The 72,089-nt window shown below is 34.1% G+C and overlaps 4 protein-coding genes, 2 non-coding genes and 1 pseudogene across 6 annotated transcripts; 4 read left to right on the plus strand and 3 right to left on the minus strand.

Moving 5' to 3' along the window:
- Positions 1-2,942: 2,942 nt before the first annotated feature.
- Positions 2,943-6,119, minus strand: LOC148771801 (cysteine-rich repeat secretory protein 38-like). The gene is made up of 2 exons (XM_088815238.1): positions 5,294-6,119; positions 2,943-3,031 (listed from the first exon to the last, which is right to left on the minus strand). The coding sequence occupies exons 1-2, from the start codon at positions 6,117-6,119 to the stop codon at positions 2,943-2,945; spliced, it is 915 nt and encodes a 304-aa protein (XP_088671364.1).
- An 11,109-nt stretch (positions 6,120-17,228) lies between these two features.
- On the minus strand, positions 17,229-20,977 carry LOC148771802 (cysteine-rich receptor-like protein kinase 26; annotated as a pseudogene).
- A 5,241-nt stretch (positions 20,978-26,218) lies between these two features.
- On the minus strand, positions 26,219-26,306 carry LOC148771803 (small nucleolar RNA snoR8a). The gene has a single exon (XR_016030588.1). It is a non-coding gene; the product is annotated as a small nucleolar RNA snoR8a (small nucleolar RNA).
- A 10,688-nt stretch (positions 26,307-36,994) lies between these two features.
- Positions 36,995-37,074, plus strand: LOC148771804 (small nucleolar RNA snoR8a). The gene has a single exon (XR_016030589.1). It is a non-coding gene; the product is annotated as a small nucleolar RNA snoR8a (small nucleolar RNA).
- A 5,595-nt stretch (positions 37,075-42,669) lies between these two features.
- Positions 42,670-51,475, plus strand: LOC105961489 (cysteine-rich receptor-like protein kinase 26). The gene is made up of 7 exons (XM_088815239.1): positions 42,670-43,477; positions 45,934-46,036; positions 49,722-49,884; positions 49,975-50,185; positions 50,279-50,516; positions 50,849-50,999; positions 51,092-51,475. The coding sequence occupies exons 1-7, from the start codon at positions 42,670-42,672 to the stop codon at positions 51,455-51,457; spliced, it is 2,040 nt and encodes a 679-aa protein (XP_088671365.1). The 3' UTR covers positions 51,458-51,475.
- A 483-nt stretch (positions 51,476-51,958) lies between these two features.
- On the plus strand, positions 51,959-52,336 carry LOC148771805 (uncharacterized). Its single transcript, XM_088815240.1, has one exon. It carries the CDS (start codon positions 51,959-51,961, stop codon positions 52,334-52,336), a length of 378 nt encoding a protein of 125 aa, XP_088671366.1.
- Positions 52,337-65,066: 12,730 nt separating this feature from the next.
- On the plus strand, positions 65,067-67,948 carry LOC105961549 (PHD finger protein ING2). Its single transcript, XM_012985775.2, has 8 exons — positions 65,067-65,262; positions 65,459-65,545; positions 65,647-65,718; positions 65,846-66,039; positions 66,734-66,797; positions 67,073-67,308; positions 67,436-67,474; positions 67,595-67,948. Exons 2-8 carry the CDS (start codon positions 65,500-65,502, stop codon positions 67,694-67,696), a joined length of 753 nt encoding a protein of 250 aa, XP_012841229.1. The 5' UTR covers positions 65,067-65,262; positions 65,459-65,499; the 3' UTR covers positions 67,697-67,948.
- The last annotated feature ends 4,141 nt before the right edge of the window (positions 67,949-72,089 follow it).

A 72,089-nucleotide genomic window follows, 5' to 3' on the forward strand; every position in this document is an offset into this window, starting at 1 on the left:
TGTACCCTTGGTATGCGTCGAGGAAGCTGAGGAGCTCGCATCCCGAGGTCGAATCGATGAGTTGATCGATTCTAGGTAGAGGAAAAGGGTCCTTAGGACAAGCTTTGTTGAGGTCGGTGAAGTCTACGCATAGTCTCCACTTACCGCCTGGCTTAGGAACGAGTACTACGTTTGACAACCATTCAGGGTACTGAACTGGTCGTATGTGGCCTGCTTCAAGGAGTTTTGCCACTTCCGCTTTGATATGCTTGTTGCGTTCGGGACCGAATGTCCGTTTTCTTTGTTTGACTGGCTTCAATCGTTTGTCGACGTTGAGCCGGTGCAGAGCTACCTGAGGGGGAATGCCCGACAAATCTTGGGCTTTCCAAGCGAACACATCTCCATTGTGCCGCAAGAATTTAACCAAATGCTTCTCGATCTCGGGATCTAAATCGGATCCAATGCGTAGGGTTTTGGAGCTATCTCCAGGGGTGAGCTCTATGAGCTTAAGCTCTTCGACAGCTGCTAGCTTGATGCTATCGTCCGGTACACTGATGAGGATTTCTTTATTGTCCTCAATGATCGCATTGACCCACTTCCGTTTGTCGGATTTTTGGGTGTCGTCTCCCCTTCCGGGTGCTTTAGGCTTCTTGGAGGATTCTCGTAGGGCCCTTGCATAGCACTCTCGGGCGAGACGTCTGTCTCCAAGTATCTCTCCCATTCCATAGGGAGTAGGGAATTTCCACTTCTGATGGTAGGAAGAAGGTACGGATTTGAATGTATGGATGGCTGGCCTTCCTAAGATGATGTTGTAGGGAGATGGCTTGTCGACGATGAGGAATTTGATTAGCTTGGTGATTCGACAAGGGTCTTCCCCTAAAGAGACGGGCAGCTCTACCTCTCCCATGGATAAGATGCCTTCCCCTGTGAATCCTTTCAGGGGTGTGGAGACTGGATTAAACCGGGCATTATCTATGCCTAGCTGCTTAAAAGCGTGGAGGTACATGATGTCAGCTGAGCTTCCACCGTCCACTAATATCTTCTTGACCAAGAAGTTGGCCACCGTTGTTGTTACTACCAATGCATCGACATGGTCTTCATCTGGACCTTCGAGGTCGGAGGAGTTGAAGACTATGCTGTGATCAGGTCTTCGTATTTGATATATGCGTTCGGATGGAGAAGCGCGTTCTTGATTCATGCGCGCTGATCGAGCGAGTGTGCGTCTTGCATTCTGTGAATCGCCCCCCGCCGGTCCTCCGGAGATGAAGGAGATGATTCCCCGGGTAGGCTGGTTATCGTTGTTATCTAGGTCACGTCGATGACCCCCATCTTCTCGTCTTTGTTGTTGATCTCGATTGTTATCTCGGCGTGGAGGATCATCACGGCGTTTATTTCGCGGCTTGTCGACGTATTCGCCTAAATGGCCCTGTTTGATCAGCCTCTCAATCGCTATTTTGAGTTGTGCACACTCTTCCGTAGTATGCCCTTTGTCCTTATGGAATCGACAATAACGATCCGATTTTTCTCGCTTTGCGTTTGGCTGCATAGGACGTGGAGGTTCTGCTAAACCTTTCTGCTCTATCACGTGAAGGATTTCCGTGAGGCGAGCGTTTAGCGGAGTGAACCTATTGTAGGAGGAAGAGGGTTGGCCTTGAGGTGGTAGTGGTGGACGTCGATCATCGCGCCTCCTATTGTCCTAACGGTCATCTTCCCTTTTTCTTTTAGGAGGAGCATGGGTAGAGGCTTCCTCTATCCGGACGTATTTTTCGGCTCGATTCAGCAACTCCTCTAAGTTGCCTGGGGGTCTTCCGGCGATAGATTCTTTGAATCTACCAGGTTTCAAGTTCTGTTGCATAATCCCGGAAAGCATGTCTTGCCCCACACTGGGGACTTCATGGACGGCCTCTACGAAACGCTTAATGTAGTTGCGGAGCGTTTCGTTATCTCTCTGTACTACAGAGAAAAGATGAGCGGGGGTCTTGGCATATTGTTTGTTGATGGCGAATTGGTTGGTGAATCGGGTCGACAACCGAGAGAAGGTGTCAATGGACCCTATGGGTAGGGAGTTGAACCAATTCATTGCCCTCTTGGAGAGAGTGGTGCGGAACATTTTGCACATCGCAGCATCCGTCGGGCCATATAAATCCGCCATGGCACTGAATTTCTCTATATGTTCCTGTGGGTCGGTGGTCCCTTCAAATTGAGGTAACCCCGAGATCTTTACTCCTTGAGGTAATACCTCGTTGAGAATGTCTACAGTGAAGGGACTGCGTCTTGTTGGGAGAGGCATTCTTTCACCCATTTGATTATTTGGTTGGGAGAAAGGGTTTTGGCGAGACATTCGGCTGTTTACCTCGCCTTCTCCCTCGTTAAAGAGAGGGACTCTCGGTGGTGATGCGTTCCCCCGAAGGGGTGAGCGCCGACGTTGTTGTCTGGGCTGTGCTCCTCTGTGATTAGTAGATAGCTGCACTCGGGACCGTGGGTCCGACGTAGAGGAGGAGACGCTTATTTGATTCTGGATTGGCGGTGGAGCCACATGTGGTACTATAGGTGGAGCTTGTGCCGGTATCGCATTGGGAGCGTTTGCTCCCATCGTGGCGATATATTGAGTTACGGCCTCCATGGCGGCGCGAGTAGAAGCTTCCGCTATCATGCGTTGGAGCGCGTCCTCAGTTATTTGAACCGTTCGAGGAGCAGGGAGTGGTGGATCGGCGAGTGGTGGGTCCCGAGGGGGGATCACCTGAACCTCGCGAGGTGGATCTGCAGCACGTGGAGGAGGTGGCTCCGCGGCACGTGGAGGAAGTGGCTCCGCGGCGCGTGGAGGAGGTGGTATGCCAGATCCTCCACGGACGGGAAGATTATTAGCCGTGTCATTTTCTCTCCGAGCTGACGCCTCAGGAGGATCTTGTTGGCTACGTGATCTGGTTTGCATCTTTCCCACAGACGGCGCCAAAATGATGAAGCTAAAGAATAGCACACCTAGGGTAGTATAGAAAAGAGCTGGGAGAGCAAAGCGGATCAGTAGCTTGATAACTTGATGCTCCTGAGGTCCCTGCGAAAAGAGCACACGTGAACTAAGCCGGGGGTTGATCCGGCGGAAACCCCTCCGACGCTCAAGTCAGATGTACGGATCGTAGAGAGAGTAGAGAGAATAAACTCGTAGTGGATTATCAGTTAAAATGAGAACGTACCTTTACGAATGAATAAACCATCTATTTATATATCGTTAAATGGGTTGGGCTTACTTTGTTGGGCTCAAGCCTTATTTTGAAGGAGCTTGGGCTTTCGTGTAATGGGCCCACATGTATGTGATTGGGCGTTCTTGCAATGGGCCTAATTGGTAGATAAATTTGAGGGCCCATTGGGCCGGCCCATTTAGGTATATCATCGACCATAATCATCTTCACCATATAACTAATATTTATATTTCAATATAATGATCAATATATATATATATATATATATATATATATATATATATATATATATATATATATATATATATATATTGTTCGGGGCATGGCTACTGGACGTTACAGAGAAACTCGTTCGATCCCTGCCTTGTCCCCAGTTAATATTTTAGTAGTTTTTGTGCATAAGTCACTACCCATATATTTATTCTATGTTCAGGGGTTGTATCTATTTCGCCAATAAGTTCATCTTTATGTCTTATAAATGATGGAAAAATTAATGCATATGACAAAACTACTTACAACCGTTAAAATCCAATTCCTAATTGTAAAGCAAATTTAACTTCAATTTAATCAATTTTAACACAAAAAAAAAATCCAATTTTGACTTTTTTTTAACTTTGTTTTTTTTTTCTAAAATATTTTTTTTGTGGTCGGACTCCGGTGTTGATTTTTTTTTCCGCTGCCAGTTTCCGGCGTTGACTTTTTTTTTAATTTTAATTTTTTTTATATGCTTTTTCCGCCGCCGGTTTCCGACGTTAATTTTTTTTAATGTTTTTTTTTTGCACTAAAATTTTTATCCATTTTTTTTACGACCGCCGCTGAACGTTGACCGTAATTGTACTGTCATTCGCAGTAATTATACAGTCACTGAAATTACATTAATGTAATTGTACTGTCGTTGACAATACAATTACCGTCAACCACAACAATATTATTATTTTTTTGGATTTTTTTTATTTTGTTTGATTTGTTGATAAGTCAACGTAATTGTATTACTGTCGTTGGAGGTAAAATTACTGTAAACACGATAATATTTTTGTCAACCACAACAATATTATTAATTTTTTGGATTTTTTTTATTTTGTTTGATTTGTTGATAAGTCAACGTAATTGTATTACTGTCGTTGACAGTAAAATTACAGTAAACACGATAATATTACTCTGTCAACCACATCAATATTATTTATTTTTTTGGTTTTTTGTTTTGTTTGATTTGTTGACCGATTAATGTAATAATATTGTTGTCTACTATTGTAATATTACTGTAAACAGAATAATATTACACAATAATATTACTGTTGTTGACGGTAATATTATTGTTGTTACGGTAATATTATTGTTACAGTAATATTACTGTGGATGCAGTAATATTACTGTCAACTACATCAATATTACTTCTATTGGTTTTTTTTATTATGTTTGCCTTTATTGAACGGTCAACATATTAATATTACTCTATTTACACAATAATAGTGATTTTTGTTGTGTTAATATTACTGTGCTAGAGAGTAATATTGCTATATTACTGTGTGAAACTGTAGTATAGTTAATATTACTGTGTTAAATATTTAACCACAACAATATTGATGTTTAAACGAGACAAAAAGCTATTAAAGAAAAAAAAATAAAAAATTCTATTTTTTTTTTGAAAATATCAACGCCGGAAACCGGCAAAAAATCAGGAGGAAAAAAAAGTCAACACTGTTGGCGGGCAATCAACGGCGACGACGGCCGAAATTGTACTCAAAATTGAGTTTTTGGTCAAAATTGAATAATTTTGGATCAAATTGAAGTTAAAATTAAATTAAATGATAAAATTGTAGCATATTAAAATGTGAGGGGGTATTTTAGTCTTTTATACATATATGAATAATATGTGGATTTTTTTATAAAAGAGTTTTTTGTCTGGATCTCTTTATGAATAAGTATGTCATGATTAACTTATTTGTATGGACCCTATATTTTAGTGTTAATACCTATTCCAGCCCCATATTTTTTCGGGGCGGGTAACACCCATTATTTTTGGCTCAGTTGGATCGGGAATCGAACGGATAGGTTCAAATTGTCATCCCTAAAAATCCAATCTAACTTAACTAAAATTGTTATTAAATTGTACTCACCTGGTGGTGGAGGTGGCACCAAAGATGGCGGCACCAAAGACGGCGGCAACAGAGGCGGCGGCGCCAAAGGTGGCGTTAAAGCCGTCGCCAATGATTCGTCAAGCTTTGTAACATTGTAAAAACTTTTATCCTCATAACGATAAATGCAGCTGGGCGTATAGACTCTGATCCCAGTCGAATCATCAATATATTCCGGTATATACCCGGCGGCCTCGACCAAGCAACTAACGCAATTCTCCGGGGATAAATCCGGCGTGCACTGCAACAGTATAAAAATTCCCTGACCATCGGGCCCCGTCGTATTCCCCGCCGCCGCCTTCCTCAGGGATCCGCTACCTGCCGCCCGCGCCCGGACGTCCTCCATCAGCTTTTCCCGGGCAGCCTTAAACCCGACGGGACTCGTGGAATTAGCCCCGCTATACAAAATCCTGGCGGGGAGGATCGCTAGAGTTCCGAATAAATTCTTGTTCGAGTAGCGAACCATACAGAATTCGGACCACATAATGGCTTCGAACTGATTCGGACAGTTGACTAGGATAGCGTCCGCTACGCTGTTGACGCAGCCCCGACACTGGTTGAGCTGAACGTCGGCTCTGCAGAGAGAAACGACGTTGGCTCGGCCAGCGGAGGAGCTGTAGAAACCGGTGTTGTTGATATTTGAGGAGAGAGAACGGAGAATGCCGCTGAGATCTGCCCTGTACAAGCTTTCGCTTGTGTAGTTTCCACTGGTTGAACAAACAACTCTCTCGAACTGGGAAAATACTAAGGGGAATAGGGTTGCCAGAATGAATACAACCAAAGATGGCACCCATCTATTGCAACTCATCATAACTATTGTTATTCTTTTGGTTTTGTCCAATTATTCTCCTTATGTAATAGCGTGAAGGAGCACCGTATCTATTCCGATACACCTGCGCGTTAGATGTCCATGTTAGACATTATAATATTGTAATCCCACTTATCTTTAATTAGGGGTTATTTGATAAGTTCCTCCTTGAATTTTGACTTCTTGATAAATTAATTTTTTTTAATCCATATTTAACATAAATCTAATCAATTCAAAATGTCTTATATATCCCAATTAACTATTCCAGTAAATTAAAAAAAACAATTATGCTGATAAATGCAAACCCCCCAAATTAATAGCATCGAAAAATAATTCCAAACAATCTGTCCACAAATCACGCACCAAATCCACTCGAAAATTATCGTTTGCCCCACTGATTATCATCAATATTGTTCTAGGGGAAGAAATGGATTAGAGACTAAAACCAACTTTTTTTTTTGGTTTAGGAAGCCATAGTTATTCGTAAGGGGGTGCTAAATCCCACACTAATTAAAGTTGTTAAATCTCGCACATATATAAAAAAATATTTTCTCTCTACAAAGAAATATTCTCTCTCTACGCTCTATTTTCTCGACTTCTCTCTAACTTTTTTCTCGGATTTTCAAAATACTAAGTCGTCAAAAGTCGTTTTTTGTTTACGTAATAATCATCAACTAATAAGTTCAATACCTTCTAACGACAATCCACTTCAATCGGATGTAAGATTTTAATGTTTTTAACAAAAAAACGTCATACGTAGAAGGCGGACAACCTGGAAGACGTAACAGATAGCGCGCACATGTTCATGTTAGGCGCGCAGTACACTGTATTCGCGTCCAAGGTGGGCGCCGTCTTTGATGCGTCCGCTTCTACTTTGGACGCGATCCGTTTTTTTTTATAATTAGTTTTTGTTATATTTTATTTATTTTTCACGATAATGGGGAAGTTCATTATTCTGAATTTTCGAGGAGTACAATTATTTAATTGTAGAGACGATTTAATACAGTGGACAAGAGACACAACTGAAACCCATGGTATTAAGCTAAGTATAGGTCATATTTTTTGTGATAGAGTACACGTCACCTGTGATCGGTTTGGAAAAAAACAGGTGAAACGAAAGAATAGAGATGTAGAAAGTATAATATGTACTGACACGAAAAAATGTAATTGTGGTTTCCAGCTGAAGGGGGCTCTACATGCAGAGGATAAACGAGAACTCTCTATAGTTTACAGGAAGTATAATCATCCTCCGGCTTCGAAGCATGATTTTTTAAACAACTCTCGCAGAAGCAGTATGAAGTTACTGAAATGTTTAAATATTTATTAAAATTTATTTAATATTTATTAGATACTTATTAATTATTAAATATTTATTAAACATGCATTCAATGTTTATTAAATTTTTAATTATTTAATTCTAAAATATTTTTAACATTTATTCAATTATAAAGTATAAAAATTTATTAACATTTTATTAAACATTTAAGAAATAACTGAATTGATTTGAGGGAGAAAAAAAAAAGACAAACCTATTGCTTCTAACCCCCCCCCCCCCCCCCCCCCCCACACAAAAAAAAAAAAAAAAGAAACCCCCTTGCTTAATTCGTAGAATAAATTATACAAGATTTTCTTCGAGTTCGATTCTCGAATTATAGTACTATTTTTATGATTTTTTTGTGCAAGCATGAGGAGAAAAGAAGAACTTGTTTGGGGGAGAGAAAAAGACCGACATGTTTGGGATTTTTTAGAGAAGGAAATTTTATCATGTGCATGATTTAGTAATTTCCGTGTGGGATTTAGAATTTATGTATTCGCAATCGTTAGCACGGCAAGATGGTTCCAAAATTAGCAGCGAAAAATAAGTAATTAGTGTCCTCTGTTTGTTGATTTAAATCAATTAGTTTAATATTGCAAGTAATTTACATGATTGTTCTTCATTTATTATGCATGTGCTTCTTGCTATTCCTAAATTATTCTAGGAAGGTGAAAATCGAATACACATGAAAACCACTCTGTATTAGTTATAACATTTATGTAAACATGAAAACCATTATGTATAACAACTATATAAATATGAAAATCACTATGTATAACAACTATGTAAATATGAAAACCACTATGTATATAATTTCAAAACCGTTTCCTTGCTCAGATAAACAGCAACATAACGTTTAAGCAAAACAAACATGTTCATACATCTACAATTATCTTAAGATAACTCCTGATTGAGATGTTGGACTTCGATAATCCATTGAAGACTGATATTTTTTGGGGTTGATAACTCTACAAAGTGAATCGAACAACATCAACCCCTAGCGCCTGATAAGCTATTACATCTTTTTTTAGGATTTAATTTTTGAAGAGTTTGGTTGATGAGTTTACTATTTTTACTCATTATAATATCTTAAATAAAAAGGTGTGGTAGATCGACTTTAAAAAAAAAAAAATTGTTTGCGACAGCTTATTTAAAAAAAAAAAAAAAAGATCTTTTTTTAAAATATTACCAAACTTTTTGAAAAAACTTATAAGCTGATCTTAAACATTTTATAAGCAATTTTTAACATTTTATAAGCTAAGCCAAACACCGTCTTGATAGGTACAACTTTTGTTATCACCGAGCTGGAGGCACATTCTATTATCCACTCGCAATTTAACTCACTAATAATTGACTTTGTTAAATGAACATAAACCATGTTGTTGATTGACAGGTTGTGGGCACCTTGTATATAGGGCACCTTGTATATAGTTAATGAGTGAAGTCTCATTCTAGTTAAATCACGTTGTGTACCTGCACTTTTTTGTCAACTCAAATGTCAATATTCAACTAGTATTCAATTTCATGTGGCACAATTTGACATATATATATAAATTTTAATTTGAGAGATGAACAATTCTTGGTGGTTGGGAGATATATATATATAGTTAGACACAATTGCCAACTTACAAAGAAATTTTGAAAGAAGACTTTTGTCAACTCAAATGTCAATATTCCACTACTATGTAATTCCATGTGGCACAATTTGACATATATAATAATGTTTTTTAATTTGGAAGAGATGAACAATTCTTGGAGGGTAGGAGATATATATAGTTAGACACAGTTGCCAACTTACAAATAAATTTTGAAAAAGACTTTTTTGTCAAATATAAATATATATATATATATATATATATATATATATATATATATATATATATATATATATATATATATATATATATATATATATATATATATATATATACACACACAATTGGAAGATATCAAATTGGTGCATTAAACATTCATTTGATACTTGATATAATACTTTAATACTTCTTGGAAAAAAATTCACTTCAACCACATGTATCAAATAGATTATCATATTTTAAATATACGAATAGTTATATTTTTAAATGCCACGTGTCAAATAATGAAATGTTAATGGGATGGTTATATTTTTGATACCTCATTTTCCAGTGAGCATTTTTGCACCTCAAGGTGGTTGAGTATCAAAATAAATGTCACTTTAATGCCTCCATTAGAGAATGATTTTTTTTTTTATTTTGAAGTATCAAAGTGATAGTTTTTTAGTTTGATATTTCATTTGATTCCTCCATCAGAGTTAGAGTTACAGTTGCCTACTTACAAAGAAATTTTAAAAAACTTTTTTGTCAACTCAAATGTCAATATACACAAATATTCAATTTCATGTGGAAGAGATATACATTTCTTGGAGGGTAGGAGATATATATAGTTAGACACAATTGACAACTTATAAATAAATAAATAAATAATACAGCAATCATCGATCAAATACTAGTAGAAAAATGGTTTTTTACTATGACTATTAATCGTGGTAGAAGGTACCAAATTCGTAGTAAAGTGGTTTTGCTATGCATTTGCTACAAATTTGTCTGGTAGCATATACGGGCGTGAAAAAAACTTTGTTACGGTAAATGGTCGTAGCAAATATTTTTTTGCTACAATAAATCTTAGTATTTACTAGGACTCCAAGATTTTTCTGTCATAAAAAATATATTTTGTTACAACTTTTTACTGTAGCAAAAAAAATTGTAATAAAAACTATTTTTCTATTAGTAAAAATATGGACAACTAGACTGAGATAGAGCAAGTGCCTTATAAAGCACACGCATGAACATGCACTTGGTACAATAAGTTCGTAAAGTGTGAATTGTAAAAAAATTAGAGCAATTTGCTATAGGTTCGTAATAACTTATGTGAAATAGATCAAAGTTAAAATCTCCATGTTTTTATAAATTAATTATACGTATTGTAGCAAAAATAGTTTTAATCAAATCAAATCAAATATCCTTAGGGTGCATTTGGGGGAGGGATTTCAAATCCATAATGGATTTCAAATCCCCACCCCTCCTTTTTAGTTGATTTTGGAGCAATAGTGATGGATTTCAAATGACTCCAAAATTGGAGTCATTTCAAATCCATTCCCAAATCAAATCCCTCCCCAAATCCCTCCATCCAAATGGACCCTAAAATTTCTCTACCAAATCAAATTCTCCCAAACATCTCCCTTCTAAATTTGAACTAAGAAACAAAATCAATTCATAAAAGAAAAAATATACTATTTATTGTACAAACTCAGACTTTAAAAATATCACTACCGTTGTAGCTGTCGCGCCACCACCTATGACTCCATGAGATGCAAATAGCAAACTCAAATTTTGAATTTGCATTATTGAATTGCAAACAACAAACTACATATAACTTTGCCAAATACAAACAACAAACTGAACAAAAAAATCACAATCGTCTAATTACAAAAAAAAAAGAAAAAATTAAAATATATATGCATCAACTAAATGCAAATAATAACAATAAAAATGAAAAACAAAAAAATAATAAATTTATAATATAAACAGACTTATAACATCAAAAACCTCAAATGTAAACCTGATTTTGATGATTCGAAACCATCATCTTTGTTCGTTGCCATGGAAATAAATTGGTTTTATGAGAATAAAAAAAATCAAAAAATCGTATGTAGTTTTGAGATGTTTTTTTTCGTGAAAAGCTCACGAAACACATTTGGGGTTGAGCGTCTCTATATATATATGCACAAATTTCACCACTCTAAACCTAATTTGAGTCTTAAACAATATTCAATCATGAAGACATGTAATCTTTCATGATCTTTACAACCTAAATTAGATAAGAAACAAATTATTTATTCTAAAACAGTTACATAAAAATAGAATAAAGTCTCAAATAATTAAAACTATATTGAGTATGGACTTTAATAATTCCCAAAATAATAACATAGAAATAAATCTTTTTCAATGTTTATCTCATAACTTGGCGAATTTCTTCAAAACTTTTCGTGAGAAATTGGGCGCCAACACATATTTTGTTTATATTGTTTGTTTACTTGATAGAGTTCACGAGATGCTTGTAGCCTTAGTGCTCTATACTAGGATTTATTTCCGTGGTGTTGTTCGCATATCGATTTTCGATCCTTAATTAAGAACAAATATTTTTGATAATGCGGACCGAACTTGAGAGAGAACGTTAGAAAACTTAGGCAACTTAGTTGCTACAAATTGTGCCTAGAATAGTAATTATAAATTCCGTGGGCTCTATATAAATTCTTTAAAACGTATCTTATATCTTATATTCTTGTATATAAAATAAAGAAACGCTAGGACAACATTAAACAACCAAAAAATCAGATGTGTAATTATTTTTTTCTCTAATAATTTTATAATTATAACATTTAAAAATTCAAACCAAACTATGTAGTTAGATTTATATGAATATTGATATTGCTACTATAATTTAATTATCACCTTATAATTGTGTAATATATTTTCTTAGTATAATTATTATTGTCATGTAATTTTTTTTTTTTTTTTTTTTTTGAGTAAATTCAAGTCCATTATAAGGGGAAGTAGGGGAGGGGGGGACTCGAACCCTAGACCATTACCCTATTGGTAAAGGCTAGGTACCAACTCTCCTAATGAGGGTTGGTTATTATTGTCATGTAATTAAATAATTATTTTTCCACTTTTGAAATATTATACCATACATTGTAATTGTACGGGGGGAAATGAGAAATACCAGTTATTATATAAATTAATTAATTATTATTTATCATATTATCCCAAAATCTAGATGGGCAACAAATATTATTTCATCATGGGTCAAATTACCGAGCATTAAACTAACGTAATTATACGGTATCTAGAGATCTCGAAATTTCGTAATCACAAGAAACAAATGACTATAATAATGAAAAGAAATAAACAGATGCTGAAATTGGAGTAGTCTGAATAAAACGATTTATTTTAGACTTTTTAACAAGGTCTTCATGAACGAAAAAAAATAAAAAAATCAATCTCCGACTGCAAGCTCGAAAAAATTTAACTTTGCAATAAAGAATTTCATTCAAAATTAAACAAAAAAAAAAAAGAAAATCATATTGTAGCAACAAATTCTTATCTGCGATTTAGACAAACAAGAAAAACTTGCACAAAGATAATTTTATTGAATTAAAAGAAAAATATTGCAGGTTACAAACTCTAATTTAATCATCTGATTCTTCTCTCAAAAATAATATGCGTTTGACTTTGAATTTCGGAATCGGGTCGTTGACTTGATCTTCTCCGAATTTGATTTGGATTTGAATAACGTCTTCCGAGGGTCTTGCGACTTGAATCTCGGATCGAACACTGAACTTTGAAGGGTTTTGACTTGAAGATCTTGGAGTTCTTGATGGATTTGGCCCTTCAATCTTCCTTCGATCTTGATTTGTTGAACTTTGACTGGCTTTGACTTGAAGATCTTGGAATTCTTGATGGATTTGACCCTTCAATCTTCCTTCGATCTTGATTTGTTGAAGAACGCCTTGAATTTGATGAAGAACGCCTTGAATTTGATGAAGAACGACTTGAATATTGTAGAGAGAATTTTCTCCTACGGTTTTTCTTCTTCTTGAGTTGTGTTCTCAATTGTGTAGGGAGGGTCCCTATTTATAGTGGTAGAATAAGAGTCCTACTTAAAGTCTACTTGATGACGTGGCGCAATTTGATTGGCTCTCTTTAAATTGATATTTATCTCTTATAACTTGGAAGAGAAGAAATAATCCTATTGGCCAATAATTAATTGATAATTATCTCCATAACTTATTTTGTAAGATAAATTATAATTTCATTTAGACACAATTTAATTGGCTAATTTAATTAACCAATTAATTAATTTTATGCGTCTGCAAATGCCCCCTCGAGACTTGTACACGGACAATGCATCTTGGAGTGGATGAGTCTCGATATTTGCTCAACTTCGATTGCAGCTTGATCTTGCAAAGAACATATATCTTTTGAAATCATGACTGAACTTAGAGAGATTCTAAGTTGCCTACGTACCCTATAAAGGGATCAAGTCATAACGTAGTTCAAAATTTATCCTTTTGAGGGATGTCGTGCACAGTTTATACTCATGTGGACAAGGAGAAATATTTGCAGTTTAAGCTCGTACTGAAGGAGCATTTGACTTGAATATATAGATAGTTTATGCTCGTATCGAGGAGCCTTGACTTGATATGTATAGATAGTTTATGCTCGTATCAAGGAGCCTTGACTTGATTTAGATGTATTGATAATTTATGCTCGTATCAAGGAGCCTTGATTTGATTTGAATATGTAGATAGTTTATGCTCGTATCAAGGAGCCTTGACTTGATTTGGATATATAGATAGTTTATGCTCGTATCAAGGAGCTTTATCTTGATTTAGATAGTTTATGCTCGTACCAAGGAACTTTGATTTGATTTGGACTTGTAGACCTTTTAAACTCGTGTCAAGGAGTACTGATTTGAACTTGAATTTGTAGACCTTTTAAGACTCGTATCAAGGAGTGCTTCGTTTTATTTGGACACGTAGACCTTTTAAATTCATGTTAAGGAGTATTTCATTTGATCTGGACATGTAGACATTTTAAACTCGTGTCAAGGAGTGCTTGATTTGATTTGGACATGTAGACCTTTTAAACTCGTGTCAAGGAGTGTTTCACTTGATTTGGACTTGTAGACCTTTTAAACTCGTGTCAAGGAGTATTTCACTTGATTTGGACTTGTAGACCTTTTAAACTCGTGTCAAGGAGTGCTTCAGTTGATTTGGACTTGCCATATTGCATAGGATGTTGTTTCTTCAAAAGACTTGCCCCCATCCTCATGATCTTCTTGTTATTCTTCAACATGTTCTTCTTTGAGATGATACGACTTTTGGAACGAAGGTTCTTCGACTTCATTTGCAGTTATGCTCAATTTCATATCATGTGCTCGAGTGGCCAACTCTTCAAAACTTTTAGGTTGAATTCCTTGAAGGATATATCGGTGTCCCCATTGCATTCCTTGGATGCACAGTTCAATAGCTGATGTCTCAGGCAGTCGATCCTTGCAATTAAGACTCAAATTTCTCCAACGGTTGATGTAGTGGATGACAGGTTCCTTCTTCCATTGGCGGGAATTGGTGAGCTCAATCATGTTGACTGTTCTTCGAGTGCTGTAAAAGCGGTTGAGAAATTCTTCCTCCAAGTGCTTCCAACTATCAATGGAGTTTGCCCCCAAATCAATATACCAATCAAACGCGTTGTCTTTGAGCGATCGGACGAATTGCTTGACGAGGTGATCTCCGTACGTCCCGGCATCATTGCAAGTCTCGACGAAGTGTGCCACATGTTGCTTGGGGTTGCCTTTGCAGTCAAATTGTTGAAACTTTGGAGGTATATAGCCCATTGGCATCCTTAGATCATCAATCCTTTGCGTGTATGGCTTGACATAGGTTGATGGAGACTTCGAGCCTCGTTCCAACTTGTCTTTGATGGTTCCACTGATCAGCGTCATCACTTAATCTACATGAATCATCCCTTCTGGAGAAACTTGAAAATCTTGAGCTGGAGCCTTCTCGTTTTCAACTGGCTCTTGCTTTGTGGATGCCTCGACTTCGTCTTGAGCCTCTATATGTTCCACAATTTGACTAGCGTCGGCTATGTTCATCTTCTCGATCAACTTGGCAATTTGAAAATCTCGTCGTTGAACATGCTTTGTGAGTCCCTCAATAGTCTTGGTCAAACTTGCAATTTGCTCTTCCATAGTTGTAGAGTTTGTTGTCATGACGGATGCCATCTCTGAGTAGCTTGATGTTGAATGAGGCATGGGCTGTGACATCTCTCGTTTTGAGCCTTCCACGTCTGCGCTTGTGCTGACAAGAGGTGGTAAGCCTTTCTGAACGGTTTGGGGCGTCGAGCTAGTCTTGGAGGATGCTTCTTCCATAGTTGTAGCATTTGTTGTCATGACGGATGTCATCTCTGAGTAGTTTGATGTTGAATGAGGCATGGACTGTGAAATCTCTCGTTTTGAGCCTTCCACGTCTGCGCTTGTGTTGACAAGAGGTGGTAAGCCTTTTTGAACGGTTTGGGGCGTCGAGCTAGTCTTGGAGGATGCTTGCAGCTTCTTAGCCATACTCCTTGTAACTAAGCCCATACTTGATGAATCCAAAGTAGCAGTCTTCATTGCGAACGCAGAGCAGTCACTGCAACACTTTGAGAGCCACTGCAAAACTTTGAGAGCCACTGCAACACTTTGAGGATCTTCGAGAGAGAGAAGAGATGAGAGGTAGAGATGTCCCACCGGGCGTGCCAAAATTTGTAGCAACAAATTCTTATCTGCGATTTAGACAAACAAGAAAAACTTGCACAAAGATAATTTTATTGAATTAAAAGAAAAATATTGCATGTTACAAACTCTAATTTAATCCTCTGATTCTTCTCTCAAAAATAATATGCGTTTGACTTTGAATTTCGGAATCGGGTCGTTGACTTGATCTTCTCCGGATTTGACGTGGATTTGAATAACGTCTTCCGAGGGTCTTGCGACTTGAATCTCGGATCGAACGCTGAACTTTGAAGGGTTTTGACTTGAAGATCTTGGAGTTCTTGATGGATTTGGCCCTTCAATCTTCCTTCGATCTTGATTTGTTGAACTTTGACTGGCTTTGACTTGAAGATCTTGGAATTCTTGATGGATTTGACCCTTCAATCTTCCTTCGATCTTGATTTGTTGAAGAACGCCTTGAATTTGATGAAGAACGACTTGAATATTGTAGAGAGAATTTTCTCCTACGGTTTTTCTTCTTCTTGAGTTGTGTTCTCAATTGTGTAGGAAGGGTCCCTATTTATAGTGGTAGAATAAGAGTCCTACTTAAAGTCTACTTGATGACGTGGCGCAATTTGATTGGCTCTCTTTAAATTGATATTTATCTCTTATAACTTGGAAGAGAAGAAATAATCCTATTGGCCAATAATTAATTGATAATTATCTCCATAACTTATTTTGTAAGATAAATTATAATTTAATTTAGACACAATTTAATTGGCTAATTTAATTAACCAATTAATTAATTTTATGCGTCTACACATATATTTTTTTCTAAATTTTTGGATTAAAATTTGAACATATGAGATTCTGCTTCCAGCTCATATTTTAATATTCAAATTTGTTACAATTAGTTTTTAATTAACAAGTGAATAAAAATAATAAGATTTCATTTTCACCTACAATTAAACCTCTATAAATTAATACGATAAAAAATATTTTTTTTTAATTAATTTAACATAATATTAAATATTTGAAGAAATATACTTAATATTAATGTACAAATTAACCATCAAGGCATCAACGCATAATGTATGAAAATGTCATTTATATTTTTAACGAAAATTATTGCTCAATTTTTAAACTTATTGTAAACCTCTAAGGCTCTGATTCCTTCTCATTATGTTTTCCTGAAAATCAAGGGCAAACATTGTCAATTCGTAATTAAAAAAAAAAAAATTATTCAGCTCCTCATACACCATATGATAACACAATAACATTCCAATCAAGTTTATAGCGAACACAATCCATATTGCATAACATATAAGTATACAACAAGTTTGAATTCTTTGAACCATGATATATAGACATACATACCAATTATACACATTAAAAAGGAAACAATCAAACCAAGAGTGGCTCAAAGCCTCAAACCTCACTATTAAAAAAACATGGATATGTTTTATTTTTTTTCATAGCTATTTATACTTATATTTTGTAGACTACAACGGGTACAAGTCGGTCGCTGAAGAGTATTTATTGACAGATGAATGATCAGATTGAGGTAATAATCGTTGTGTTATAATGCTGGTACTTGTCTGCAAACTATGCTCATATGGGATTGAAGCTCTTGAAAAGCTACCTACGGGTACGTAGAATCCAGGCTTCGAAGGCATTGGTAGCGTTATAGAGAGACTATTCATCATTATTACAACCGATGCCATTGTTGGTCTGTCGACTGCATTTTCTTGGACACACAATAAAGCAATGTGAATACATTTGATCATGTCACGCTGGGAACCAGAAGTAGCCCTCAACATCGGGTCTATCAAATTTGCGGTGGTTCCCTCGCGCCAACTTCTCCAAGCCTGTCCAAGAAAATAATTTGATTAGCAATAATGTATATATGTGGTTATTACAGACAACAGTTTAAAATTTTGTTAACATGAATTTTATTTACATAGCTCAAAAGATCTCCAGAGTCCTCCCCATTTTGGATAAATATTTTTCTCTGGCCACTTAGGATTTCCAGGATTATGACACCAAAGCTAAATACGTCCGATTTGACAGAAAATTGACCAGAAATAGCGTATTCTGGTGCCATATACCCACTGCAACAAACATATGGATATTATATATATCCGCTGATTCATATAGTTGGTGAAGAAGAAAAAAAATATACCCAGGAACGACCTAGAGGCTTTTTTTTTGGGGGGGGGGGGGGGGGGGGGGGCAAAATATGTTCAAAAAAAATTATGTAGGGGCAGAAGCCCCCCAATCCTACACATGGGTCCGCCCCATAATATACCTGATCAAGATATAATATGTGAAAATGAGACCTCACAAGAATGGTGAACAAAAATTTGGAGAGACATTTCGATCAACGAAAATATAAAATGGTTGACGCATCTAGAGTTACGGAGCAGATTGGGAAACACTACTTGCAATTTTGACGACAAAAAAACATAAACTATTTAAATTTATAGAAGACTTAATAGGTTCCGACAATTCTGCTAGTACTTTTTTGAGTTTCATCTGGCACAATTAATTTTGCCATACCGAAATCGGAGATTTTAGGATTCATATGTTTATCAAGAAGGATATTACTAGCTTTAAGATCACGGTGAATGATTTGGAGCCTGGAATCTTCATGCAAATATAGAATTCCCTTAGCTATGCCCCCGATGACTTTGTAACGCGTATCCCAATCAAAACTAGATGATTTGATCCGGTCTACAAGTCGAACAAGGTATATCTTATTAATGTTTTAACTTTCCACACAAACCATGTGTGCGGAAAAAAAATGATGAAAATAAATTACGTTACCAAATAAAAATTGGTCTAGGCTTCCATTCGGGACGAACTCGTATACAAGAAGCCGCTCGATACCTTGAATGGAGAAACCCAAAAGCCTAACCAAATTCTTGTGCTGGAGTTTAGCCACTAACAACACCTCATTCTTGAATTCCGTTTCACCTTGACCTGAATCCTTGGATAATCTTTTCACAGCTATTTCTCCTCTATTTTCAAGTTTTCCCTAAGATCAATTAAAATAATATTAAATTCAAATGAACGAGTACTCATTCTCATGTATTAGTATATTGCTGATGTTATATGTTTAATGTACCATATAAACAGGTCCAAAACCACCTTCCCCCAGCTTGTTATCGTCCGAGAAACCATTTGTTGAATCTTTAATTTCACCAAAATCAAATTGTATAGATTCAACAGTGCTGATCCCATCAACATCTTCACCAATTAAAACAAAATAATCCAGTTTAATTCATAATAATGAAGTAAATTTTGCTTAAAAGCCAACACATGAAATATACATATCTATATATATATATATAATTTAAATAGTATTTGAGTTCATTAAAACCACCAATGGCCCATGTATTAAGACTAAATATGAAATTCTTATAAAAAAATATCGTGCACTCGACATTTAACCATGAAGTGTGGTGTTATATTTAAGATTTTTCCTACATATTTAAAACATTTTATAAATTCCTACATGTGATAAGATACTTTAGGAGTTAATAAGCTGTTAATTCTTATTATAAAAAATAATTTCAAGGTGTTTGGATATGTGTTGCTTTTAGTTTTTATAAATTGTTCAGGTGTTTGGAAACATAAATGTCTATTTAATATTTATCACCATAATGACAAAAAAAGTACATGACGCCATTATAACTTAAACTTATTTGACTCAAATACTTTTATTCTAAAATGTTATTATAATATTTACAAATTATTTTTTCAAATAAAAATAACAATATAAACTCATATACTAAATAAACTAAATATTTTTTTTATGTTGATATGATATTTGACTATTTATTTTAAATAAAATGAAGTGTAATAAAATATTTTAATGTCACAGGTTTGTGAAAGTTTTATGTTTTGCCTTATTAATATATTAATATAAAATAAAGATTCTTATTTTGTAAAGAAATATAATTTATTATTGAGATAATAAGTATATTCAGGTATTTGTATATACATATAAAATATAAATAGAGAATATTTTTTTTACAATTACTATGATAATACTAATAATTGCATTTTAACTAACTATTAATCCTAATTACAAGAATACAGTCTTTTGATAATATATATATATATATATATATATATATATATATATATATATATATATATATATATATATATATATATATATATATATATTATTAGTATTCATCTAATATAATAAAGTATTTAAGGGTAATTTTGTATTTTGAGTATTTTAGTAAAGAAGTAAATAAGATTTAAAAGAAAAAAAAAAGTTGCAGTGTAGGTACTTTTTTAAAAATATTTTATAACCTTCCTCCCTAACAGCTTATTTTTGGAAAAAAGTAAGATTTTGTAATTTTTTTACCAAACACCTTTTAACGGCTTATAAGCTCTTAAACATCTTATGAGATGTTTTTACGAGCTTATAAGCTTAGCCAAACATGCTCTAAATCTTTTAGATTTCACTGATAGTCCATCGTCCAACAATTCCAATTTTACCCGATAGTTATCAGGTGTGTAATTGTGTGAGAATATTTTATTTATTACTCCCTTTGTATCAAAACAAGTGTCACTTAGGCCATATATTATTTTCTCATATTAAGTGTCACATTAGAGTTTCAAGATAAAAATATATATTTTTTTTTAACCAATGTTGATTTATATCATTAGTTGTTCAAGATCAATAATTTGTACCACTAACGTATCTTTTTTCAAAGTTAAAAGGAGCAATTTATGACTTTTGAATTAAAAATGAGACTATTTATTAAGTTTCTTAATTTGTTTGTGTTTACCTGACTTGTTTAGACATCTCTTGACACCAATTCAAAAGAATTGCATGATTTTCTTTTTGGACTTATTTCATTGACCTTTTCTATATTAATATTAATGGGAGACGTTCATTTACATTGTTTGTCCTCCGAAAAATTCTTTATGTTTTCTTGATTAATAACATAATGGTATATTACTATTTCAATTCATCCTTCGCTTTGTTTTTCTTTGTTAGTTTCTCAACAATTCTATATTTTTAAGGGACTTTTATTATTTAGGGGTAATGTAAACATTCTGCAATTTGCGTAAGTTATTTTTTTTCCGGATGGTTATTTTGAAGGATAAGTATAACTATCCAAAAAGAAAGGTTTTTTCGTGTTTAAATCATAATTCGGAATGTTTGTAATTTACCAACGAACTTACCACTGGAATATTCGTGTATCTTCTTCTTGCTTCTCTTCATCACATAGATGCCGACACAAAGAACAAGTAATAGACACGAAAAAATTGAAATACAGATGGTGATAATACTCCGAGTTCTATTCTCATTATGTTTTCCTGAAAATCAAGGGCAAACATTGTCAATTCGTAATTAAAAAAAAAAAATTATATGCTTGCAACTAGTAGGGTATGACTAATTTTATATAGTGACAATGAAATAGATATTCACAACAAAGTAAGATACTATTGACAACATACAAATGTTATCACTTTCTAGTGATAATTTTTGATATTTTCCCAATTAGAATATTGTTCATGTCATTTTTTTCTTATTCATGCATATAGATCCGTTTAATTAACACTCTTAATTATGAAGGGGATTCCGTGCTAATTTTGTATAACACATATAGAGATTGGTGCATTTTTTATTTTTCTACAATAAAGGGGTATTTATGCAAACAATAATTAATTATATTCTTTGGGCACTTTACAAATAAGTCCATCAATAGGTACTTATTCATAAAGGGGTCCACACAAAAAATTCTTTTATAAAAAAGTCCACACATGGTCGAGAGGTTTGTAAAAGACTAAAATAGCCCCTCACATTTTAATATACTCCAATTTCATCCTTTAATTTAATTTAACCTCAATTTGACCACAAATTTCACAAATTATTCAATATCGTCCGTCGCCGCCGTTGATCGCTGAACTCCGGCGTTGATTTTTTTTTTCCTTCTTGATTTTCCGCACCGGTTTCCGGCATTGACCAGCGGTCAACGCCAGTCTCCGGCGTTGATTTTTTTTATTTTTTTTTCTTCCTGATTTTTCCGCCGGTTTCCGGCGTTGTTCGATTTTTATTTTTTTTTGAATTTTTTTTAGCATCTTTTTGCCCCCGTTTAAACAACAATATTGTTGTGGTTGACAGTGATATTTACTATATTACTGTTAAACGCAGTAAAATTAACTATAGTATAGTTTAACACAGTAATATTGCTATATTAATCTATAGCACAGTAATATTAACACAACAAAAGTCATAATTATTGTGTAATAGAGTAAAATTAATATGTTGACCGTTCAACAAAGGTAAACATAATAAAAAGTCAAAAGAATTAATATTACCGTCAACCACAGTAATATTATAGTGTTTGCAGTAATATTCAATAGTAGACAGTAATATTATTACGTTACTACGTCAATAACTCAAACAAAACAAAAAACACAAAAAAAATAATAATATTGATGTGATTGACAGTAATATTATTGTCTTTACAGTTATTTTGTTGTCAACGACCGCAATATAATTACGCTGACTTGTCAACAAATCAAATAAAATGATTAAAAAAAATCAAAAGATATAATAATATTGTCGTTAACTCTAATGTGATTGACAGTAATATAATTGTACTGTCAACGATAGTACAATTACGCTAATGTACTGTCAACGACAGTATAATTACATTAATGTACTGTCAGTGACAATATAATTATTGTTAATGACAGTACAATTACGGTCAACGTTTAGCGGCGGGTGTAAAAAAACGGATAAAAAATTTATGAGAAAAAAAATCGCTAAAAAAAGTCAACGCCGGAGACCGGCGGCAAAAAAAAAGACTAGAAAAAAGAAGAAAAAAAATCGAAAAGTCAACGCCGGAAACTGGTGGCAAAAAAAAAGTTTGAAAAAAAAAATCAAAATTGAATTTTTGTGGTCATAATTGATTAAATTGGGGTTACAATTAAGAATTTGATGTAAAGGGTTTGGGGTAATTTTATCGTATACATTAATTGTTCATTTATTTATAATAAATACTAATGGAATGAGCTTATTAACGAAAGAGATATAACTCCTAAACCTATATAAAAATGGTTGATCAGGGGCTTATGCAAAAAAACTCGATATTCTTTCTGCATATAATGCATGTCAGCTAAAAAAAGAATTGAATAAGCGAAAACTGGAATAAATTTTCATATAATTTATATTATTTCTGCATATACATGACATCAAATATTATATATTTTTTTTTGATATTAAGGATATATTTTTGGAAAAATTAATCTTTTTTCACAATTTTCTGTATGTTTCCAATTTTGATGCATTTTTTTATTTCTTTGCATAAAATGAAATAAAACTTTGGAAATGAGAATGAAAAAAATAATCATTCTACAATTTAATATTTAAATTGGAAAGGTCGAAATATAAAAAGTTCATTCGAAAATCGAAATTCAACCCTTATTACTCGTTTATTTTTCGTATTGCAGAATAAATGGTCTTCGACATAATTTAAGAAGAGGTTTTTATGCATAATTCTCTAATCAACCATCTTTATAATTCTAGGTTCATGGGTAATATCTCTTTCGTCAAAAAACCCACATCTTTAATGTGTATTATAAATAAAGACAAAATTAAAGTATATGACAAAATTGTCTCCAACCCTTTATACTAAATTTCTAATTGTAATCACAATTTAATTTCATTTCAATTTAATCAATTTTGACCTTTTCTTTTTAAACTTTATTTTTTTCCGCCTTTCATTTCCGACGTTGACTTTTATTAAATTTTTTTTTCCTAAAATTTTATCCATTATTTTTTACGTCCGCTGTTGAATGTTAACCGTATTTGTACTGCCATTAACAGTAATTACACTGTCAACCATATTAATATTATTTTTTTTTTTGCATTTTTTTTTATTTTGTTTGATTTGTTGACTTATTTGTTGACAAGTCAACGTAATTATATTATTGTCGTTGATGGTAAAATTACTGTAAACACGATAATATTGCTGTCAACCACATCAATATTATTATTCTTTTTGGTCTTTTTGTTTTGCTTGATTTGTTGACCGATTAACGTAATAATATTACTGTCTACTATTGTAATATTACAGTAAACACAATAATATTAGTGTGGTTGACGGTAATATTATTATCGTTACCTCCACAGTAATATTACTGTCAACTAAATCAATATTAATTATTATGACTTTTTATTATGCTTGTCTTTGTTGAGCGGTCAACATATTAATATTACCCTATTACACAATAATATTGATTTTTGTAGTGTTAATATTACTGTACTAATGACTAATATAGCAATATTATTGTACTAGAGACTAATATATCAATATTACTGTGTTAAATTGTAGTATAGTTAATATTACTGTGTTAAACAGTATTATATATGACTGTCAACCACATCAATATTACTGTTTAAACGGGCAAAAAGATGAAGAAAAAGAAGAAGAAAATTGGATATAAATTACCCGGTGGTGGTGGAGATGGCACCAAAGGCGGCGGCGGCATTAAAGACGGCGTTGCCAATATTGGTTCATGAAGCCTTTTACTATTGTAATCATTAGTAGGCCCGTAGCGTAAGCGCCGCCTCCACCAAGAAACTGCTGCAATTCTTCGGCGATAAATCCGGCGTGCACTGCATGAACACGTATATTTTCTGAGCACCGGGTCCTGTCGTCCTATTCCCCACCTCAGCCATGCGAGGAGAGCTGCCGTTAGCTACCTTTGCCCGAACATCGTCCATCAGCTCTTTACGGATATCTTTAAACTCGTCGACATCACTAACGTTCACATTTATTTTCCCACGAAATACCGTTACGGGTTCAACGGCCAGCCTCTTGAATATGGTCTCGTTCGAGTACCGAACCATACAGAATTGCGACCACACAATCGCCTGGTATTGTTTCGGACAATGATCTATTAAGATTGCGGCGTTGTCCCTGACGCAACCTCTACAAGCGTCGAGCAGAGTATCGGCTCGGCAGAGCGCAACAGCTTTGGCAGTGCCCAGTGTGCCGCTATAGAAACCGCTGTCGTCGATATTTACAGAGAGAGTGTAGGGCTCTGATTGGTTCAAGTAAAATGCTATGTAAAAAGGTGAAAAGTCTAAGTAATTTATTTTCCTTGTTTGGTTAGAATGTAAAATAAGAGGTAAAGTAATTTAGAGAAAAAGAGGAAAACAAAATTAACTCAAAATGAGGAAAATGTGTTTTCCTCAAAAAAAATGAGGAAAACTTGGAAAATCAATCGTGCCTCCCTCTCCAAACTATTATTTGTGAGTCTGGGTTGTCTTTCACCACCACCACCACCACCGAACCCTCCACATCGACACCATCGCCTCCTCCATGCCAACACGCTGCCGCCGCCTCCACCACACCGACCTCCGCCACCTGCTCTACGCCGACTTCCGCCACCTCCTCCACACCTTCAGCCGCCGCTGTTAGCAATCTTTCCAATATCTTTCATCCGCTTGACGATTTTCCGACCGGCGATAGCTATAGATAGATCTAATTATTGGACCCTACAAATAATCCGATTCCGATTCTACAGAAATAGACTGCCACCACCTCCATGCTCACCACCGTCGTTGTTGTTCCCACCATCCCCGCCGCCGAACGCCACCGCTAACTTCTTTAGTTGGAGAGTCGGCGATGAATAACAACTACACATAACCCCATTAATACACGCCGGAGCGGCGGCCGTAGGTGGCATCACCACCAACGGTTGGGTTCTTCAATTACAGCAGTCTTTGTATTCTTCTTTGTTTGATGGTGAGCTCATTTTACCGCCGCCGTGGCCGCCGTCACCGGGGTAGGGGTGGGGAGTGGGGAGTGGGGGTGAGGGGATTGGGGGAAGAAATGGGGTAGGAGATTTTAGATTATTTTATTTATTTAATATATTTTAATTAAAGATTAATTTTAGTTAAAAAAGGAAGAAAAATATTTTTGGATAAGTCTTTGTAAGTTTAAAAAACTGTTAAATAATTTAATGGTTTTTATATTTCCATATTTTCTTCTAATTACCAAACAAAACCAAAGAAAGTGATTTTCTACGAAATCATTTTCATCACCGTTTTTCCTACGAACCAAACATAATTGGGATTTCAAAAGTCATTGATTTCATTTTCCTTTTCATTTACATTTTACTTATTTTGAAATCCATGAACCAATCAGAGCCTAAATACACTACCGAACGAATGCAAATACCAGAATTCATTTCAATACAAAAACAGCACGCACAAAATGTCATATTACTCGGAACCATTTTCCAAAGAAAACTACTGCTAAATGCTAATTTGTTAGAACCTATGATTTGAAGTTAGAATTCGAACATAATTAAAAAACAAGTGCTAAAAAAAATAAAAAATAATTAAAATTTATAATTATTAAGACAGAAAAATAGGTAAGAAATATTTATAAGAAATGATTAGATAAATAAACAAAAACAAAATAGTGTAAATAAATAGGAAGGGGGCAGCTCATATTCTATGGGTGTAATATATGTCTATCAAGCCAACGGCATTCAGAACGAGGAATTACTTTTATAATCATCGCTGCCAAAGATTATATACTTCAGAAAATAAATTAATAAAAAATAAATTAATAAAAAATAAAAATGAAAAAAATAGTGAAGTGTTTATGAAAGTTTCAAGATGAAGAGCAAGGATCGGAGGAAGGGGAAATGCGTACAAGGGTTTCATGAGAAGTAATCGGCGGTAAGAGGATTTATAGAGGGCAAGCAAAATGATGGGCTTTCTTCAAAACCCTAATCTTCGTTAGTGGGCGCCATTGATTAATGAGCGTTACTACCATTGGGCTTTGCTCTAAAACTCAGCTACACAATTTAATTGGTGACTCATACAAATGAGTAGGAGTGTGCGCGGGCCATAAACCCGCGGGTTCTATCAAAACTCGCACTCGTCCCGCCAAATAACGGTACTTGATTTTGAAGAACCAAACTTGTGGGTTTTTAACGGGTTTACGATAGGTGGGTACTTGATTTTGAAGAACCAAACTTGTGGGTTTTTAACGGGTTTACGATAGGTGGGTTCATGACGGGTTTGTAGTAGGACCCAATCTTTACGGGTGAAAACCCGTTATCGTCTAAACTATTTTTTTTTTTATATATAATTTATAAGTTTTACGGGAGAATAATTAGAAACTAAAATGAATAACCTAAAATTTTAAATTGAAACCAAACATAAATAATATAAATGTCAAGAGTAAAAAAAATTAATATAAAACTAAAAATAACGAATTCATAACTTAAAAGACAAAATTTAAATAAAATAAATATAGTCTTTTCAAGCATAACCAGACAAAATTTAAATAAAATAAATATAGCTTTTTATATATATGTTTTTTTTCCTACATTTTCTTAGAGATTTTCATAATCATTATAGCTATTACTTCCACAATTATAGTTTAGTTGATTTATGTATTTGATACACTAGAGATACTTTATTTATTCATTAATATTATTAATTTATTATACTATATAATGTAGACAAAACGACGTCGTTTTGTATGGCGGGGCAGGACGGGTTTCACGGGTATTAAAAAAAATTGAACCCGTCTAAGACCCAAACCCACGGTTCTTCACCATTTTAGGACCCAATCTTATGGATGGATCTATTCGTCCGGTCCCAACGGGGCGGTTTTTCATGGGTTACGGGTTGATGGGTCCGACTTGCTCACCCCTACAAATGAGTGGGGACAATGTATTCCAATCTAAGTTCACCTTCAAATCTCTTTTACAAAGAGGTAAAATTATTTTTTTTAGTCACGTAAGTTTGCTTGTTGGAAGTTTTAGTCCAACACATTGTAAAATTAGATTTTTAGTCCTGTAAGTTTCAAAAGTTGAAAGTTTTGGTCCTATGACCCGCTATAAGCCTATAACTGGTAATTCACTGTTTGGTTGAATGACTTGACATTTAATTTATAAAAATAAATAAATATAATTATATTAGATAATGTGGCTGATGAGTTGGACGATTTTGGAGGAAAATAAAATATACCATCAAATTGTTTTGTATTTATGAAGGAAATAAACATTTTTTAGTATTTATTGATAATAATATAGTAATTAATTAAATACATTTTATTACTCCTTATGGATATTTATTACTCTTGGTTTGATAATTTATTTTATATTTGGATGCTTTAGAACGCTTATTGGTATATTTAATTTAATAGAGGTTTGAATTTATTTTAATTTTTTTTGTTAATTCATAAATATGTGTTTGATTTTTTATACTAATTATGATTGTGCATGTCATTTAACCTTACAACTAGGGGTGGAAATTGGAACGAAAATTCCGATTTCCGCCGAATCCGATCCGAAATATTCCGATTTTGGAACGACTTTTTTAATTCCGAATTCCGAAATTCCGATTTCCGAAAATTCCGAAAAAAATCGGATCGGAATCGGAAATACATAACAGAATTTCGGAATTTTCAATTTCCGATCCGAAATTATTCCAATTATATCCGATTATTTCCGATTTATTCCGATTTTTCTAATTATTATTAATATTTATTACTATATATAATATATACTATATGTCTATATTTATCCGTAGTCTGTACTAATTACTAGTAATATATATTAGTATATTACTAATATTTTTTCCAATATATATATATATATATATATATATATATATATATATATATATATATATATATATATATATATATATTTGGACGTATTATTATTTTTTTAATTTTTTAAAACATACAAAAGTCAAAACTCAAAATTTTTTATTTTTATTTTTTTTCCTTTTTTTTCTGGGAAAATTCTGAAAAATTCCGAAAAATTTCCGAAAATTTCCGAAAAAATTCCGAAAATTTCCGAAAAATTTCCGAAAATTTCTGAAAATTCCGAAAAAATCGCAATCGGAATCAATTTTTGAATTCCGAAAAAATCGGGATCGGAATTGGAAGGTGTTTTGGACTTCCGAAAAAAATCGGAAATTTTCCGAAGCACCTAAATCCGATCCAATCCGTCCGATTTCCACCCCTACTTGCAACAACTTTCAATGGAAAGTTTTTTTTTTCGTATTTTTGTTGAATTTGCCTTTTTTTTTCCACTTTCGTTGTGTTCAGCAAGTATAGATTTCTAAAACGGAAATATATAGATAAATATGAATTGAATTATTATTTTTATCAATTAAAAGCTATGAAATATTAGTTAAACACTAGTTATTAAGTAAATACTTATTTCCTTTATAGAAAAACATGATGGTATATTCTATTCAATGAAAACGTTACGTATCTTGAGGTTCTTTATTGCAAAAATATAAGAAAAAGTACATGTATAAATAAATATGTTATTTTTCCCCATTATTTTAGTGTCTTTGATATTGAGGGTCAAATTTTCCTCCGAAACTATTCAATTCATTAGCCACATATTCTAGTTTATTTTTAAAGCTATTTATTTTTATAAATTAAATGGCAACTCATTCAACGAACTATTTTATTACCTATTATAGTAGGTCATAGGACTAAAATACTCAACTTTTGTAACTTAGAGGATTAAAATTCTGATTTTGAAATGTGGTGGACTAAAACTCTCAATTAGAAAATTACAGAACTAAAATACTCATTTTACCCTTAAAAAAATTCAGACAATTTTGATTCCAACTTTGACTATCGTCGTTGTTGACCGTCAATCTTCCGCAATGATTTTTTTTTTGACAATGTTTTTCCCAGTCTCTGACGGTGTTGAATTTTTTTCCCCAAAACATCCGGTAAAAGCAGTAGTATTATTGATTATTGTGGTTGACAGTATTAACTATATTACCGTTTAGTAGAACAATATAAACAATAATGTTGCTATATTACTAACTCGCACAGTAATATTAACACAACAAAACGAATATGTTACACAATAAATTATTGTGTATTACAATAATATTATTTTGTTGACCAGTCAACAAAGGGAAACGAACTAAAGAAACTAAAAAAATAATATTGTTGTGTCTGACTATTATTACTGTCAACCATAGTAATATTAGTGAGCTTGTGAGTAATATTACAATACTAAACAGTAATATTATTACGTTGGCATGTCAACATAGTAAAATAAAAGGCTAAAAAATTTGTATTGTTGTGGTTAACAGTAGTATTATTAGTAATATTTGTTAGAGTAGGTGACCAACAAGCCAACATGTGGCTGTGGTCTTTCGTATTTATTATGGTAATAAACGAACCTTTATTCGTATTAATGATAAAACACATTGGCATTCTATATCTTTGTCCATTTGTCACAAGCATCCATATATAGTCCTTACAGTTATTATAAGTACTAGTAATTGATCGTTAGGATCGTGAGATATTTACTTAAGTATTATAACTGTTAAACGTGTTCCTAGTCGAAGGGTTACGCCACCAATGATGATATCGGCCTTTCCCATTAAGAGACTAGCACTTAGTGTATGTGTACTGCATCTCATCAGTAAACGGTATTGTGATATCGGCATGCATAAGTGGGTGCTCGTAAGTTGACGAGTTCACTGAACTCCCTCACCCTAGAAATCTCTAAGTGGTTCCCAATAATCGAGTAGAGATATCTATGGTATAGTTGTACACCATTAGTCCTTATGACCTAGACATCACTGTGACTTCACTAGAGGACCAGCTGTATCGTGACCTGTCCCTGAGTTCCACCGAGGACCATCCCAAGGGCCAGTGTTCGTGCAGTCCGAAATCTAGTGGGAGGTTTGTGCATTGTAGTCGGGGATTCGATCGCTAGAATAGTCTTGGATGTCCTGTGTGTTCTGATAGTTTGTAATCATTCTAAGTCTCTGGCCAGAGCTGACAAAGTGATGATTAGAGAATTGGATTCTCTAAGTCATGCACGTAACGATTACAACACTTAGAACGATCGCACCGTCATTGAACAAATAAAGAGGTCTCGACGAACCAATGCCTCTAGTTCAATCGGGACATATGTATCGAAGGGATCGTACTGTACGTTAACTATATCTGAAGGTTCTTCCAGGCACTTCATTTGTATCTAGGGAATCATGACGCGTAGTTGCTAGACGCCAATCTTGATTCGTTGGGTGATTAAGGTGAAACGAGCTTCATCTTAATCGTAACTCTAAGGGACGAGTTTTGACCACAAAGGGTTGTGGGCCCACGGCTAGCTTACACCTGAACCATCGAGGGTCACACTGCTCGTGCACATGAGATCTTTGAATAAACGGTCAGAGATAAAATGGTTTATCTTTGCATGATTGGAAGTCAATATGATAGGGTCCAACATTCGTAATTTGGAATTATGAATGAGAATAAGAAAGGGAAAAGATTAGGCAAACGTATTAGTGGACTTTCTAAATCGGGAAGTTTCCAAATTTAGAAAGTGCACTGAATTAGGGTTTCCACTTTTGGAAAGTTGGAAATCGAGAGTTGGCACTCGTAATGACGAGGACATTGTAATGATTCCGAAAATGTAATCGTTGCAATTTTCCGATCATTGAATTGAGAGAGACGAGCAAGTAAAAGAACTAACGAACTTAGGCTGTTGGGCCCGGTCCAACTTAAGCCCGTTAGGGTTTTATGCAAGACACTATAAATACTTGATTTATAGGTCTTGCACAAAAACAACACACACAAACCCTAACCCTAGCCGCTCCCCTCTCTCTCGGCCACTCTCCACCACGGCCACCATCACCGCCGTCGCCGGATTCTTGCTGGAATCGGCCATCTCTTGGCCGATTCACATTGGTAGTTCTTTCCTTCTTTCTATTCTTCCGTTTTTCTAACTATTACGTGTCTAGTGCCACGTGTTTAGTAGATCGAAGTATACGAGGTGAAATCCGAGAGGAGGAATATCGAAGATCGAAGAATCGAGGAGCAGCACACGAGCCGACGCCGCACGCATTCCCACGCGCCGCCCGAAGACAGCGCGTGAGCCACACGCGCCGTCGCTGCTCGTCTTGCCGCTGCTGCTGTTCCGCCGCTGCTGCCCCGGATTGCACGAATTCGTTTCCGTGGCAATCTAGCTTTGCTTAGTGCGCCTACCTCACGCTTCGAGAGGTAAATTTTCGAATCTATTGTAGTTAGATTCGGTTACGTTTAAATTGAATACATATGTTCGTTCTTGTATGATTTTATGTGATTACATGAAATGTTTATTTGTTGCGAGCATGATTATTTGATTTAAACGCGAGCATGCTAGTCGATTTAATTTCGATTAAGTAATTAAGCATGAATGTTGTTTTTAATTTCGCTGGAAGCGCAAAGGTACGCAATTAATTGATTTCAATTATCGGGCATGTGTTTATGTGCTTTAAAGTTTTTTAAATTGCATAAAATTTTTGTTTTCCGCTGCGTACACATGTCCGATTCCCAACAGTGGTATCAGAGCTCGTTGCGCAATTAATTGCGTTTTATAACATGCTATAATGTTCGATTTATTAAGGTAGCGATTGTTGTATTATATAATTGGGAGTTTTCGTAAGTTTAAAATATTTTTGAAATATTGTTTAGAATTTTTCCAGCTTTAAAATTGTTTAAAATTGGAAAATCGGATCTAAATTATTTTTAGGCAATAATGATACGGTCATGCAGAGACAACAATTTCAGGCAAATCGCGATAATGGCAAGATGCCCGTGGAAAGAATTCCATAAATTATGTGTATTAGATGTGGAATGACTGGACACTAGGCCAAAGTTTACAGAATTTCCCAACACCAGGTAGACCTGTACTAGGACTCAAAAAGAGACAAAGAAAAAAATGGCCAGACACATGTCACTAAGGCAGAAATGCCACTTGTTGTTCTTGAAGCTAGCTCATCGGGAAGCATGCTTAATCAAGATCCTGCTCAAGATAGAGTATCTCTTGAGTTATCAAATTTATTTACAGATCTTGATCCTCTTATATAAATTTCCAGTTGAGCATTTCTTTTGGGTTATTTTGTACTCACTATGTATACTTTCTCGGATGATATAATTCCCGAGATTGAGCTATTTCGTCTTTTGATGTATCCATGTACATATCTCCCTTGGAAGTTATATTCCCTTGGAGTTGTTATTTATCGACATTGTCAATGTTTTGACGCGTTTCTTGTATGTGTTTACATATAGCCTTGAGCATGATGTACTTGAGGAGGGGATCAAGCTCTCAAGATTTTTTTTATGGGGATCATGCCCCTTGTTAGACCTCGTGGGTCGTAGGTATGTTTGGACCGTGGCCACGTTTTAATGAAGGACCCATCGAAAACAAGTAGATAAATTTGAGTAATCAAGCTGGCCAGGCTATATAGATTCCCATAATATTTCTAAGTGCTTCTAGGGTTGTAATCGTGCTAACTTGAGCTTGCGATTATATAGTGAATTTTGGGCGAGTTGTCTCCTCATGGGAGTTGTCTCGTAGAGAATTTATAGGAGCATTGGACGCGCGACTGGGGAGCATGCGGATTCAGGTCGCTTTGTGCGAGTTGTCTCCTCGTTGGAGTTGTTTCGCATCGATTCTTATTACCGAGCGAGGTGGCTCCTCGTGGGAGTTGTCTTGCTGCGGGTTGTGGTATCGAGCGAGTTGGCTCCTCGTGGGAGTTGTCTCGCTGCGGGTTCGTAGTACCGAGCTAGTTGGCTCCTCGTGGAAGTTGTCTCGCTACGGATTCGAAGTACCGAGCGAGTTGGCTCCTCGTGGGAGTTTTCTCTCCGCGGGTTCGTAGTACCGAGCGAGTTGTCTCGTTGTAGGTTTGTAGAACCGAGGGAATTGGCTCCTCGTGGGAGTTGCCTCGCAACGGGTTGTAGGATCGAACGAGTTGTCTCCTCGTGGGAGTTGTTCCGTTGCGAGTAGTAATACCGAGGAAGTTGGCTCCTCGTGGGAGTTGCCTCGCAACGGGTTTGTAGGACCGAGCGAGTTTGCTCCTTGTGGGAGTTATCTCGCTGTGGGTTTTGTAGAACCGAGCGAGTTGTCTCCTCGTGGGAGTTGTCTCGCTGCGGGTTGTCGGACCGATCGAATTTGCTCCTCGTAGGAGTTGTCTCGGAAGCCCCCCACTCTCGATTCGACGTGGGAGCCAAGTCGAAAAGGATACCGGATCGTGTCGAGAGTAGATCGGTGTTGTGGTGTACCATTAATTGTTTGGGTGGTGTGGAGAAATAATAATTTTTATTTATCCGTTTGAGAGCGTGCGCGATTTGGTGAGGCGCGCTGCAGAGCTCGCGCAATTTGGTGGAGCGCGTTGAAATTCTGGTGCGATTTGGTGAAACGCGTCAAAATTTACGCGCAATTTGGTGGAGAGTAGTAAAAGTTGCGCGCAATCTGATGGGAGCGCGCGCTCCAAGGTGGCCTTGGGAAGGCACGCGCGCGTGCATGGGAAGGCGTGCGCGCAGGTGCTGCCCCCCAGGCCATGTGAGCACGCGCTTCTCTATAACATTTTTTTTTTCTGATGACACGCACGAGTCAGGCTCGTGTGCGACACGCGCGCGTGTCTTCTCCTTTTTTTTTTTTTTTTGATGACGCGCGCGTCTACGACACGCGCGCGTGCTGTGCACGCGCGTGTTTTCTCTCTTTTTTTTTTTTTTTTTTTTTTCTGAACAGAGGTGCGCGCGGCTTGGAGCGCGGTCGGCTTGGCTGCCCTTTTTTTTTTTTTTCTTTTTTCTTTTTTCTTCATCTTTTTCTTTTTTCTTCTTCTTTCTTCTTTTTCTTTCTTCTCATCTTCTTCTTTTTTCTTCTTCTTCTTTTTCTTTCTTCTCCTTTTTTTTTATTTTTTTTTTATTTTTAGGTGGTTGATGTTCACCCCTTTGGGGATGTTCTATTTTTTGAGTAGGAAGATTATACTCGTCTCTTGATATGAGATGTGCACCCACTTGGGGTTGAAAGGTAAGGGTGATGCCAACCTTGGGATGGGATAGCCCCCTACTTTAGAATGAGGCGCTCGAGACCTATGGTCTGAGGTGGATGCGCACGGTTGTGCCATTGCTTCAGTGGCAACACGAGTCGAAACTTTCGCGGTCGTACGCTGAAGGTCCCTATCGGTTATCTGAACCGTTAGAGGAGCAAGTAGAAGTTGATCTTATTAAAGGTTCGGCGATCATACGCTGAAGGTCCTCTTCGGTTATCTGAACCGTTCGAGGGGGGGCGGGGGTAGGCCCCCTGGAGTCGATAACCCATGGCGAACGAAATGTTTTGGGGGCACTGTAAACCCCCAGGGAGTCGATAACCCTTGGCGAACGAAATATTTTGGGGGCACTATAAACCCCCAGGGAGTCGATAACCCTTGGCGAACGAAATATTTTGGGGGCAGAGGTAAGCCCCCAGGGAGTTGATAACCCTTGCTAGCGTTGAAGGGCCTCCTCGGTTGTCTGAACCGATCGAGGGGCGGGAAGAAGTGGATCATGTTGAGGATCTAGTGGGACATCACGAGGAGGATCTCGTGGTGGATCCCGAGCATTGGGAGGAGGAAGTGGCAAGCCAGAGCCTCCACGAGGTTGGAGGTTGTTAGTAGTGTCACACTTCCCTGAGCAGAAGTCTCAAGGACATCTTGCGCGCTACGTGATCTTGTTTGCCTTCCCACAGACGGCGCCAAAATGATGATGCTAAAGTTAGATCACCTTAGATAGTTGAAGTAGGATGAGCTGGAAGAGCAGAGTGGATCACTGGCTTATGAGCTTGATGACTTTGAGATACATGCGATCATAGAACACGTGAACTGGGCCGGGGGTTGATCTGGCAGAAACCCCTCCGACGCTCAAGTCAGACGTGCGGATCATAGAAATTGTCCAGAGAATACAATTGATAGTATTGCTCAATTAATAGGACGTACCTTAAGGAATGAGTTCAAACCTTTATTTATAGCTTAGTTGAGATTGTCAGGCCCAAATCTTACTTGAAGGTGATTGGGCCTCGGTGATAGTGGTCTTTAATATTGGGCTCGTAGCCCAGTATATAAATAAATAGTAAACCCATTAGATTGGCCCAATTAGGTATATCAACGTCCATTGCCATTTCTGTGTTTTTCGTAAGAAGAAAAAGTTAATATAAATTGATCATAAATAAATTAAATGTTTATATAATTTATTATTTATTGGGTATTTGAGAACTTGTATAAAAATAAAATAATTTAAGCTATAAATTAAAGTCATTTGCAAACACTGCAACTTTTGAATTAACTACTTAAAGTTGATTTTGTAGAAACCAGTGGGGTAAGCTCCAGCCCTCTCTCTTTTTAAAAAAATTATACTATATATTATATTTATATATAATTAGCCTCCCAAATAGTTTAATTTAGCCCACCCAAGTAATTTAGTTTAGCTTATCTTCCAAAAAAATTAATGCTATATTAGTTGAAGGTTATAATTTATAGTTATTTTATGCTATTTTATGTTAATGAATAAAAAAAAACTGGGAGCGCTGCCCTCGAACCCCTGTAAATATTAAGGTGGTGTTTGCAAATGCTTTTTTAAAGTGATTATGCGGTTTTTTTTTTCTCATAATCTGTTTTTAGGTGTTTGCAAAATCAACTTTTGCTTTTGTTTCTCTTAAAATAATCTGCTTTAAGCTATTTTTTTAAAAGCACCCCTAACCCTGCTTTTTCAATTTTAGTTCATTTTCCGAAATATTTGCAAACACCCCCAACTTTTAGAAATAAGCACTTAAAACTAACTTAAATCGCAATCACTAACTTCTGCTTTTAAATAATCGCAAACACCACCTAAGCCCACCCACTCACAAGTAATTTAGTGTAGCCTATATTAGTTGAAGTTTATAAATTTGTAGTTATTTTGTGCTACATTTTTATGTGAATGAATAAAAAAAATTGGGGGCAGTGCTCCCGAACCCCCGTAAATGTTAAGCCCACCCTATCTCGAATTCCTGGTTCCGCCACTAGTAGAAACCCACAACTTTTAGAAATTAGTGATTATTCATAGTTTTACACAGAAACTGGTACATAAGCTTTTGCAAACACCCGATAATAGGGAATTAAAATGTGTCGGGATAACCGAAAATACAAACTATAATGATTTGGAGTCAATTTTACACAAAGCCCAATAGTAGTATCTTTAATAAAAAACGCCAATTAAAGAAGATTAGGGTTTTGAAGCAAAGCCCGTAATTTTGCTCCCTCTCTCTCCCTCTCTCTCTATAAATCCCCGCGCCTCCTCCTCGTGAAACCTATGAATGTAATTCTTCTTCATTTTATTGCAATTTTTGTAACTTTTGCGTAGTTTCTTTATTTGCCTTTTTTTTTATGTTGAAATTTTATTCAGAAAATCGATAAATTATAATGAGTTGGGCAGCGATGATTATAAAAGTAATTCCTCGTTCTGAATGCCGTTGGCTTGATAGTACACCCATAGAATATGAGCTGCCCCCTTCCCAACTTTTTTTCACACCAATTTTTTCGTTTGCTTCTTTATTTAAAGAGTGTTTGCCAGGGGTTACTTGTTTTCCTCTAGTTGTGTATAGATGACACTTAATTCATTTTTTTGATTAAGAAACAATTTAATATTATTAAGGGGTCTTTACAAATAAGCCGATCAATGTGTACTTATTTATAAAGAGATCAAGACAAAAAACTCTTTTACCAATAAGTCCACACATGGTTTAGATTTTTGTAAAGGATTAAAATAACCCCTCATACTTTAATATGCTCCAATTTCATCGTTAACTTTATTTAATCTCAATTTGACCCCAAATTTCACAAATTATTCAATTTTGACCCAAAATTTTTTTTTTTCAAAAACTTTTTTTTCCCGCCGGATTCCGGTGTTGACCGGCGGTCAACGCCGGTCTCCGGCGTTGACTTTTCAATTTTTGTTTTCTTCCGGATTTTTTCGCCGGTTTCCGGCATTGACCGACGGTCTCCGGCGTTGACTTTTTCAAATTTTTTTTTTCTTCTTTTCTTTCTTTATGTAACCTTTTTTTTTTTCCATTTAAACATCAATATTGCTGTGATTGACAGTAATATTAACTATATTACAGTTAAACACAGTAAAATTAAACTAAACTACAGTTTAACACAGTAATATTGCTATATTAATCTCTAGCACAGTAATATTAACACAACAAAACTCATTATTATTGTGTAATAGAGTAATATTACTATGTTGACCGTTCAACAAATGTAAACATAATAAAAACCAAAAGAATTAATATTACTGTGAGTGACAGTAATATTACTATAACAACATAATATTACCGTCAACACAGTAATATTACAATAATAGACAGTAATATTATTACGTTACTCCATGAATAACATAAACAAACAAAAAATCCAAACAAAATAATAATATTGATGTGGTTGACAACAATATTACTATAACAACAGTAATATTACCGTCAACCACAGTAATATTATTGTGTTTACAGTAATATTACAATAATAGACAATTATATAACAATAATAGATAGTAATATTATTACGTTACTTCGTGAATAACTCAAACAAAACAAAAAACCCAAAAAATAATAATATTGATGTTGTTGACAGTAATACTATTGTGTTTATAGTTATTTTACTGTCAACGACAGTAATATAATTACGTTGACTTGTCAACAAATCAAACAAAATAAAAAAAACCAACAAAAAATAAAACATAATAATATTACATTAATTTACTGTCAACGGCAGCACAATTACATAAATGTATTGTCAACGGCAGTACAATTACGTTAATTTACTGTCATTGACAGTATAATTACGTTAATTTACTGTCAGTGACAGCACAATTACGGTCAACGTTTAGCGGCGGACGTTAAAAAAAAAAAAAAAAAAAAAAAAAAAAAAAAAAAAACTTAAAAAAACACTAAAAAAAGTCAACGCCGGAGACCGCCGGAAACCGGTGAAAAAATCCGGAAGAAAAGAAAAGAAAAAAGCAAAAAAAAAAAAAAAAACGAAAAGTCAACGCCGGAAACCGGCGAAAAAATCCGAAAGAAAAAAAAATTGAAAAGTCAACGCCGGAATCCGGCGGCAAAAAAAATTTTGGGTCAAAATTGAATAATTTGTGAAATTTGGTGTCAAATTGAGATTAAATTAAGTTAAAGGATGAAATTGGAGCATATTAAAGTATGCTCCAAAAAAAGTCAAAATTGCATATTTGTGGTCATAATTGGATTTTTGTGGACAAAATTGATTAAATTGGGTTTACAATTAAGAATTGGGTATAAATGGTTAAGGGTAATATTGGGATATACATGAGTGTTTCCTTTATTTATAATAAATATTAAAGGGATGGGCTTATTGGTGAAAGAGATATAGCCCTTAAACCTAGAATAATAAACATGTTTGGTTGGGGACTTATGCACAAAAACCCCCTATTATTAAAGAGTGTTTGGCAGAGGTTACTTGCTTCAGAGTTTTTTTTTTCCCAGGATTTGAACATTTCTTTTGTTTTGTATATTGTAATTTTTCATATTTTTTATTTTTTAGTAACCATGTTTTCATAATTTTCTTTGCATTTGGGTATTTTTTAACATACTTTCACAATCATAATTACGATTAATTTTTTTTCCTGTTATGTAATGTACCTCATTTTGCAAATTAGTACGAAAATAAGTAAATAGCATCCCTCATTATTTTTAATAATAATATGCATATTGTCCATTATTCATAAGTAACAAACTCATTCGACATCACCCGATTCCTTCCATCGATGAAGGGCAACAATCCGGTTCAAGCTTATTAGTACCTCAAATAAATTCAATTAAATTTAATTTATTTACACCGAATTCACACATTAAACTTACCATTTCAATGTGTGATGAATTAAAACGTCACACAAATGGGTCCAATGTTATGAAACTTCAAAGTCGTAACTTATTGCAACGATTTTGCGTATGATCGTGATTTAGTTGAATCTTTCTAAACAAATCGGAGACATGCTCATTCTATATTTGTCATTAGTATAAGAGTTTATTTATTTAATTTTACTTGTCAATGGTGTGTAATTATGTCCAAGCTTCAAAGGCTAATTCATTATATAGCATGCTCAAAAATTCAAAAATACATGTCACATACGACCAATAATGAGGCAATGATAATAAATAGATAAAGAAAGGTACACCGTACCGCACACAATCAATTGTTGGTGAATGAGACTGGCGTGACAAAGTCAAGGTCAAGTCTTTTCTCTGATAAATTCAAGTGGTAAAAACAATGGGGAAATATGTCATGCTCAGAAATATTTTGAACTAAATTCAATAGAATTTGGGATGCATTTGGATGGAGGGATTCCAAATGCATAACAACAAATTTTTTGGATTTGTTTGGATTAAGAGATTTTGAGATGAATTTTGGAGCAATTAATGTGGATTTCAAATGACTCCAAATTGGAGTCATTTTAAATTCTTTCTCCAAATCAAACCTCCCGTCAAATCCGGTGATCCAATCACACTTTTAAAGACTTTTGCCTAGTCCCAAGTTTCATTCTAAATTAGTAAAATCCTCCTAGACTAGTGTGAGAAGATAAAAATACCCTCAATTACTATAACCTCAAATCTTAATTATTTGTCCACCTCTATCACTTTCATCTCCTCTATTCTCCACCTCTCCACCTAAATTCTTCAAACCCACAGAAAAATCCAACCTTCCTCCACCGCCGCTATCGCCGCCGCCTCCTTTGTCCCCATATAAATCTATTTCTCTCTTGTTTGTTATCTCTATCTCGATTTCTCTCTTATTTTTTTTCCTTGTTTTTTTAATAATTATTTAAAGGGGTAATGGCAAATAGGCCCATGACAAGGGCACTTAATTAAAATAGGGACATCCAACTTTTTTGTCTTTCAAATAAATCCACCCCATTCAAACTTATTTGCAAATAAGGAAAATCCCTTTATATATACCAAAATTACCCCCAACTCATTTGAAACCCAATTTAACTCCAATTTCATGATTTACACCCCAATTTAGCCCAATTTCATCAATTAACCAATTTTAACCCAAATTTTAATTTTGACCCCAATTTTAACCCTAATTCGTATCAATTCCACCCATTATGCTCTAACTTCTTTAATATTACACATTGACCCCGGATTTTAACAAATATATCACATTAACCCCCAAAACTTTTTTTTTTTCAGAAAATAATTTTTTTTCTGAAATATTTTTTTTCCGGCCAGATTCCGGCGTTGACCGCCGGAGACCGCCGGTCTCCGGCGTTGACTTTTTCTTTTTTTTTTTTTTTTTTTTTTTTTTTTTTTTGGAATTTTGTTTTCCTGAAATTTTTTTCCGGTCGGTCAACGGCCGTTGACCGCCGGGTTTCCGGCGTTGACTTTTTTTTTTTTTTTTTTTTTCTTAAAAAAAATATTTTAATTAATTTTACTGTCTTGGCTGTTAAATTACTGTCTCCGGCAGCTATTTAACTATCGGAGACAGTAATTTAACTGTTAATCGACTGTTTTTTTTTTTTTTTTTTTCTTCAAAAATATTTTAATTAATATTACTGTATTCGTTGCTAAATTACTGTCTCCAGCAGTTATTTAACTGTCAGAGACAGTAATTTAACTGTTAATTGACTTTTTTATTCTTAAAAAAAATATTTTTAATTAATATTACTGTATTCGTTGCTAAATTACTGTCTCCAGCAGTTATTTAACTGTCGGAGACAGTAATTTAACTGTTAATTGACTTTTTTATTCTTAAAAAAAATATTTTTAATTAATATTACTGTATTCGTTGCTAAATTACTGTCTCCAGCAGTTATTTAACTGTCGGAGACAGTAACTTAACTGTTAATTGACTTTTTTTTTTTTTTTAATTTTTTTCCTTAAAAAAAATTTATTTAAATTAATATTACTGTCTTGGATGTTAAATTACTGTCTCCAACAGTAATTTAACTGTCTTAGATAATAATATTAATAATATTACTGTTCGGAAAAATAATATTCATAATATTACTGTCTCAAACAGTAATATTACTATCTGAGACAGTAATTTAGTAGTCAAGACAGTAATATTATTTAAAATATTTTTTTTTTCTAAGAAAAAACAATTCAAAAAAAAAAAAAAAAAAAAAAAAAAAAAAAAAAGTCAATGCCGGAGACCGGCGGTCAACGGTGGTTGACCGGCACCGTTGACCGGCCGGAAAAAAAAAAGCAGGAAAAAAAAAATTTCAAAAAAAAAAAATTTCAAAAAAAAAAAAAAAGTCAACGCCGGAGACCGGCGGTCTCCGGCGGTCAACGCCGGAATCTGGCCGGAAAAAAAACAGTTCAGAAAAAAAATTATTTTCTGAAAAAAAAAAGTTTTGGGGGTTAATGTGATATATTTGTTTAAATCCGGGGTCAATGTGTAATATTAAGGAAGTTAGAGCATAATGGGTGGAATTGTTAAGAATTATATTATTGAGGGTATTTTAGACTAAAGACATGGGGATGGGCTTAATTGAGAGACTGTTTTTTTTGTGGACTAAAATGCATTTAAGTCCCATGTGATGGGCCTTTTTGCCATTTGCCCTTATTTAAATTGGGAGGGACGGTTTTTTTTTTTTTGTAATTTCAGGGTTTAGATCAAACGATGTTAAATTAAAGGTCTGATAAGTAACAACAAGGGCCGCATTGAGACAAATTTTCCAAGTGGAGAGGAAGGCAAATCGATCGACAGTAAAATGAGATAAACTGATATAGGGGGTAAAGTGTACACGTAAGTTTGTTTTTCCGAACACAACTTCATTTTTCAAAGATTGACTTTTCACATGTCATATACTTTTTGTATTGTATTTAATTATATTAAGTCTTGTAATTTGGTGATTAACTTTTAATCCACTCAACAGGATATGTTAATCCAAAGTCTAGGCGATAATTTCAACACGGATTGTCCTTCAGGCTACATTGAAGGGTGTAAAGGAATCCACATTTCGGAGCACTACAACTCCTTATAAAACTCCAACACTAGGAATTCATTATATCGCATGCTCAAAAATTCAAAAATACATGTCACATACTCTGTATTATAACAGATCAGTAGTTATGAGTAGTTCCAAAATATGGGTGCTCTGTTTCTATATTATTCTCACTCCGACAACCGTTTTTCCGTTGGCAGTCCCTCGAAAGGCTGAGGGTCCTATTTGCTTAGACGAAAAAGGGAATTACACAGCTACAAGCAGGCATGCAGCTAATCTTAAGGGCCTCCTCTACACTCTCTCTGTAAATATCGACGACAGCGGTTTCTATAGCGGCACACTGGGCACTGCCAAAGCTGTTGCCCTCTGCAGAGCCGATACTCTGCTCGACGCTTGTAGAGGTTGCGTCAAGGACAACGCCGAAATCTTAATAGATCATTGTCCAAAACAATACCAGGCGATTGTGTGGTCGCAATTCTGTATGGTTCGGTACTCAAACGAGACCATATTCGAGAGGCTGGCTGTTGAACCCGTAACGGTTTTTCGTGGGAAAATAAATGTGACCACGAGTCCCGACACGTTTAAGGACATCCGTAAAGAGCTGATCGACGATGTTCGGGCAAAGGTAGCTAACGGCAGCTCTCCTCGCATGGCTGAGGTGGGGAATAGGACGACGGGGCCCGGTGCTCAGAAAATCTACGTGTTCATGCAGTGCACGCCGGATTTATCGCCCAAGAATTGCAGCAGTTGCTTGGTGGAGGCGGCGCTATATCTTTCGGGAGATTCTCAAGCGGGCACTGTCTATCTGCCCAGCTGCATTCTACGCTACGCGCCTACAAATGATTACAATAGTACAAGACTTCATGAACCAATATTGGCAACGTCGTCTTTACCGCCGCCGCCGCCGCCTTTGGTGCCATCTCCACCACCACCGGGTAATTTACTCTCTATTTGAATACAAGTACGTAATTCCAATCCATACATACACTCGAAAAATTTAATTTCAACGAATTACAGTACTTATCAGTTATTTGAAGAATTACAAACTAACAAATGTAGATGAAAACTCTCGAAGAAAATATTCCGGTAAACAGGTAAAACACCGTGTATGAGCGGAAATCTGCACCAAACCCCCCAATATATATGTAAATTTTACTGCGTAAACCCCACTTCTGTTGCATTTTATTTCCCATGAAATCACATATTCCGCTAATTATTAACACCGTTGGTTAACTATGTAGAAGACTTAATGCAGGTTTTTTAGTAAAACAAATGGGTTTGGTGCATGATTTTGACAATAGAAATGGGATTTATGCAAAAATGATTTATTTGTTTAAAACTTGAATTGGTTTTTTGAATGGGTCCACTACATATAAGTTGATTATGGATACTTAATCTTAAAGGAGTTTAGACAAAAAATTATAGTAGTTAGAGGTGTGTAAAAAACTAAAATACCCCATTACATTTTTAATATGGTCCAATTTCATCATTTTTAATTCAATTTAACCTCAGTTAGACCCCAATTCACAAATCATTCACTTTTGACCAAAAAACTCAATTTTGAGTACAATTTCGCCTGTCGCCGCCGTTAACCGTCAGTCTTTGCCGTTGATATTTTCTTTTTCTTTTTCTTTTCTCCGCTATTGACCGGCGGTCAACGCCGGTCTCCGTCGGCGTTAACTTTTTTTTCTACAACATATTTTTGTCTGTTTAAACAGTAATATTGATGTGATTGACAGTCATATTAATTATATTACTGTTTTACACAGTAATATTAACTATATTACAGTTTAACACAATAATATTGTTATATTACTCTCTAGCACAGTAATATTAACATAATAAGAATCAATATTATTGTATAATAAAGTAATATTAATAATTTAATCGTTCAACAAAGACAAACATAATAAAAAGTCAAAATAATTAATATTGAATTGGTTGACAGTAACATTACTGTCCTCCACAGTAATATTACTGTAAAGATAGTGACATTACCGTCAACCATAGTAATATTATTGTGTTTACAGTAATATTACAATAGCAGACAGTAATATTATTACCTAAATCGGTCAACAAATCAAACAAAACAAAAAGACCAAAAACAATAATATTGATGTGGTTGATAGTAATATTATTATGTTTACAGTAATTTTACCGTCAACGACAATAATATAAGTACGTTGACTTGGCAACAAATCAAACATAATAAAAAAAAAGCCAAAAAAATATAATATCGATGTGGTTGACAGTGTAATTACTGGTTATGACAACACAATTACGGTCAACGTTCAGCAGCGAGCGTAAAAAACGGATAAAATTTAGGGATTTTTTTTTGAAAAAAGTCAACACCAGAGATGGGCCGAGGAAAAAAGTTTAAACAAAAGAAAAAGTCAAAATTGGATTTTTGTGGTCAAAATTGATTAAATTGAAATTAAATTGCGGTTACAATTAAGAATTGTGTTTAAAGGGTTGAGGGTAATTTTGTCATAGACATTAATTTTGCCTTTATTTATAATAGGTATTAAAGTGATGGATTTCTTGACAAAAGAGATATAATCCTTGAACCTAGAAGAATAAAAATGGTTGGTCAGTGTGACTTAAGCATAAAGCCCCTTCTTAAATTATGTGGAAGACCATTTAATCTGCATTACGAAAAACAAAAGAGTAATAACTAATAAGGGTTGAATTTCGAATGAACTTTTTATATTTCGACTTTTCCAATTCAAATTTTAAATTGTAGAATGATTTTTTTTTGCGATTTCCAAAGTTTTATTTCATTTTATTCAAAGAAATAAAAAAATTGCATCAAAATTGGAAACATACCGAAATTGTGAAAAAAAATAATTTTTCCAAAAATATCCTTAATATCAAAGAAATTATATAATATAAGATGGCATGTATTATATGCAGAAATAATATAAATAATATGAAATTTGTTCCAGTTTTCACTAACTCAATTCTTTTTTTAGCTGACTGACATGTATTATATGCAGAAAGAATATAAATAAATATTTTTTGCATAATTACCCCTTGTATTGTAGAAAAAAAAATGCACCAATTTCTGTATGTGTTACACAAAATTATCATGGAATCCCCCTTCATAATTAATGGTGTTAATTATTAACGGATCTATATGTATGAATAAGAAAAAAATGACATTAATAATTAGAAGAAGAATGACAATAATAATATTCTAATTGGGAAAATATCAAAATTTTAAAAAGTGATAACATTTGTATGTTGCTAATAGTATCTTACTTTGTTGTCACTTGATCCATTTATCATCACTATATCGAATTAGTCATACTCTACTAGTTGCAAGCATAATGATTTTTTTTTTGTTTTGTTTTTGAATTACGAATTGACAATTTTTGCCCTTGATTTTCAGGAAAACGTAATGAGAATAGAACTCGGAGTATTATCACCATCTTTATTTCAATTTTTGCGTGTCTATTACTGGTTCTTTGTGTCGGCATCTATCTGATGAAGAGAAGCAAGAAGAAGATACACGAATATTCCAATAGTAAGTTCGTTGGTAAATAACAAACATCTTCCCGACTACGATTTCAACACGAAAAAACCTCTTTCTTTCTGGATAGTTATACAACATAACTTATACTTATCCTTCAAACTAACCATCCGGAAAAAAACAACTAACACAAATTGCAGGGTTATTTCTATGCTACAAATTGGAGAATGTCTAGATTACTTCTAAATAAATATAAGTCCCTTAAACATTATAAAATATGAATTTTAAAAGACCCCTTAAAATATCTCTAAACTATAAAAATCTCCCTCTAATTTTGAAATTATATTTATTGTCTTCAAACTAACGATAGGTCATGAACATTAAAGTAAATCTTTAATATCTAAATTTTCCTTGAATATGAAAAGAAATTAACAAAACATCTACACATTCAAATGTTGGATATACCATTTATGTTATTAATCAAGACAACATAAAGATTTTTTTGCAGCACAAAGAATGTAAGTGAACGTCTCCCATTAGGAAATGTCAATGAAATAAGTCCAAAAAGAAAATCATGCAATTCTTTCGAATTGGTCAAGAGGGTTCCTTCGATGCTACACCCGGTGAAAAACACCGGGTGGGTCTTCTGCTGCCACGTGTTCTTTTTTTATTTTTCTAAAACCCCTAAAGGTAAACCCTAGCGGGGAATCTATTATAAAATACAAAAAAAGAGACACGTGGCAGCAGAAGACCCACCCGGTGTTTTTCACCGGGTGTAGCATCGAACAAATCGGTCAAGAGAATGTCAAAATTTACATTGTTGGGGACATTTTATAGTGGACTTTACAAATAGGCCCATCAATGAGATTTTTTTATAAAGGGGTCCAAACAAAAAACTCTTATACAAGAAAGTAGTCCAGATGTTTGCAAAAGACTAAAATAGCCACTCACATTTTTAATATGCTCCAACTTCATTATTTAATTTAATCTAACCTCAATTTGACCACAAATTTCACAAATTATTCAATTTTGACCCAAAACACAATTTTATGGGCAATTTCGTCCGTTGCCGCCGTTGACCGCCGGTCTCCGGCGTGCTTTTTTCTTTCTTCCTGATTTTCCGCCAGTTTCCGGCGGTCAACGCCGGTCTCTTGGGCGTTGTCTTTTCCGATTTTTTTTTCTTCTTCCTGATTTTCCGCCGCTGGTTTCCGGCATTGACTTTTTCGATTTTTTTGTTTAAATTTTTTTCCCTTTAACACCCCCACCATCGTTTAAACATCAATATTGCTATGGTTGACAGTAATATTAACTATATTATTGTTAAACACAATAATATTAACTATACTACAGTTTAACACAGTAATATTGCTATTGTAAACCACAAATTTTTCGAATATGTAAAACATAAATACAAGACAAGAAAAATATAGGAAACAAATAAATTTATTATCAAACGAAAGCGGATTACAATCTCCGTGAATTCCTCTGATTCTTCTCTCCTATTCTAGATTTTGATTCAAGGGCTTAAAAGCTTGTTCTTGAATCGAACATATGATTTCCTATCACGAACACCTCGAATTTAAATACGTTATGAATTCGAGTAATCGAACATATGATTTCCTATCACGAACACCTCAAATTCAAATATGTTATGAATTCGAGGTGGAGGCTCGAGACGTGAGCTTGAGAGCTCGATATGTGTCTGTGTGAGTCGATTTTTAGATCCACCAAAGATCTTCTTTTATAGGCATAAGCTAGGGTTAGGGTTTCTCGACTTGCAGGGTGGGCTGGACATCTTAAAGCCCAAATATGTTATGAACTTTAATTTGAGACCTAAATTAATAACCGATTTATTTTGGTTATTAATTAGTAATTTATCTCAAAATTTTGATGTCTACAGCTATATTAATCTCTAGCACAATAATATTAACACAAAAAAGTAATTATTATTTTGCAATAGAGTAATTTTAATATGTTGACCGTTCAACAAAGGTAAACATAATAAAAAGCCAAAAGAATCAATATTACTGTGGTTGACAGTAATATTAGTGTAACAACAGTAATATTACTGTCAACCACAGTAACATTATTTGTTTACAGTAATATTACAATAATAGCTAGACAGTAATATTATTAATTTACTCCGTCAACAACTAAAACAAAACAAAAAAAACCAAAAAAAATAATAATATTAATGTGGTTGACAGTATTATTATTGTGTTTACAGTTATTTTACTACCAACGACAATAATATAATTACGTTGACTTGTAAATAAATCAAACAAAATAAAAAAATAAAATAAAATAAATAAATAAATAAGTAAAAAAAACCAAAAAAATAATAATATTGTGGTTGACTCTAATTGTACTGTCAACGACAGTACAATTACGTTAATGTCCTGTCAACAACAGTATAATTACGTTATTGTACTGTTAGTGACAATATAATTACTATTAATGACAGTACAATTGCGGTCAATATTTAGCGGCCGGCGTAAAAAACGAATAAAAAATTTATGTGAAAAAAAATAAATAAAATAAAATCACCAAAAAAAAAAAGTCAATGCCGGAGACCGACGGCGGAAAAAACAGACCAGAAAAAAAAATCGAAAAGTGAACGCCGGAGACCGGCATTAACCGCCGAAAACTGGCGGCAAAAAAATTATTTTTGAAAAATAAAGTTTAAAAAAAAAGTCAAAATTGGATTTTTGAGGTCAAAATTGATTAAATTGGGATTACAATTAAGAATTGAGTGTAAATGGTTGGGGATAATTTCGTCATATACATTATTTTTTCCTTTATTTATAATAAATATTAAAAGGGATGAGCTTATTGGCAAAATAGATATAACCCTAAACATAGAATAATAAAGATGGTTGGTTCGGGACTTATGGACAAAAACCTAATTTTATAACTAATCCACTACTCTCTCAGCTTCAATAAGTGAGGTAAACAGTAAACATGAACAAATTAAGAACCCTAATAAATTGTCTCCTTTTTAATTACGCAGGCATAAATTACCTCTTTTAAACTTTGAAAAAAGATACATTAGTGGACAAATTAATGAGCTTGAACAATTAATGATATAAATTAACATTGGTAAAAAAACAATTATTTTTATCTTGAAACTCTGAAGTGGCAGTTAATACGGGAAACAAAAATATGGACAAAATGACACTTATTTTGAAACAAATGAAGTAATAAATAAAACAGTCCTACACACGGGTAAAATTGAAATTTTGGGACGATGAACTATCAGTGGAATCTAAAAGATCTATTAGTGTTCACACTCATAAGGAAAAATCTTAAATATAACACAAAATTTCAGGATTAAGTGTGGAGTGCATAAATACGTTATTTCGGTAGTGTTCTAACGAACTATTACGTCTAGTAAGTGGTAAAACTAACATAGAGCTAGGGGGTGACATGACTCCCCTAACGTTTTTTAAATCACTCATAGCTCTATGTTGTCTCCACCACTTTCTATAATTAATAGTCAGCTAGAATGCTATCGGAATAACGTATCCAATGCATTATCCTATTAGAGTTTCTAACTATGTTTCAGGGGTGAGTGTAATTACCGATATCACAGGGACCTCAAAGTTATTTTAGCATATCTCAGAGGTGTGGGTGTAATTTAACCTTTAAATTATATATATAGATAGGTACTTTTCATGTGTTGGCTTTTACGCAAAATTTACTTCATTACTGCGAATTAAACTTGATCATTCTATTTTAATTGGTGAAGATGTTGATGGGATCAGCACTGTTGAATCCATACAATTTGATTTTGGCGAAATTAAAGATTCAACAAATGGCTTCTCGGATGATAACAAGCTGGGGGAAGGTGGTTTTGGACCTGTTTATATGGTACATTAAACATATAACATCAGCAATATACTAATACATGAGAATGAGTATTCAATCATTTGAATGTAATATTATTTTAATTGATCTTAGGGAAAACTTGAAAATAGAGGAGAAATAGCAGTGAAAAGATTATCCAAGGATTCAGGTCAAGGTGAAATGGAATTCAAGAATGAGGTGTTGTTAGTGGCCAAACTCCAGCACAAGAATTTGGTTAGGCTTTTGGGTTTCTCCATTCAAGGTATCGAGCGGCTTCTTGTATACGAGTTCGTCCCGAATGGCAGCCTAGACCAATTTTTATTTGGTAACGTAATTTATTTTCATCATTTTTTTTCCGCACACATGATGCGTGTGGAAAGTTAAAACATTAATAAGATATACCTTGTTCGACTTGTAGACCGGATCAAATCATCGACTTTGGATTGGGATACGCGTTACAAAGTCATCGGGGGCATAGCTAAGGGAATTCTATATTTGCATGAAGATTCCAGGCTCCAAATCATTCACCGTGATCTTAAAGCTAGTAATATCCTTCTTGATAAACATATGAATCCTAAAATCTCCGATTTCGGTATGGCAAAATTAATTGTGCCAGATGGAACTCAAAAAAGTACTACCAGGATTGTCGGAACCTAGTAAGTCTTCTATAAATTTATATAGTTTATGTTTTTTTGTCGTCAAAATTGCAAGTAGTGTTTCCTAATATGATCCATAACGAAATATCTCTCCAAGTTTTTGTTCATCATTCTTGTGAGGTCTCATTTTCACATATTATATCTTGATTAGCTATATTCTGGGGCGGACCCATGTGTAAGTTTGGGGGGGCTTCTGCCCCTGCATAATTTTTTTTGAACATATTTTGGCCCTCACCAAAAAGCCCCTAGGTCTGCTCCTGGGTATATTCTTTTTCTTCTTCACTAACTATATGAATCAGCAGAGATATATAATATCCATATGTTTGCTGCAGTGGGTATATGGCACCAGAATACGCTATTTCTGGTCAGTTCTCTGTCAAATCGGACGTATTTAGCTTTGGTGTCATAATCCTGGAAATTATAAGTGGCCAGAGAAAAATATTTATCCAAAATGGGGAGGACTCTGGAGATCTTTTGAGCTATGTGAGTAAAAATCATGTTAATAAAATTTTAAACTGATGTATGTAATAACCACATATATACATTATTGTTAATCAAATTATTTTCTTGGACAGGCTTGGAGAAGTTGGCGCGAGGGAACCACCGCAAATTTCATAGACCCGATGTTGAGGGCTAGTTCTGGTTCCCAACATGACATGATCAAATGTATTCACATTGCTTTGTTGTGTGTCCAAGAAAATGCAGTCGACAGACCAACAATGGCATCGGTTGTAATAATGATGAATAGTCTCTCTATAACGCTACCAATGCCTTCGAAGCCTGGATTCTACGTGCCCGTAGGTAGCTTTTCAGGAGCTTCAATCCCATATGAGCATAGTTTGCAGACAAGTGCCGGCATTATAACACAGCGATTATTACCTCAATCTGATCATTCATCTGTCAATAAAAACTCCTCAACGACCGACTTGTACCCGCTGTAGTCTGCAAAATATAAGTATAAATAGTTATTCAAAACATATCCATATGTTTTTAATAGTGAGGTATGAGGCTTTGAGCCACTTTTGGTTTGATTGTTTTGTTTTTAATGTGTATAATTGGTATGCTTGTGTATATATCATGGTTCAAATAATTCAAACTTGTTGTATACGTATATGTTATGCAACATGGATTGTTTTCGTATAAACTTGATTGGAATGTTTTTGTGTTATTATAGGTGTATGAGGAGTTGAATAATTTTGTCGGGGATCGAAAATTTTAGATGAATAACTACGGTCTACGGGGTTTGTTGGGCAAAATTCACACATTTAAATGCACCTATTGCAAACAAGTGGTAATAGTGCACTCCCTGTTAGGAAAGCATGCACCTTAACGTATTGGAATTTCCAAACACTAGGGTGTATATCCCGCATCCCCCTAGTAATGTGGTTAAATTAAATTTTGATGCTGCATTTCCAAATGGGGAAAGTTTCTTTTCGGTGGGAATGGTTGCTCGGGATAGTTATGGTTCTTGTCTCGGTTGGAAAGTAACACGCATACAGGGAAATCTTCAACCTGTGGAAGGAGAAGCATTGGCGGCGTTGAAGACGATCTCTATGGCCAAATCGATGGGCTTAACAAATATTATACTTGAAGGCGATTGCCTCCAAGTGATAAATGCACTCAACAACATGGAGTGGGAATTCTCATCGTTCGGAGCGTTTGTGGAGGAATGCCTCAACATTGGTGAAAGTTTTGATTCTTGTTCGTTTAATTTTGTTAAGAGACATGGAAACTTGTTAGCTCACTGTATTTCTCAAATTTCATGTACTGTTTCTATGGAGAGTATTGATCTCCCGTTGCATTTAGCGAATATCGCTTAATAAAATTCCCTTTTATTGTCAAAAAAAAAAAAAAAAAAAAAACGTATTGGAATTTAAATTTTTTGTTCTAATCATGTGAATTCTATAAACCAATTTTATCAATCACATGTAGACGGAGAATGTAAATGACGTATTTGAAATCAATCGATTAACTAAGAGCATCCTCAAGATTTGAAATAAATTAAAATTCAATAATTTTTGAGAACTTATAAGGTGTATATAAGCTCCTTCAAACTTTGATTGTGATCACACCGCAGGCCTAGCAGGAGAAATCCTCTTTGTCTTCAATTGCCAAAATTGGGTTTCACTTTGAAAGAGGAATTGTACCGAAATTATTGCACCATTAATAAATCGGACTAATGAGGCAAACAAACAAATCATTAATATATATAATATGTATATATATTTTATGTAAAATTGGTTACTGTTTGTTTGTTTGTATATATTTTTTTTATCTTTTTGTGATTAATTGTTTTTGTGTAACAAATTTAGTAATTCTTTTGTTTTTATGAATCTGTGTATGTAACAATATATTTTACTGCCCGTATTTGTAGTCAAGTAACAATATATTTTTGATATTTTATGAAGTGTGATATCACATTTAGAATTGGAAGTATTAAATAATTATTATTAAAAATAAATTAAAAAAAAAGAGAAAAATAGCAAAACCCGAACCTGACCCGAAATAACCGGGTACCCAGTTATTTCGGGTCGGGTTCGGGTAATATTTTTTTTGCAAAAAACCCGACCCGACCCGAATGCCCACCCCTACTATGCAGGACGACGATGACGATTTGGAAGATTTAGACGAGGACATGAAGACTGAGGAAATCGCAAGGATTACAGAAAGGACAAATCAACTACTAAATCCTACATGAAAATTCTTCCCGCAACCTTCAGATATCCTCAAAATTTAGAGTGAGATTAACTGTTATGAATGCCACAATCCCGGAAATATAAAGGCCAACTGATATATCCTCAAGAAAGGTGAAAGGTGAAAGGTTCCAATGGATATCCAAACACAAAGGATTCAGCGCAACTTGGGATGCTCAAGAATCCTAAGGGGATATGAACGACGACGAAATCGAAAATGTTTGTAATCATGACAAATAAAGGAGTATATCGTTCTTATTTAAAAAAATATTAATGATTTTGATGAATGACATGATGACCTTGAATGTGATGATTCTGATTGTGAAGACGATTGTCATGAAATCATAAATGAGAGGAGAAGAGATTTGGAAAAAAATAGCCTCTAAGAATGATGTCTTGAAAAGAAAAATTATTATTGTCAATAATGAAAAGAAAAAATAGAATCTAATTTAAAATCTTATATTGAAATTCTAGTTATTTGCGAAAAAAGAAAAAAAAACTTCTTTATCCATGAAGGATTCTATGCTAGAAAACAATGTTATTGATTTAAATTACTGCCTTGAAAAATTCACTAAGGACAAAGAAAATCTCGATAAATTACTTTGCTTGCAAAATGTGTCATTATATAAAGTTGGAATAGACTTTCACTTGTATTATTAGGAATTGAGCAAGATATCGAATGCATTGTCTTTATCATATAATACTTGCGATTATTTTGGTAAAATTTGACATGAATTTTTTTCTTGTCCATAAAAAATGGAACCTCTAGTATATTTATTTCGAATGCCAAAAACGCAAAAATTGATTTGAATTATATGGCTAATAAATGGTAAGCACTTTAATTTTTAATAATATTATTTGAATGTACTTGATTTTTTTTCAATGCATTGCATGTAGTGAATTATTGAAATGCATAAATATTTTTTTTGATTTATCTTTCGTGATTATAATTAAAAATGATATGATAATATTTTGTAAAATAATAGATTTAGACTTATGACTCTAATTCTTTAAGTGTCAGGGAATCATTGACCAACAAATTTTTTCAGGCATATATCATAACTTGAACGATCTTAAAATTCAAAAGTTACTGTAAGTGTTAAGTAAAGAAGAATAATGAATAATAGATGTCATTATATGTATAGAGGGCAATATATACAAATGTACAAGGAGTTATTCTAGGTAAAAATTGACTAGAATATTCTATCGTATAATCAAGAAATATATAAGGAAAATATCAAATGATGATAATTATACACATATTATGACTCTAATCACGTGATATCTGCTAATAGTCCCACTTAAGGTGACTAGTGAAAATCATGAACTCCCAACTTGTTCCTTAAGTATAGGACTTGTTCGCTTCCTAAAGGTTTGGTAAAAATATCTGCAAGTTGAAGACGTGATGAAACATATGAAGTCGAGATTATCCCAGTTTGTAACTTATCTCTCACAATATGGCAATCAATCTCTATATGTTTAGTCCGCTCGTGGAATACATTATTCTAGCAATGTGAATAGCTGATTGATTGTCACAAAATAGAGTTGCTGGTTGATTTTGTATTACCTTAAGGTCTGCAAAATATAATGGATCCATGTAATATCCAAGCATGTTGTAGCCATAGCTCGATATTCTGCTTCTGTGGATGAGCATGTGGCATTTTTTTTGTTTATTTGATTTCCATAAAATTAGCGAATCTCCTAAAAATATACAATAACCTGAAATAGAACGCCAAGTCACCGTACATCCTGCCCCATCAGAATTGTAATAAGCTCTTAACTCGAGATTATTATTGGATGAATATAGCAGTCCTTGTCCATGATTGTCTTTAATGAATATCAATACACTCAAAGCAGCCTCCCAATGTGGTTTTCGTGCATTTTGCATAAACTTACGTAGGTTTATACTAAGTATCATATGTCGGGCCTTGTTACTGTAAGATAAATCAATTTTCCATCTAGCCTTCTGTGTTTGGTAGGATCGTGTAGTAAATCACCATTATCTTGTGTTAACTTCATATGCTCCTCCATTGGAATTGAATAAGGACGAGATCCAAGAATCAAGCATCATGCATATTTTCTTTGGCAAAAAAAATGAAAAAAATTCCTTTGTTCGATAAGGAAACTTCAATGCCAAGGAAATACTTCCAATATTCTTGAAATAAAATTTGTGAATGAGAAACTCCTTCAGAGGCTTAATTGCTTCTTGATTATCTCCTGCCACGATGATGTCATCGACATAAATAAGAACCGTAGTAAATGAATTCCCTTCAAATTTTGTAAATAAGGAATAATTAGCTTTGGATTGATGGAAACCCCCTTTTAAATGGCATGCGAGAATTTGGCGAACCAATTTGTTTAAGCCTGCTTTAAACCATATAGGGATTTATTGAGCCGACATACTACATTCTCCCCCTGTCGGTGAAGGCCTAGAGGAACCTCCATATACACTTCTTCCTCGAGATCGGCATGAGGAAATGAATTTTGAACGTCTATTTGATGAAGGACTAATTACGAGAAGCAGCAATAGCTAAGAGACTCTACATTGTGATGAGCTTGGCAGTATGAGAGAATGTTTCCAAATAATCCACTTCTTCAACTTGTGTGTAGCCTTTAGTAGCCAGCCGTGATTTTTAACATTCAATTGTGCCATCAGACTTAAATTTGATCTTATAGACCCATTTACAACCAATCCATCGATGTCCATGAGGTAATAGAACAAGTTGCCAAGTATTATTTTTAGTAAGAGCGTCAAGTTCAGACTGCATGGCATCTCTCCATTTAGGATCGAGCACTGCCTAAGAATAGTTAGTGGGATCTCGGTAGCTAGATATATTTGTAACAATATATATTTGTAAGAAATGAAAATTGAGAAGGATAAATGTGTGAATATGATTAAAAATGAGAGAGAGGGTGTCGTGTACCTTAGCGGTGACTAGACAATGGAGGTGATGATTGGTAAAGGTTCGTCTGAGCAAAGCTCATAGAATAATCTGCATGCCAAGCTGGTTTGGTATGATGGTTATCCGAGAAGCGGGTTATGGGTGCAGGTTCAAGTTCAGGTGACTCTATTGGGATGAATGATGAGAATTAGTTGAGTCGATCAGGTAGTGGAAAGAGTTGCGAAGTTGACTTAGGTAAAGGTCGAGAGATAGGTGAGTCTAGTGAGGGATTGACTTCAAGAGTGGAATGATGTAAGTTGGAAGAATCGGTGACCGGGGAGGTGTTATTGGGAACTGGTTCGGTGGAGGGGTTGGTGTTTAAGGGATAAAAATGAAGATGGTTGGGGTTGGTGATGGTGGAGGGTTTGTTTGTAAAGGAAAAATAGTCTCGTGGAATTTGAAGTCACGCTAACAAAAAAATTCTTAGTTGTTAAATCGAATAGTTTGCAACCTTTTTTGCCAGTAAGGAAATCCAACAAAAACACATCGGTTGGCACGAAGCTCAAATTTGGTGGGTTGAAATACAGTGGCATAGAATAGACAACTAAGAACACGAAGATGGTCATATGATGGTGAACAATGATATAGACGTTCAAACTACGTGAAATTGGAGAGGCGAGGTGCTGTCAAGCTATTAATTAAATAGACAGTAGTAATCACACATCCCACCCCCGAAATGTAATAGGTAAGTTGGATCGAAAAAAAGAGCCCTAGAAACTTGTAAATTATTACGAAGCTTGTGTTCAACAACTCCATTTTGTTGTGGAGTAGTGTAAACACAAGAACGCTAAAATTCAATTCCTTTAGAGATAAAAAAAATTCTTAAAGAAGTGAATTCTTTGCCGTTATCACTACGAATTGATTTGATTTGTGAATTAAATTAATTTTGTATAAGTGTAAAGAAAGATTTCAATAACGAAGAAGCATTTGATTTAATGGTTACAAGAATCATCCATGTGCAACGAGGAAAATATCTACAATTGTAAAAAAATAACGAGAACCTGAATGTGGACCCCAAATATTACAATGAATTAATTGAAAATTTAAAGTGTAAGAAATATTACTACAGGAAAAAGAAAACGAATTTTTTTAGCAAGCGGACAAATTTCGCAAACATTATTAAAAGATGCATTAAAGGAAGAAATGGACTTAGATTGTGATGGGGAAATGAATGAGATAGATGACCAAGGTGATTGTGCCATATATAGTTGCTGCTAGTGTGAGAATGAGATGTTATAGGTGTTTCGGGAGCTGGGGATATGAAGTACAAACCTTCGCTTTGCTTACCCCAGCCAATCATCTTCTCCGTAGCCAAGTCATGCATAATACAATAATTTTGATCTTGATCCAGGCTAATTTGGCAAAGGCCCGTAGATTCTATAGGGCCCATAAAGCCCACCAACCAGCTCTCCTCTCTTTTCCCGGTCCGAGCCCAATAGCAGCCTTTCCTTCCTCAAACTCATCAATTCACCAGCCCACTAGCCCCCTTATCCCTTTTCTCTCTCTATCTCTCGGCCGTACAAGAAGGAATGGGCGGAAGAGAAACCAGAAAGAAGAGGAGAGAGGTTTCTCTCTTTAAAAGAAACACGAACAAACAGAGAAAACACACACGTCAATCATAAATACAGACAATTCTACGAAATACGATGATGAGGTCCAATGGGTGAGTTTACTGGCATATAGTAGATTTAACTGAAAAGACGGCAATAAAATGTTTTTAAAAAAATATATTTACTAAAGAAAATGGTGCCGGTAGAATTAATAGGGGCAGTAGAACCAGTAGGTAAATTAACATGAGGAGTATTTGATGTTTGTGCTTTAACAAGTAGTGCAAAATTGGAAGTGATATGGTTCGTAATCCCGCTATCTAAAATCCATGAGTGCAATGAAATAGAATTTATGGAGATAGGATGAGACATACCTGCAACATTATTGTACACAACGCTCTTACCCTTAAGATATATTAGCCATGGAAGTTGTGAGTTGATAAATTTGTTCCGTAGATAAGTCTGGACATATAGCCTTCAGACATGTACCAGGTGAAGAGGGGATGAAGGCATGCTCTTGTGAACGGACACCCATGTTATTGTTAATCGCATTAATTGGAAGATTAGGTTAATAATTAGAATTGTGGTAGAAGAGCCTTTGTGGTATTAACAGAGGAATATAATTAATCTCTTAGGTAACCATTATTGAGATTTGTGCTTAATGTTGTGTTCTAGAATTAATTGCTTAGGAATACAATAATTGAATCTAGAGTATTAGAATCATAATACACGCGGAAGCGGGTTATGATTAATTTAGCATCTCAAGTTAATTGCTTGCATAATTGAAGGAATTGGGGGATTAATAATCACATAGGGGAGGAGAATAAAATCCTAGGTTTGTTTACTCTGATTATATCTTCGTTTTTAATTGCTTTCGTGCTCTTATTTTTCTAATGTATTTTAATTTCTTTAGTTTAATTTAGTTTATTAAACCTTTTTCAACTGTGTAGGGTGGGCTTGATAATAATTGCTAGAATTTAGCGTCTAGGATTAGATAATTAAATATTCTCTGTGGGATCGATACTTGGACTTAAAAATCCACTTTATTATTTGTACGATACGTACACTTGCGTGTAGGTATTACCACCAACAAGGGTCACCTTGAGATGAAGAAAAAAACAAGAACATAGATAAGAAGGGAACATTAGCACGTGAGAGGAAATAGAGAAGAAAAAAAAATGTATTAAAAACTTGGGGCCATATAGATCACTGTTGGAAACTTACTAGAACTAAATGACAAGCTCAACTAAACATTTGCTTTCTATCATCTGTTAAATTCATTCCAAACACAAATTCGAAATATGCCCTAAGTAAAAGTAAAACTGTATTTATTATTTTTTATTATGCATTTAATATTTTCGTTATGGCCTCTGACATTTTTTTAAACAATGTATTTTTTTTCCCTTTTTATTGTATTTTTGACACTATTATAAAAAATAAAAAAAATTCCTTATTAATCTACGTGTATGTGACCGATATGACTAATGTGGATAATAAGAAAGAATATGATGGATGAATATAAAAAAGTCCAAGAAGCCGTCCAAAAGCAAGATTACGAGCCAGCCCAAGTGACCTGCAAAAAAGGATTGCCGGGGGATGGTCTCTCGGCGTTAGCATTCCCACGATCAAGTTACTTGGAATCTAAACAGGAGAAATAAGTGTGTTCTCAAAGTAGATTATTGAGAGAATTTGACCAATATTTCAGCGCCTCATGACTGCTATTTATACTTGTCTTACGGATGAGATGGTGGGACCCTCTGCTTCTTTTACCCATACTCCTACATGGGACTGGCATGAATCTTTCGAGCTGTTTACCAGTAGAAAGCGAACCCCTTTGAGGGATCACGAGCAATGCTAGTGCCTTAACAGGAAAACTGACCCTTCTCCGGATCTGATGTGGACATTCTTCATGTCAACATCACTGCAAGCTTTCTACCGGTGTCGTAGCTGCATGTGCTGTCTTGGCAGCCACCCGTCACTTGCTCCATATGTAGGGGCGTGGGGATGCCTGTGGTGTCATGGGCCTGAGCCTCAATTTTTGGGCTTGTGTGATTTGTACTTAACTGACCTTTAGGACAATTTGGCTCATATCATACATAATATTGAACATTGCGATAAATATTGTTTTTTGTTTTTAATTTAAATTGCATTTTTTTAAATTATTTTTCACATTTTACATTCCATAATATAGTTATCTATAGTCACCAATAGTCATTTTCCTCAATTGTAGGCATAAAGTTGAATCCCACTTCACCGCCTTCTTTTGTATGTTCATACATAGTACAACAAATTGTAGTATACTATAGTTTACTATGTTGTACTATTTCAAATCCTAACAGTCATAACTCCTTAGCCGCCGCAAAACCCTAGCAACTAATAATTTTCAGCATAGTCAAATCCTAGCAGGTACAACTCTCAGCCGCTGCCGAACACCAACTGCCCACCAAACCGTAGTGCCATCAAAGAACCCTATTGATACGATCCAGCAAATTACGCGAGGTAGTGCCGCCGAGCTGAATGAAGGAGTTGATGACTTGGACGAGCTGCATGTGCCAAGAGGACCGATTACGCGAGCTCCGGCCAAGCAAATTGAAGCAGCCATGATTAACTTAGTAGTAAACAAGCTCTAAAAGGAAGAATTGACGAAGTCTAGTTCGATCCCAGTTGAGCTTAATTGGAGCGAATTATCGGGCCAGATTATGAAGCAAGCCGAACTCAATGACTTGATCCCCTCTAGTCATCCAACCCAGAAGACATGACTTGAAAAAGATGATTATTATTAATTTTTGTATTTTATTATTGAACAATTTATTTCTTACTATTTAAAGTCCGATTTGGACTAAATTTAGTTTATTTCGTTATATCCTTATAATAGATAAGTTAGGAGTTATTTTCCTTGTTAGATTAGATCTCCTTGACACTTATAAATAAGTTGTTTTAGGGTCATTAATTTTTGGATTTTTTTTAAGTATTAATTTGAGAGATTAAAATTCTCCTTTGTTGTTCTTCAATAACTCTTCGGGATATTTTGCGAGTGCATTCTTGTGAACTATTCTTAGCGATATAGTATTGGTTTCTGATTCATAATAATCACAGGGTAAATACTTTCACCTTGTAATATTGGTTTGTAGCTCTCTATAGCTACCGGGTCAATATTCCGAATTCCGCCAATTGAATCCTTTCTTTGGGCGTTCCGTTCTTGCTTCCCCGTAAGATATTTGGGTCTCGTAACAAGTTTTACGAAGTTCTTATCACCTATGTTGATGAAGCGGTCTCCCATTGTCAATCTGACATCACATCTCCAATGGTCAAACACCCCCCCCCCCCCCCCCCCCCACCATAACCCGACCACCACAGCCATAGCCGTTGCCATCAACAAAGTCGGCAACACTGTTGTTTCTATAACCTCACTCGTCTCCACCATCGCTTCTATGACTCAATGCAATGGGGTCGTCGGCGTCGCAGAACGACAATCATTCGATTATATATGGAGAGAGAGAGAGTATAGATCTGATGAAGAAATATGGGGTATAGAGGTTATGGGTCTAGAGACATGGCAAATTATGAATTAAAAAATATAGTTTCAAAGTGCAAACTACGGTTGTATACCACCCCTAATTAGATTTAGATTAAGGGACTCCTAACATATTAATACTAAAAGTTATGTTACTAAATAAGAGATGAGTTGGATAATAAAGTGGAGAAGTGAGTAGAAGAAAACAAAATATATAAGAAATTAGTATTTTTAAAACATCAAAATAGTAGAATAATAAAAAACCAAAACATAAAAAATTATGTTGAACCGGTTCGACCCCATCAAACCGTTAACGGTGAGCAAAAAAACTGAAAAACCGAACTGGAAAACCGAGTCGTTTCAAACGTACCGAATAGCAAACCGTATGTATGTTTTTTTTATTTTTGAAATACCGATTATTCGGTTCGGTATGGTGAAAAGGGTATTGAACCAAACCGAACCAAAACTATAAAATGACTTCATTTTATGTAATATATGTATTATTTTATCTTAATTTTTACATTCTATCTTTCAATTACTTGTCTCATTCTAAGCAATTTGTTCATAAATTGAGACATTGTAATTTATTTATGGGCAATTTACGGCCCCTGAGTTATGGTCAAATTATGAACCCCCTCCTGTTTGGGTAATTACAGCCACCCCCCTCAACTACGTATTACTTTTTTTTATCTTACGAGAATACCCCTCCACAGGTAAGTGTAGGGATGTTAAATCGGTTAAACCGAACCGAAATTTCGGTACGCCAGTAATTCATACCGTTTACCGAACTGAATATACGATTTGGTTCGGTAACTAACCGAATTACATAAATTTTATGTAAAAATATTTAAAAGGAGGGGGTGGCTGTAATTACCCAAACAATAGGGTTTTTTTCGTAATGTGAGCATACCTCAAGGGGTGGCCGTAATTTGCCCTTTATTTATTTAATAACTAAAATTTTACTTGAGTTCATGGTTTTAATAGGCGACGACTATATGCAATCTCACAAATTACTTAGGGGAAGACGGAAAATCAAATCTAATTTTTCACCGAATGAATTACTAAAAGACTATTATACCCTTATTAAGATACAAAATCCACAATTACAAAACTCCAAAACTTTCTTTGTACAAAACCACACCAACAAAATCCACTTTATTTTCTTACAAACCCATTTCACACAAATTCTTCAAAAAAAAAAATTCATCTTCTCCAAAAATCCTCAAAACCCAAAACCCTCAAATCTTACTAAAACACACAAATGATACCATTATGGAGTCACGAGACATCAATATGGAGAATTCTATAGCAAAAGTAGAAAACAAACTATGAATGAATGTATTTTTATAGCTAGCTGATTGATTTTTTAAGTTTTCAAAAAGAAAAATTGCGCAGTCAAAATTCGACACAAACATGTCGATTTTTGTCACAAAAATCTAGAATTTTCACCAAAAAATCAACATGTACATGTCGAATTCTTCTTTTTCTTCCTTTTCTTCTTGTTCTTCATCGTCTTCTTCTTCTTCCTTTTGTTCTTCTTCTTCCTCTTCCTCATCTTCCTCTCTTCTTCTTCTTCTTCTCCATGCTCCTCTTCTCCTCCTCCTCCTACTTCTCCTCCTTCCTCTTTCTTCCTCCATCTCATTCTTCTCTTCCTCTTCAAGTAGCGGCGTTTGCACGAAGGTTGGGTGACAATGATATGATGACGACGTTCAAGCGGTTGTGGTGCGCTTCATCGGCGGCGGCGCGTGGTGGTTCTTCAGCGGTGGATGGGCGTCGGCAGTTCTTCTCCCCTTGTGTTCTTCTCTTCTCCCCGCTAGAGCATTCTCTCTCGCTTTTCAATTTTTCTCTATCTTTTTTTATTCTTTTTGGTCTTGCAATAGTAATTAGGTCTAACTTGAATGAATAATATCAAAATCAATATGAGGGTGATATTCGCAATTTTTAGTCTTACTCTTATTAATAAGTTTATTTATATTATTTATGGTCTTCCAACAAGTAAGGTCTTGACCATAGAAGATTTACGATTGCAAATATTGGTTGACTTTTAATAATGTGGTTGACAAAAGTAGGAAAAAAAATGAAGCATAATATATCATATAAATTACGTTAAGTCCTATGAGATTAAAGATTTTATATTTTCACTGCATTCAGTTGTGAAAGTAATTGTAATTGGATTCTTTTGTTTGTATAACTTGAATATATAGTTACTCTGTAACAGAAACTGAACCGAAAGAAATCGAACCGATGAATAACCGACATATATAGTTTTTAATTTTACAATAACCGATATATTCGGTTCATGCATGTTTGGTTTTAGTAAAAAACGAATGGAACCGAGCCGTGCACACCCGTACAGACTGTGACTCAAATGGCCGTCCGATTCCATGGCCGGTCCGATTCCCACAGGGTTGCCAAATTATTAACAAACCCTGATTTATTTTAAGGTGTAATGGCAAATAGGCCCATGACAAGGGCACTTAATTAAATGAGGGACATCCAATTTTTTTGTCTTTCAAATAAATCCAACTCATTCAAACTTATTTGCAAATAAGGAAAATCCTTTCATATATACCAAAATTACCCCCAATTCATTGAAACCCAATTCAACTCCAATTTTATGATTTACACCCCAATTTAGCCCAATTTCATCAATTAACCAATTTTAACCATAATTTCAATTTTGACCCCAATTTTAACCCTAATTCTTATCAATTCCACCAATTATGCTCTAACTTCCTTAATATTACACATTGACCCCGGATTTAAACAAATATATCACATTAACCCCCCAAATTTTTTTTTCAGAAAATTTTTTTTTTTTCTGAAATGTTTTTTTTCCTGCCAGATTCCGGCGTTGACTTTTTTTTTTTTTTTTTTTTTTTATAATTTTGTTTTTTCTTAATTTTTTTTTAATTAATATTACTGTCTTGGCTGCTAAATTACTGTCTCCGACAGTTATTTAACTGCCGGAGACAGTAATTTAGCTGTTAATTGACTTTTTTTTTCTTCAAAAATATTTTAATTAATATTACTGTATCTTGCTAAATTCCTGTCTCCAGCAGTTATTTAACTGTTGGAGACAGTGATTTAACTGTTAATTGACTTTTTTATTCTTAAAAAAAATATTTTTAATTAATATTACTGTATTCGTTTGCTAAATTACTGTCTCCAGCAGTTATTTAACTATCGGAGACAGTAATTTAACTGTTAATTGATTTTTTTTCATTTTTTTTCTTAAAAAAAATATTTTAATTAATAGTACTGCATTAGATGCTAAATTACTGTCTTCAACAGTAATTTAACTGTCTTAGACAATAATATTAATAATATTACTGTTCGGAAAAATAATATTCATAATATTACTGTCCCAAACAGTAATATTATTGTCTGAGACAGTAATTTAGTAACTAAAACAGTAATATTAATTAAAATATTTTTTTCTTCCAAGAAAAAAAAATTCTAAAAAAAAAAAAAAAAAAAAAAGTCAACGCCGGAGACCGGCGGTCAACGGTGGTTGACTGGCCGGAAAAAATTTCAGGAAAAAAAATATTTTCAAAAAAAAAAAGGTCAACGCCGGAGACCGGCGGTCTCCGGCAGTCATGCCGGAAATCTGGCCGGAATCTGAATATTTCAGAAAAAGAAATTATTTTCTGAAAAAAAAAGTTTTGGGGGTTAATGTGATATATTTGTTTAAATATGGGGTCAATGTGTAATATTAAGGAAGTTATAGCATAATGGGTGGAATTGATAAGAATTATATTGTTGAGGGTATTTTAGACAAAAGACATGGGATGGGCTTAATTGAGAAACTGTTTTTTTTGTGGACCAAAATGCATTTAAGTCCCATGTGATGTCCTTATTTTAAATATTTTCTCGCAAAATATTTTTTTCCCAACATGAAATGGACTTTTGGTCTCAAAAGAGAAACAAACAGAGGAAAGACTAATTCGAATTGAAACGATCGCCGCGCCACACTTTGCACCCAATCTGTCCGTCCCCAATTGATTGTTGATTTAGCCCTAATTTGTGAAACGCCACTGCACAAATTCGGTAAATTCTAATTACTTTCTCATTCTTATTCTAATTTTTCACTGAATAATTCCTAAACCGATGATTTTTTTTCTCTAGCAAATACTATCTTGATTAAGCTGTTCTCTTTTGTTAATTACCGAACAAATTGAAATTTTATCTTGATTTTGGCGTTCTGTTTGTTTTCCCCAATTTCCTGCTCTGCCTGCACACGCAGAAACCCTAGAAATAGTCCAGCCATCGAGCAACCAAAAAAGGATGGCAATTGCTAGAACAGGGGTTTTTGTAGATGACTATTTGGAGCGTGAGTTCACTTTGTAATCTTACATATAACTAAAAATATTAGGTGATATTTTTTTTTAATTATCTGTAAAATTTATTGTGCTTTGTAATGTATAATAAAAGATTCGAGCACACTGCCCGCGGAGCTTCAAAGGCTTCTAAACACCGTTCGAGAACTAGACGAACGCTCCCAAGGTTTTCCCTTTTCCCTCTTTTCTTACCGTTGCATAAATTTAGGGTTCTATTGTCTGATATTATTATATATACTTCTGTCTGAATTTTAACTAGTTTTGTCTATGTGTAAATGTTGACATAAATAAAGCAATGATGAATCAGACGAGGCAGCAAACAAAGTACTGCCTAGGTTTGGCATCTCAGGGGGGCCCGTTTGGTCGAAAGCATGACGAAGAAGACGAGCTTTTTGAGAAGCTTCGAAAGGAGATTGAGGTAAACCAAGACAATGCACTCAACCTCTGTACAGAGAAGGTTCTACTTGCCCGACAAGCTCATGACCTTGTAAGCCTCAATCACTTTGATATTCTTTATGTTGGTCGTTAATTGTTATTCTTTATATTTTTCGTTTGTTCTACGTCAAAATTTTCTATTACATTTTTGTTCATTTGCTCTATTTTCTTAAGCTACGTGTATATTGAAGTTTCTGTTGATTTGAAAATAGGATTTTATTTACTTGTTTCTCTTAAGCCACATTTTTGATATATTAGTTAGTGTTACTTATTTGAAATGTAAAACATGATTACAAGAAGTAAGTATCGTGGTGCATTTTTGGGTTGACAATTTGTCTGTAGTGATGTTGTATGACCTGGCATTTACGATACCTCGTAAAATTAAATGTGTAAGTTTTAGTTGTCATTCGCCTTCTTGCAGTAGTTAGCATCTGTTAAGTAAACATATTTGTTAAGTGTTTTTCTTCCTTTTACTCAATTTTATGGTTCTTGGATTTTTCATAATATCTTCTGGTATTTGAACGAATATTCTTTCTCTTGCTAATTTGTTTTCTTCTCTTGGATCAATGGAATTGTGGTTGAACGGGGCGCGAGTGATTGTAAATCTGTTATGTATTGTACGACATTTTTGTAACTAGCACCACTTATTTGTTAATTTAGCTACTTGATTAACACGTTATTCGCATTATTTCTCGTTTTATCCTTACACTCCGTGATAATTTGCTTTCTTTGCCACGTTCCTTCAGATTGACAGTCACATGAAACGACTTGACGAGGATCTGAATAACTTCATGGATGATCTCAAACAAGGTGCACACACTTCTTGGTGTTTTTCGTTTAGATTTCTACAGTATCTACAGTAGCGTATGAAAAATAGCAAGTTCGATAAGCAGTTCTGCTATTTTTACTTGGCAAATATATATCGAGGTTCAATTCAATGTAATCAACGAATTAATATATGGAACGAAGAGAATATATGTGAATTTGCATGCATAGCGAAGTAGCCCATTTGTTTTTTTTCTTCAGTAGGGTTATTATTAAACGATGGTCCATTTGCTTCGTAATAATATTTATGATTTTTGCAGAAGGAAAAATACCACAAGACGAGTCACCTGTGCTACCGCCATTACCTTTAGTTCCGAAAATTGAAAAACGCAAACAAATTTACGGAACACCTCAACCGAAGAGACTTGATCTCAAAGACAGGGATTGGGATAGAGATTTTGCGCTTATGCCTCCACCTGGAAACCTTAAGAAAGAGTTTGCATCACCCGATCAACCCATTGATCCAAACGAACCTATTTACTGCGTCTGCCATCAGGTTATCATACTCCTTTAATTAATTAATTAATCCTTAATCCTCATTACTGGTTATTAAAAATCGTAATAGTTTCGTCGTAAGCTATTAAAAATTACTTTTTTATGCTGAAGTTATTTGGATCTTGCAGGTATCATTTGGTGATATGATTGCCTGCGACAATGAAAATGTAAGTATTTGTTTCTCCTTCCTCACTTTTTTGCAGTATTTCGTGTTTTATTTAATTTTTCTATCGTACTTTGATGAATTTGTCTTTGCTTTTCGATTTTTTTTTTTGTTTGCTCGACAGTGCCAAGGAGGAGAATGGTTCCATTATGCATGTGTGGGCCTCTCTCAGGAAACGGGATTAAAAGGAAGGTGGTTTTGTCCAACCTGCAAGCCAGCCAATTAACACACTGATTACTTCGTGTTTATCAATCAATATACGAGTCTTGTATGTATAATACATTGATGCTGCAGAGGCAAGATGAACGAGTGAGTGCCGTTTATTTTTCCATCAGTCTATCGAAAGCTCTAGCTGTAAATGTCGGCATGAAAAAATATATATTAAGACTATTTTGAAGGTAGGATTTATCCTTCAAGATAAATCAGGAGAAAACGTCGTGGTTGTTTTTTTAATCGAAAGTCTGTCTAAATGTGTGTAGATTGCGATCGTATCTGAATTTACCAATTTACTTGGTTGACGTTGACGAATTGGGAGAAACTGCCGTATGTTCTCATAATTCGCAAGTTGAAGAGATACGCTGAATGCTTTCTCTCACTCGGTTTTTTCGATGTTATATTTGGTGAATTATTCTGGGTAGGGAAACCCTTTGTGGGGGCTCTGCTCTGTTCAATGAAGAGCAAAGTAAATTTTAGGGTAAATCACAAAAACCCCCCTGAACTTAGGCTTAATTATGAAAAAAAACCCACCTATCTGTAATTACTAAAAGCCCCGGAAGGCAAAATACTACAATCATAACTAAAATATTTGATATCATAGAAATCCCAAGTAAATTTCTTTTATTCAAAAGTTCTAAAACCAAAATATTCATACTAAATTTTCCAAAGTCAACTTTAAATTTTGCTTAATTGATTTAATTACCTTTTAATGAATACTTTATCGGTTCTAAAATAATTGACGTTTTGGGCTGCACATATTAAGAAAATTAATAAATTTAAGTGGATTTTGGAGAAAAAAACATGTAATGCGACTAAAATACCCATGTCATCAATTCTATTTTCATTAATTATTTCTCTACTATTAAAAGTAATATGGGCATAATTGTTAAAACAATAATTAATGCATTAATAAAAGTTTAAAGTGACAGATAACATAAAATAATTAAAACTTTCCAAAGTGATAGCTAATTTGTAACGGAGGGAGTCCAGTCTACAAGCTACAAAAGCACAATTAAATATTTTCTTCAAATGAAACTTATTTTAGTTAATTCGTGAATCAGTTCTATATATATTATCGATACTTTTGAAACAAACAAAAAAATATATGAAGAATTAATCTTGTACTTATAATACTAAAATATTTTATTAGAGTTATAAACATTTGCATGAAAGATATATAAACCAAGCTAAATTAGTTATGTGTGAAGAACTCGTTCTAAAAAATGTTGACAAAATTATTTGATTTCATGCGACAAATAACACTGCAATACATTACTCCACCAACTGGGTCACTCTTTATTCCTGCGTATTGAACACATGTATCATGTATTTACTTTAAAGTTTAAAACTAAATTCGGAATTGTATTTTTTTTAATTCTGAAGAAATTATTTCGGAGAAAACGAGGATGACCAATCAACATTGTGTTGGATTATAAGTTTTTCTTTCTATATTAAATTTCTTTGTTATCGGTTAGTTGATTGTTTTTGTTAGGATTTAGGAAGATAGGCGATACTTATTTTTCCCTTTCTATATTAAATTCCTCTTTATTGGTTTGTTGACTATTTTAGTCGGTTTAATTCCACCTTGCACCCTTGAAATATTCTATTTTGACATTTTGCATCTTCAAAACAAATTAATAACACTTTGCACTATAGAAAAATAATATATCATGAATAATGCATCCCAAATGAATATTTAAAGTTAATAAAGATAATTTAATATTTTTAGTGGTATTCTTTTAGGATGCTAAATGTCCAATCAATTTTTTTTATTCATAAAGCATTTTGAAACTATAAATGGCAAAAATATAAATACATTTCATCAACATATTTAAAAAAAAACAATTTATCACAAAAAAACATTTTACGAAAAAAATCCTTCAGCTATTTCTTTATCAAGTTACCTGGAAATCATATTTTTTTGCCAAATATTTCTACATAATATTTCCATTTTCCACCAATTACAAGAAAAGATCCATCAATCGAATAAGTTAGTGATAAAAAAAAATTATTTTATTTTGTAAGAAAATATAGTTTTTTTTTCAATAATTCCGTGTGATTTTTATTTATTCGCACTTTGTGCGCTCAAAATTAGATTAGAGGTTGAAAAAAGTAACATTTTAATTTGCTATTTTGAACCCCGGAAAAAAAAAACCCAATAAAAAAAATTAAATTCTCTTTATTATTCAATTTAGGGTGCATTGCGAATAATTTATCGTGTTTTGAGGATGCAAAGTGCTATTATTATTTTCCAATGGTGCAAAGTGCCAAAATGCTCTATTTCGAGAGTGCAAAGTGGATTAAGCCATTTTGGTTTGAAATATGTGCAACTGTTGTGGCATGAGAAATAGAGGAACTAATTTAGGAAAATGATGATGTAGTTTAATTTAAACGTAGAAAATACTGTTATCACTTTTCATGTTGTATTTTTTCCCTTTTCTTTTTTCTTTTCTTAAAGAAAGGAATCCACATTCAAATGTGTGCTTTTTTAAATAACTTACAAACTACATGAGAGATATAAGTTGCACTGATAAAATAATCAAACAACACTTATTATTATCATTACAAAATATTTACCATGATTGCGAAATATTTAGATTTGCAAATTCATGGTAAAATTATTATGATAACTATCATATATTGACTACACTCTACCATAAAACAGGTCTACGAGATGCTATGCCTGATGAAAAATACCGAATAATTTTACACTATAATTCTATATTAATTACCATCTATTAAGCACACATACACACGAGTGCGTGTATTCTTATGTACAAGCAATTGCCGCCCTTATATCCAAACTATGTAATTACTAAAATCCTCCTAAGGGCAAAATACTAAAAGTCCTAACTAAAATATTTGGCATCCTAGAAATCCCAAGTAAATTTCTTTTATTCAAAAGTCCTAAAACCAATATATTCACACTAAATTTTCCAAAGTCAACTTTAAATTTATTTTTTTGCTTAATAGTTTTAATTTCTTTTTATTGAATACAATCTACAAAATAATAATTAATTTTTTTCTTTGGATGAAAGTTGTCCTAGTTAATTCGTGAGTCACTTGTATATATTATCCATACTTTTAAAAACAAAAAAATATGAGGAATTAATCTCGTACATATAAGAATAAAATATTATATTAGAGTTATGAACATTTGCACACAAAAAAAGTAAACCACACTAAGTTAATTATGTGTGAAAAAGGGTTCTGGATTCGGGATAAAATAACACTGTAATATTTGACTGGACCAACTAGATCATATTTTATTCTTGCGTATTGGACACATGTATGTACTATAAAACTATATTCAGAGTTGTATTGTTTTGATTTTGAATTCGAAGAAATTATTTCTGAGAAAACGAGGATGACCAATCAACATTGTGTGGGATTATAAGTTTTTCTTTCTTTCTATATTAAATTCATTTGTTATCGGTTAGTTGATTATTTTGGCTTGAAAGATATGCAATTGTTATGGTACGAGAAATAGAGGAACTAATGTAGGAAAATGATGTTGTATTTTAACTTACACGTAGAAAATATTAGGGTTAAATATACTTTGCACCCCTGAAGTATATAACCTATGTAACACTTACCTCCTTAAAGTATTATTTGTAACACATATCCCCTCAATATCAATTGTTTTAATTTTAAAATTTAAATCATAATAAAAATAATAATCTAATAATTATTGGATCATATAAAATTGAAAAGTAACTAAAATTAAATGTTTAATTTTTTTTAAAAGTACTATATATTGTATAATAATGAATTAAGAAATTAATGAACTAAAATAAATTTAAATACTTAAGATTACTATTAGTTATGAATTAATTTCTTAAAATTTATCGATATGATTATATTCGATAAATTGGTCCAACAACAGTTAGATGTTATTTATTAAATATGTACCGAATGCAAGATAATATTTTCAAATTTTACAATATTGCATTTTTCAACAGATATTTTTACTTGTATAATTTAATTATTCTTTTAGTTATTATTTTCAATAAAAGAGAAAATTTTAAGGTATTAGAATTGAAAATACAAATGAAATCGTGTGGGGTAAGTGTTACAAATGATACTTTAAGGAGGTAAGTGTTACGAAGGGTATACTTTAGGGGTGTAAACTGTATTTAACCCAAAATACTATTATCTCGTTTTTCCTCTTCATTTTTTTCTTTCTCCATAATGGAACCCACATTCAAATATGTGCATTATGTAAATTTATCTGAATCCCCAAATCAAACGAGAGATATAAATAGCACTTATAAAATAATCTAACAAAACTTATTATTATCATTATAAAATATTTATCATAATTGTGAAATATTTAGATTCGCAAAATCATGGTAAATTTATTAAGATAACAATCATATATTGACGACACACTATCATAAAAC

This window comes from Erythranthe guttata, chromosome 3 (genome assembly GCF_056151865.1).
Source record: "Erythranthe guttata isolate IM_541 chromosome 3, IM_541, whole genome shotgun sequence".
Classification (NCBI taxonomy): Eukaryota; Viridiplantae; Streptophyta; class Magnoliopsida; order Lamiales; family Phrymaceae; genus Erythranthe; species Erythranthe guttata.

Excerpts from the sequence above, each read along its gene's own strand:
- LOC105961549 (XM_012985775.2), top strand. The coding sequence starts at position 65,500 with ATGGCAATTGCTAGAACAGGGGTTTTTGTAGATGACTATTTGGAGC. Across the intron at positions 65,546-65,646 it reads TGTAGATGACTATTTGGAGC|ATTCGAGCACACTGCCCGCG; the intron begins GTGAGTTCACTT and ends GTATAATAAAAG. Across the intron at positions 66,798-67,072 it reads CATGGATGATCTCAAACAAG|AAGGAAAAATACCACAAGAC; the intron begins GTGCACACACTT and ends TGATTTTTGCAG.
- LOC148771805 (XM_088815240.1), top strand. The coding sequence starts at position 51,959 with ATGGTTGCTCGGGATAGTTATGGTTCTTGTCTCGGTTGGAAAGTAACA.
- LOC105961489 (XM_088815239.1), top strand. The coding sequence starts at position 42,670 with ATGAGTAGTTCCAAAATATGGGTGCTCTGTTTCTATATTATTCTCACT. Across the intron at positions 43,478-45,933 it reads GCCATCTCCACCACCACCGG|GAAAACGTAATGAGAATAGA; the intron begins GTAATTTACTCT and ends CTTGATTTTCAG. Across the intron at positions 46,037-49,721 it reads GGCATCTATCTGATGAAGAG|ACTGCGAATTAAACTTGATC; the intron begins AAGCAAGAAGAA and ends ATTTACTTCATT.
- LOC148771801 (XM_088815238.1), bottom strand. The coding sequence starts at position 6,119 with ATGAGTTGCAATAGATGGGTGCCATCTTTGGTTGTATTCATTCTGGCA. Across the intron at positions 3,032-5,293 it reads GGTGCCACCTCCACCACCAG|GGACCTCAGGAGCATCAAGT; the intron begins GTGAGTACAATT and ends CTCTTTTCGCAG.